General features: G+C 33.3%; 1 protein-coding gene and 1 pseudogene across 2 annotated transcripts; one reads left to right on the top strand and one right to left on the bottom strand.

The window, feature by feature from the left end:
- The first annotated feature begins 29578 nt into the window (after positions 1-29578).
- LOC143540320 (protein PPLZ12-like) lies at positions 29579-31306 on the top strand (annotated as a pseudogene). The gene is made up of 5 exons (XR_013136579.1): positions 29579-29745; positions 30322-30442; positions 30522-30613; positions 30693-30789; positions 30873-31306. The product of XR_013136579.1 is annotated as a protein PPLZ12-like (transcript).
- Positions 31307-34238: 2932 nt separating this feature from the next.
- LOC143540330 (uncharacterized) lies at positions 34239-41674 on the bottom strand. The gene is made up of 11 exons (XM_077033425.1): positions 40835-41674; positions 40426-40515; positions 40041-40280; positions 39116-39331; positions 38864-39037; positions 38495-38789; positions 36473-36651; positions 36142-36389; positions 36008-36057; positions 34508-34557; positions 34239-34434 (listed from the first exon to the last, which is right to left on the bottom strand). Exons 1-11 carry the CDS (start codon positions 41174-41176, stop codon positions 34384-34386), a joined length of 1935 nt encoding a protein of 644 aa, XP_076889540.1. The 5' UTR covers positions 41177-41674; the 3' UTR covers positions 34239-34383.
- Between the last annotated feature and the right edge of the window lie 15696 nt (positions 41675-57370).

Below are 57370 nucleotides of genomic sequence, written 5' to 3' on the forward strand. Positions count from 1 at the left end.
AAATAATGAAAAGATTCGGGATTTGGCTAATTGACTATTTTTCCCACAACTATTAAAATTTAAGAAAAGACGGCGAACACTTGCGACATGCTACCTCCAGACCTATCAATGCTTCTAACTTTTATCAAATTTGAAACATTTGCGTTAGCATTGACTTTTCCTTTAATGGTGATTAAAATGTAGTGTGTGAAACATGTTATACAAAATTATGCTCAAGTGAAACCAAACATTCACAAAATTGAACAGGTTAACGTGTTATTTTTATGTGTTGTCATTATGGCAAAGTCGAGAAGCCCCCTTAAAATTATAAAAATCATTTTCATGGTGTAGCTTAGAACTATTATTGTATGAAAAGTTTTTTTTAAATTGGTTCATAATCAAAATTCTCTCAATTATATGTATATGATACTGAGAATCAAATTCCAATAGATGGACCGTTCTTAGGTATGTTTTTGCACAGGCTTTATTATTATTATTTATTAAGTTCATTTAAAAAAATCATTTTCTGATATAAATAAAATCAAGTTTTGTACACATAATATAGATATAAGTATAGATGTAATCATTTTTCATATACAGTATGTAGTTATTTGCTTTATTTATAACTTTATTATTTGGATAATATCGTGTGTTACACGTGATCTAAAACTAGTACTATATATAATACATGAGACAATGGTAAATTAAGACACTTGATTTTAAGAGTATTACAAATGCTAATGCATAAAGTACATGTGTGAAAAGGGGTAAACTTGTCTTTTAAACACAATTTACCTAACTTACAAGTTTGCCCCTTCATCTTTAACCATATTATGTTTTTAATTCTAATCTTAAACTAACTTCCCACCACTACTATGAAACAACCATAATTTTTCGTACGCTGATATTTTTGGAAAAAAAAAGTGCACTATAAAATCGAGAATTTTTTTTCTCTTCAATTTGAGTATGATATTGTTATAATTTTTTTAGTTTTTAAAAAATCAATATGTTACGTAGGGGTGCTCAATGCCGGTTTTCGATGGTTTGTAAGTTAAACTTTTGAGCCCAACCATTAGTATCAATTTTTCATCGTCCAAAACAATAATAGAATCATTGAAAATTGAAACCGAATCGTTACCAACTCTCTTATATTTAACAAAACCAGAAAAATAATAATTTTATCAACATAAATGGTAAAGATTAATGGAAGGCCTAAGATGCGAAATTATAACAAGAACTAAGATTACAAAAAATCATAATGGAATTAGGTTAATTTAAAGTTGTAATAGTCAAGTTTACTTGTATTAAAATAGAGTTTGTTCAATTATATCTTAACTATCTATCTTACTATCTATACTATATATGTGGTAAATTAAGATACTTGATTTTAAGAGTACTACAAATACTAATGCATAAAGTATATGTGTAAAAAGGGGTAAACTTGTTTTTTAAACACAATTCACCTAACTTACAAGTTTTCCCTCTTATCTTTAACCATATTATGTTTTTAATTTTAAACTAACTTCACTCCATGATTTTTAAAAGACCATAATTTTTTCGTAAGCTAATATTTTTGGAAAAAAAGTGCACCATAAAATCGAGCATTTTATTCTTTTCAATTTGAGTATGATATTGTTATAATTTTTTCAGTTTTTAAAAAATTAATATGTTACGTAGGGGTGCTCAATGCCGGTTTTTGATGGTTTGTAAGTTAAACTTGTGTGTCCAACCATTAGTATCAATTTTTCATTGTCCAAAACCATAATTGAATCTTTGAAAATTGAAACCGAATCGTTACCAACTCTCTTATATATAACAAAATAGGTAAGATGATAATTTTAGCAACATAAATTATAAAGATTAATAAAACACCTACGATGCGAAATTATAACAAGAACGAAGATTATAAAAAATCATACTTGAATTAGGTTAATTTAAAGTTGTAATAGTTATGTCTACTTGTATTAAAAGAGACTTTGTTTAATTATATATTAACTTTATCAGATATATATAACAAAACTTGTCAAATACTAAATAATAAAAGATATTAAAATGCATACAACATTTAAAGTTTGGTTTGGTTTCATTTTCCCAGTTTTCAGCATAAGCCGCGTACCAAACCGTTCGCTATGGTTTGAAAATTTTTAAACCAACCAACCGAGTGAAAGTAAAAAAAAAAATGACCGTGAAACCAAACTGATGACCGATTTAAAAGGTTTAAAGGTTTTAAACCGAACCATGGACACTCTTAATTGTTACGTGATTCACAGTCTAATATATATAACAAAACTTGTTAAATACTAAATAATAAAAGAGATTAAAATGCATACAACATTTAAGTTTGGTTTGGTTCATTTGCCGTTTTTCAGCATAAGTCGTGTACAAAACCATTCGCTATGGTTTGAAAATTTTTTAACCAACCTACCAAGTGAAACTAAAAAAAAAACGACCGTGAAACTAAACTGATGGCCGGTTTAAAAGGTTTTAAACCGAACCATGAACCCCATTAATTGTTACGTGATTCACAGGGTTTGCGTTCGGACACCGACCTAGTCATATATAATAGCACTTTTATAACAACACATTTGTAATAACACATTATCTAATATATATAAATAACAAGTTTGGTGCCGCTAAACCGCCATTAGACCACCTGGCGGAACCCAACTTGTCCATAGTATTTTTTATTCCGTTTTGTAGCGTAACAACATAACGGAAGCTGACCGAATGATAATTTTGTTTTTTCTTTTGTTTGTTTTAAGGATGGAAACCAAAAGAAAGGCAAAGAATTGAAAGGAAAATTGACCCACGTCTCTTTCCTTCCAAATCGGAAAGAATCCAAGAGAAAGAAAAAACTCAAATTCCAAAGTTAGCCACATGCTTATGAAGTTTTGTTGTTTTAGTAACTGTAAATCAAATTGCCGTCCACCACCACCACCCTACTCCGACGACTCTGGCAAACTGCAGCCTGCAACTCTGTTCTGAACACCGTTCCTTCTATCCGCTACTCTTATTTAAGTTTATGCACTTTAATTAAGATTAGGATTGTAGTGCTCGATTCTCTTGAATTAATAAGTATGCAATCCAATAGCTTGGTTGTTCTTCATTTTAAATTCTTATTACACGTCGATTATGGAAGAGTAATTGATATATATGCTATTGAAATAACTATAAGAAAATAATCAAAGGAAATAACTGCTACTGGATTCCCTTTTATTGCATTACATTTGACTTCAATACAAACAGTTGTTTTCCTTTTTTTTTTTTTTTTTTTGGAAACTTTTTATTTAGGTTCTATGTTAAATCTCCATTTATAAGTTTACTGTGAGTGATATTTTCTTTTAACCAGCAATGTAGGAAGGAAAATATAGTATTTTAAATTTATGACATTCGTTTCAGTTATGCTAAACACCATAACCATAACCGACACACAAGTTTCGGTTCATCGGTTTTCGCTTAACCGAACCATTGGTTAACTATTCGGAAATAAACTGCAGCTGCATTTATAATTGTTTGATGTTTATTGAACTGGTTAGTAATAAGTTCCGTTATTGGTGGTAAAAACCCAAAGGTTTGAATGAGTTAGACAATCATAGTGTATAAATTTCATTGGATAATAATCCTCTTTGGACTTATGTTGATTATGTGCTTCATTAAATAAAAAATTGTTTTGAACTTAAACAAGCATGTTGGTCAAATCAACTTGGTGTTTTTGATGTGTAATACAGCATCTCAAAGAAACTTATGTTGGGTGTTAATTTGCAGCAACTTGGTTTTTTTATCTGTTAGATTTATTTGGCAATGGAATGTTAGCCTACTACACTGAATGCAATTAAATTAATTTCCAGTTCATAATCAAGTTTTTAATGCTTAAATGGATGCAAATTTCTTGTTGAATTCAATAAATAGACATCAGTCATATTGCTGCATTGGATATAAACAAGGGTAGCCAAAAAAATGTTATCAAATGTATCTTTTTTATTATAATTATACTTAAAGGGTACAATAGTAAAGTTGTAACTTTCTTCTTTTTTTCCTCCGAACTCGGGAACACACAAAATGTTTAATTTTCTTTCATTTTCATTGAACTTGAGAACACAATAAAATCTCTTCTTTTCCTTTCGTTTCCTTTCTTTTATCTCCTAGTTCCCTTTCCTTTCTTTTTTCTTGTTAAATGAAACTGGGGGACGCCATATGAAATCCTTTTATAATCCTCCTCCAAAATCAACATGTCCTCCTACCACATTCCGTTGGAAATCCAAACGGAAATCATCAAGCGTCTTCTTCCTGTCAACTCTTATTCGGTTCAGATCCGTTTGTAAACGATGGAAGTCGTTGATCGGCAGCTCTGAATTCATCACTCAACACAGCCTCCACCCGCAAAATATGTTTCAATCGTCGATGATTATTGTTTCCCTCAACACAAGTTTTTCCATTGTTAAGCCAGACCTTTGTCTGCTCGATTGCTCTCACGGACTGGTGTGTTTGTGCGTCAAACCATTGTTGTTTGGAATCCGTCTATTAGAAAATCTGTTGCTATAGTGCCCCTTTATCTGGAACTATTGTTGGTTTTGGAGTGTGTCCTAAGACTAGTGACCCTAAGATAGTTGCGATTGCAGGTGATTCGAAGGCGCTGGTTTTTACATTAAGCACCAGGGCGTGGAGAAGCGTTCCAATGCATCGTTTGGATACAATCAGGTAGTTATAGATGGGGTTGTTCATTCTGAGGTTTATGAAAAGAATGCTGATTTTCGTCAAACGATTGTTACATTTGATTTGACTAGTGAGGAGTTCGGACAAGTAGCTTTTCCAGATGGTTTAGTTGGCGTTGGACGTGTCGCGATCTCTAAGCTCAATTTGTAACGTATGGGTGATGCTGAAAAATGGTGTTTCGAAATCATCTTTTACAAAACTACTCACTGTTACAAATGTGCCATTTTCTCATGTAATTGGATTTAGGAAGAATGGCCAGCCGGTAATGGATTTGATTGTTCGGAATCAGACCTTCAAGTTTATGACCCCAACTCAGATAACATGAATGGTCTTGGGATTTATGGTTCGTACGCTAACATGGTCAACTACACAGAATCTCTGCTTCTGCTTAATCACTCTAATTCTATCATTTAGTGACAACGATAACGATGATAGTAGCCACTATAATTCTATCATTCAATCTATATTTACTGTTTTGTTTTGTTTTTTCGTTTTTTTTTTAATTTAGAAAGACATAACTTTTGTTACTAAATAACATTATTGCAATGCATACAAAAATCTTGAGTCTTTTTTCCGTTGTAAGAATATGTGCTAAGATGTGAGCTTCTATATCGAAAGCATATCTTCTAAACATTGTAGAAATCCTTGTGTTGGGTTGTTCTCTTTCTCGAGTTTGGACTTGTTAATTAAGTCGTCATAATATGTTTATCAGGATAGGCTTCATGTAGTTAGAGTGTATGTGCATACTCCGGTATATGTGTACACCATTCTTCTTATGATCACATAAGGTGTCATTTATAATCATTTTCTATTTATAACCAATGGGGTGGTGGTAAAGCCTTTAAAATACTTGAATTTGGGGAAAAATAAAAAAAGGGGGGGGGGTGTCGTGAGTTTAGATTCCACAAACAACCAAGGATTAGAAAGAAATCTGCCGTTAGGGCTACAAGTGTTATTGTGGAAATCGCATACCTTAATTTTTAGCATATAAAATACTCGTCTAGAGTTTTTCTGGATAGCATTTTAGTTACATCTCATCAAGGACGAACGAAAGCAGTGCAGTGGTCATCCATATAATCCTGTTATTAATCATACATGTTTCTCTAAACCAATATTTGACCTGTTATAAAATACATACTCGAATTGAAATAAAACCCAATATATTAGAGGCTAAAACCAACTAAAATACAATTTTTTGATATGTTGCCTAATCCACTTAAGAGTTTTGTCATCTTTGTAGGGCTAACTTGGTCTCTTATTCATCAAAAAACCATAACTTGCCAGTGTCATCTCGGTCTGCTATAGAGCAAATCACTATTGAACTCACCTGCCTGAATTCTCCTCACTCTAAACTCTCCATTTCTCTTTGAGCAAATCACATTTAAAGTAACTTGTATGACATCCTACCATTACCTTTTTCCACAAACAATTGCCATCCTTCTTAAATCTCCAAGCCCATTTAAGAAGTAGAGCTTCATTAGTGACTCTAAGATTGGTGATACCCAAACCACCCTCATTCTTTGGCCTTGTAACCGAGTCCCAAGCCACCCAACAAATTTTTTTCTCTTTGGTAGACCCCGCCTCATTATACTTTCTAGTTTCTCAATCACTGCCAAAGGAGCTTTGTATAATGAGAAATAGTAGATAGGTAGATTTTCAAGCACCGATTTGATAAGTCTCACTCTTCCCCCAATAGATATCGTCTTCGATTTCCAAGAGGCAAGTCTATGTTTCACCACTTCGACCACCGGATCCCAATTTCTAATTCGGTTCATATTAGCTCCCACTTTAATTCCTAAATATTCAAACGGAATTATACCTCTTTTACTACCCAATACCTCCATCATATTATCCACTTCTAAGTCTTCTGTCCCAATCCCAATCAACTTAGACTTGGGAGGTTAATGCGAAGACCCGAACATAAAAAAAAACTCGAAGAATTCGAGCCGTATTCTCCAAATTCTCACGTGACCATTCTCCCAAGATTAGAGCATCATCCGCGTAGAAAAGATGAGTAATCTCCGTTTCCTGATCCGTAAAAATTAATACCCGTAAACTCACTGATCTCTTTAGCTTTAGTCAACATCCACGAAAGTGCATCCATAACAATTAAGAATAAAAATGGAGAAAGTGGGTAATATATATACAACATTGTCAAATATATATTAACTCATACGCCCGGCTAAAGCGGAATACGCCCAGGTGTAACGTATAGATCACTCATAAGCTCGTAACGCTATTAAAGCGACAATAATTATATTTAATTCATTTCAATACATCGCAAATACACAATCAAATATTAATACAATAAACTTTGAAATTTTCGTCTCTTGTGACCTAATGGTCCAACTATTATATTCTTCGATCCTTAAACTTCAATCTGCAACACGTTGAAAATAATATATTTTGTCAACAATAATGTTGGTTAGTTTTCATAACCCCTTTTTACTTTTACACGTTTTAGGGTGTAGCACGTCCAAACTTGGTTTTATTTAACACTTGGTTTGGTCATGTTTACTTGTATTAAAAAAGATTTGTTTAATTATATATTAACTCTATCTAATATATATAACAAACCTTGTCAAATATTAAATAATAAAAAAATACATACAACATTTAAAGTTTGGTTTGGTTTCATTTGGCCGGTTTCCAGCATAAGCAGCGTACAAAACCGTTCGCTACGGTTTGGAAATTTTTTAACCAACCTACCGAGTGAAAGTAAAAAAATAAAAACGACGGTGAAACCAAACTGATGACCAGTTTAAAGGTTTTAAACCGAACCATGAACACTCATAATTGTTACGCGATTCATAGGGTGGGCAGGTAGTAATAATAATAATATAATAATACAGAAGGCGTACGTAATTTTGAAAAACCATCGCACTCTCTCTTCTTCTCCCTCGCAATCACAATCTCGCTCGCGCGCTCTCGATCGATCGTACGGAATGGCTCTCTTGCATCATTTCTTGTTTGTTTCTTCTGTTTGTTGTTTTGCAGGTTTTCAATGTTTCTTCTTCTACAATGCCAGGCGGCTTCTTCATCATCTCTTCTTTAAGGTTTGTTCTTAATTTCATAATAATTTTACCAAGATTAGGTTAGGGTTTCTGAATGTTTTCTTGAATCTTGCCAACCTATCTCTCTTTAATTACTGGCTGATTTTAGTTTCATGTTATTATGGTTTTAAGGTATATTTTTATATGGTTTTTATGAAAGATTGATACATTTTCTTTTTAACAACACTGCAGAATTTCATCACTATGAGGTTGCAAAAAAATGTTGATGACTTTCTTGGGAAAGAGACTGCTGGGGGGGTGGTTAAACGCACCGGTGCTCCTGCTCTTGATTACAAAATTACATGTCCCGCCTTACTAGAAGAAAAGGCAGACATTGTAGAAGATGACCACAACTTTGGAATTTCCTCTACACAGACCTGGGACAGTCGACGCTTGGCTGCTCTAGACCTTAAGCCTATGGAGGACGACTCTGAAGCTAAAGCTAATGACGAGTTTGGAATCCCCATCTCCTCCTCCTCTAGAGTTCGCCAAACCTGGGCTAGCCGCCACTTAGATGTTCTACAACTTTATCACTCTGATGATATAGAACTACCGGAGGAAACTTATCCAAGACCCAAAAAACGGCCCGCTTCATCAAACATAAGTCCAGCTATCCCATTACCTAAAATCCCTCCTAGAAGCAGATCACAGTTGGTTATATCCACCAGAAAAGAAACCGACAGGAAACCCGTAGTGATTCACCCCACAAAACCACAACCTGCTTCTGCAAAAGTTCCCCTAGAAATTGCTTCCGCAAAGAAGCCGATAGCTAGTGCGTTGTCGGTGGTTTCTTCCACCCGCAAACCCCCTAGAAAATCACATGTTGACTCTTTGAAAAAACAGTTGGTCATATCTACTAGTTCATCCACCAGAAAACAAACCATTCTCACTGATAGAAAACCCGTAATTCACCCCACAAAACCACAACCTGCTTCTGCAAAACTTACCCTAAAAAAACTAGAAACCGCTTCTGCAAAAAAACCATTCCCGGTTTCTTCCACCCGCAACCCCCCTAGAAAATCACAAGTTGACTCTTTGAAAAAACAGCTGATGATATCTACTTGTTCATCCACCAAAAAACAAACCATTCTCTCTGATAGGAAACTCGTAATTCACCCCAATAAACCACAACCTGCTTCTGCAAAACTTACTCTGAAAAAACTAGAAACCGCTTCTGCAAAAAACCCAACAGTTTTATCTACTAGTACAATTAGACCTCAGTGGAGGTTGTAATGTCGCGGTTTACTACAAAGTGCAATGTCATTCATTCAGCTAACACTCCCAGGTACGCAAATCATATTGGTAATTTGACTTAGAAGCAGCACCACATGATACCGGGTAAGTCAACTTCTTTCTCTTAGGAGCAAATCTGTATGTTTTTTTGACAATATTTGTTTTGAATCTGTAATCTGTATCTTCTTTCTCTTAAAAGCAACCTTTTTTTTGGCCTAAAATTCTCACTTTTTTCACATAAATAGTTAGTGTGTTCAATCTGATTACAGAAGGTATATTATTTCATCAGATTTCTATCCGCTCCTAACAAAAAGGCCATTTTTAATGTTAAACAAAACAAGCTGTGAATAATAAACAGAATGCTACATCTCAGAATTCTTATGTTAATGCCGTGAACAATAGACGTATGTTGACTTGGCTAAACTTTGTTGCTTGTAGTTTTTGGGATCTACTGATTGCTACGACTTTCATCTTTTTTTTCAGTGTTGAAGCTTCATCATTTTATAGGTTTGTTTCTTCTTTTAGTTAGTTAGGCCTTGCATGAATTTAAACACAGAAGGCTGACAAAGGGTATAAGTATCATAAATTTGATTGCAGATGGGTATATATGGTAGGTCAGTTTCTTACTTTAGCTGGCCCTGCATAACTTTAGATTTGACATGTTTTGATGTTGATTCTGGTAATGATCATGTGAATTGTTACATTTTTCTTATTGACGTCAAGTTTCTCTATCGGGGAGGGGGGGGGGGGGGTTCTGGCATTGTTAGTTTTCATTCGCATATTATTCTAGACTATAAATTTATAGAACCTATTGGACAAGTGGTCACTTCGCTTTATATGTGCAATATCTTGGTGAGAATATTGGTATTACTTAGGGTTTGCATATTGTTTTGCAGGTAGTCGAGTTGTTTCTCATGGGACCATTTTACACTTACCTCAGTGGGCGTTGTTGTATTGCTGGTGTACGTTGGATGTTATCAGGTACAAGGGTTGTACCTCCTCAATCTATCTTGATGCAAAGAAGTCTGCAAATTACTCAAAAAGGGTAGCTTTTTAGCGCAGATACAAGTGAGGACATAATTCTAGGGTCTACAATATATATTAGCAGGTCTTCGCATTAAGATTCGGTGAGTTCTTTTAGTTTCTACTTTCTGTTTTACTTTAGTGTTTGTAGTGATTTGGTTTAAATTTTAACATGAATCGAGTTTGAGGGGGGGGGGGGGTTTAAACTTGACTATGAGATTGCAAATTTATGGTTTTCAACATTTTTAAGTTTGTGATTCTTGAATATCATATTTTGGTATGTCTATTAATTTACAGAGCTCTCCTCCAAGCTTGGTATTCGTAAAAAAGGGTTATGCTCTTGTCAGTTTCTGGTTCAAACGCGACCCGGCGGGTAATTGTGTCAACTTTTTTTCTTAAGTCTGATCTATCTTCTATACCTTGCATTTTAAACTTAGATACAACTTGACATCTAACTTTTGTGGACAACGTTTGAACAGGTTGAAGTTTTGAACCAATGATGAGAAGCACCAGCATAAGGTGGCTGTATACGGTTTGCTGTCTTGTACATAATGCAGGCAAGGCAAGGCAAGCCAGGGCAGGGCAGGGCAGGGAATGATATAGTTTGCGTTCTTATATTACAAAGATAAGTTCACTTCTATGCTTAGTGACAGAATTAACTACCTCACTAATAACACGCGCAAAAAACTCAATATTGTAACTTTGTTTGTTCCTGTTTACAGTGTAACGACTTGTACAAGAGAGGGAGAACTTTCAAGTTTCAGGTTTGCACTTTGTTCCTTTTTAAAAGATTTTGTTGCATAATCATCAATTTCATCTTTTCTTAGCTTAGTTCACGAGTTTTCTGAAAAGTATTAGTGTTAATTAATATACTATTTGCACCTTTAAGTTAATTGAAATTCTGGGCAGGGAGATACCAAGTAAAAGCTACACATAGGGCTAAGTTAGTTGTTTTGTTATGAGTATTTGTTCTTAGTTATGTTGGTCTGCATTTTATATGCAGTTTATAATAACACATATTTGAATATATATCTAGGCTTGGTATATCTTCCTGGTGGATCTACCTAAGAACATTTGGTTCTTATCTATGCTTTTTGAATGTCAATTAATGAATTTTGTTTAGAAGAACACCCCTCACAATGATAGAAATATATATATTCTCGTAAATGGTCCATGTCACTTATGGTTGCAACAAGTATTCTAGAATTGTCTCTATACATTAAGTATACACCTAGGAATCTGTTTCCTTTTAAACTATTTTTTATCTTTTATGTCATTTTGATCTCTGTTATGTGTTTTCTCGTTTCTTATTCTACTTTTTTTAAGCCTGATCCTTGTTCCTTCTTGCATTTTTGAGTTATGGTGGTCTTCGCGAGCCTACAATTAACAAGCTTGAATTATCTCCCGGTGGAAGTTTCACAAAGGTATCGGTTATTTTGTTTTTAAAGCCTTATATATGATCTGACATTCTGACTTCAAACTTTTGTGGGAAATATTTGGACAGGTTTGACATTTTTAAACCGACAATGAGAAAAGCTTAAACGCAAAGATAAGTTCATTTCTAATTTCTTGCTTGGCTTAGCACCAGAATTAACTACCTCGTTTATAGTACATACAATGCTTCGCATGCAGGGCCGTCCCCAAGAATCCTTAAAAGTTTTGGGGCCAGGAGCGAGAAAAAGTGGGATCTCTAAAATATAAACTCTATCATACAATTCCTTTTTACCTAGGAATTGAACCCAAAACTTTTGGTTTCATAGAACACTCTTTCCATTGCACTTAAGGCTCATTTTGTAGGCTTTTGTTTTACAATATATATATATATATGTATGTATAGATAGATAGATAGATAGATAGATAGATAGATAGATAGATAGATAGATAGAGAGAGAGAGAGAGAGAGAGAGAGAGAGAGAGGTTCACTAGGGAACCACAAAAAAGTGGGGAAAACGAACTCCAATTGAACTTATTCCAACGGCGTTGGAACCGACTCGTCGAAACTTAACATATATACCCAGGGTTTAGTTTTTGGGGTTTAGATTTTAGGGTTTAGATTTTAGGGTTTAGCTTTAAGGTTTAGAAGTAGGGTTTCGGGTTAGGTTTTCACATATTTGGTTAAGGTTCGACAAGCTGGTTCCAACGTCACTGGAATGAGTTCAATCGGAGTCTGTTTGGTCAATGGTTCCCCGGTTCCTTACCTTTTTGTGATTCCCTAGTGAACCTCTCTCTCTCTCTCTCTATCTATATATATATATATATATATATAATTTAGATCCGCACATTGGCCGGGCCGTCCCTGTTCAAATATCCAGTGATGGTGAGAATTCAATATTTGGTTTCATGTGCATTAATTTCACAATACTTGATTTCATTTGCTTGCAGTTGTCAGGGCTCATAAAGGGAGTATGTGCTTGATTCCACAACAATAACATCTATGCCACATCAAAGGCGTGCATATAGTTTCCGTTTCCTCATTACATAATTATAAATTGCTGGAACTTTTAGAACTGCACTTGTTAGCTTATTTTTTTTGTTCCATACTTTGTTGCTCTAGTTTTTGCTGGATTTGTACAACACTTCACAGTCCAACCCGAAAACGTTCAGAAGCAACTAAATCCGGGCAATTTAAATAAACGGTTGAATTTGGAGGTACAATTTTTATAAATTTTGTATTATATTTTGTGTTAATAATTTGAACAGAAATGCCGTTGATAATTTAAAGTGTTTGGACTTGTGAGGAATTTTTATTTACTTGCTAAATCAGTGATTTTTTTTCTTATACAGGTTCTCATTGAGTTTATGAAGAATTTGAACAGAAATCCGTTTATATATATGTACTTCCCCTGTCTGTATACGGTTGCTGGCTCATACATGATGAATATAGTTTGCATTCTTGGATTACAAAGATAAGTTCTTTTCTATGTTTTTAACCATAAGGTTCATTGTTCTTACTACGCTTAGCACTGAATTAACACACAAGATTCAATATTGTAACTTCGTTTGTTCCTGTGTACAGTGTGATGACCTGTACAAGAAAGGGAGAACTATTATGCCTATTGAATTTCAGGTTTGCACTTTGTTTCTTTTCAATAGCTTTTGCTGCATAATCGTCAATTTCATCTGTTCTTGGCATAATTAATGGTTTGTTTTTTCTTTGTATGGGGAGATGGGCGTTTTATTTTTTAGGTCATACAAAAGAACAAGCCATTGGTGGCCAGTTCGATTTGAACATGTTTGGCTATACATCCCCTGTATATGGTTTGCTGTCTTGTACATAATGCAGACAGGGCAGGGCAGGGACGATATAATTTGCATTCTTAGATTACAAAGATAAGTTAATTTCTATGTTTTTAACTATAAGATTCATTGTTTTTACAATGCTTAGACTAGAATTGACTACCTCATTCATAAACTATAAATCACACAAGATTCAGTGTTGTAACTTCGTTTGTTCCTGTTTACAGTTTGACGACTTGCACAAGAGAGGACTATCAAATTTCAGGTTTGAAGCAACTTTGTTCCTTTTTAATAGCTTTTGTTGCATAATCATCAAATTTCATATGTTCTTAGCATAGTTCATGAGTTTCTGAAAAGTATTAATGTTTATTTGCACCTTTAGGTTAATTGAAATTCTGGGCAGGAAGGTACCAAGTAAAGCATAAAAGCAAAATAACAGCCAAAACATACGCATATGGCTAATTTGTTTAGTTAGTCGATTTATTATTAGTATTAGTTCTTTCTTATTTTGGTCTGCATTTTATAAGCAGTTTATAAGAACACATTTGAATATAAATCTAGGCTTGGTAGATCAATTAATGAATTTTGTTTAGAAGAAAACTGTCACAAGGGTAGAATAATGTTGTGAGTACAGTTAAAAGTTTAAGTTTTCTTTTCCACAATATATATATGCACACACTTTTTGCTCATAAATGGTTCGTGTCAAATATGGTTGCAACAAGTATTGTAGTATAGGCTCTATACATTGAGTTTACACCTATGAACCCATTTCCTTTTAAACTGCTTATTTATTTATTTATTTTTTATGTCATTTGTTCTCTGTTATGTGTTTTCACATTTATTATTCTATTTTCTAAAGCCTGATCCTTGTTCTTTCCTGCATTTTTGAATTATGGTGGCCTTCACGAGCCTACGATTAACAAGCTTGAATTATCTCCCGATGAAAGTCTCACAAAGGTATCGGTTTATTTTAGTCTTTTCAGCCTTATATATGATCTGACTTCAAACATTTGTGGGAAACATTTGGACAGGTTGACATTTTTAAACCGGGGATGAGAAAAGCTTAAATGCAAAGATAAGTTCATTTGTGGGTATAAATGTCATAAATTTGATTGAAGATGGGTATATTTGGTAGGTCAGTTTCTTGCTTTAGCTCGTTCTGCATGACTTTAGATTTGACATGTTTTGATGTTGATTCTGGTGGGAAAATGTCAAAATGATCATGTGAATTGTTACATTTTTGTTATTGACATCAAGTTTCTCTACTTGTCAGTGTTGGGGGGGGGGGGGTTCTGGCATTGTTAGTTTTCATTCGCATATTATTCTAGACTATAAATATATAGAACCTATTGGACAAGTGGTCACTTCGCTTTATATGTGCAATATCTTGGTGAGAATATTGGTATTACTTAGGGTTTGCATATTGTTTTGCAGGTAGTCGAGTTGTTTCTCATGGGACCATTTTACACTTACCTCAGTGGGCGTTGTTGTATTGCTGGTGTACGTTGGATGTTATCAGGTACAAGGGTTGTACCTCCTCAATCTATCTTGATGCAAAGAAGTCTGCAAATTACTCAAAAAGGGTAGCTTTTTAGTGCAGATACAAGTGAGGACATAATTCTAGGGTCTACAATATATATTAGCAGGTCTTCACATTAAGATTCGGTGAGTTCTTTTAGTTTCTACTTTCTGTTTTACTTTAGTGTTTGTAGTGATTTGGTTTAAATTTTAACATGAATCGAGTTTGGGGGGGGGGGGGTAAACTTGACTATGAGATTGCAAATTTATGGTTTTCAACATTTTTAAGTTTGTGATTCTTGAATATCATATTTTGGTATGTCTATTAATTTACAGAGCTCTCCTCCAAGCTTGGTATTCGTAAAAAAAGGTTATGCTCTTGTCAGTTTCTGGTTCAAAAGCAACCCGGCGGGTAATTGTGTCAACTTTTTTTCTTAAGTCTGATCTATCTTCTATACCTTGCATTTTAAACTTAGATACAATTTGACATCTAACTTTTGTGGACAACGTTTGAACAGGTTGAAGTTTTGAACCAATGATGAGAAGCACCAGCATAAGGTGGCTGTATACGGTTTGCTGTCTTGTACATAATGCAGGCAAGGCAGGGCAGGGCAGGGGATGATAAAGTTTGCGTTCTTAGATTACAAAGATAGGTTCATTACTATGCTTAGTGACAGAATTAACTACCTCGTTAATAATACGCGCAAGATTCAATATTGGGGAACCGGGAAACCATGGACCAAACGAACTCCGATTGAACTTATTCCAGCGGCGATGGAACTGACTCGTCGAAACTTAACATATTTATAGGGTTTAGATTTCAGGGTTTAGATTTTAGGGTTTAGTTTTTGGGGTTTAGATTTTAGGGTTTATCTTAGTGTTTAGATTTTAGGGTTAGCATTAAGGTTTAGAAGTAGAGTTTCGGGTTAGGTTCTCACATATTTGGTTAAGGTTTGACAAGCCGGTTCAAACGCCGCTGGAATGAGTTTAATCGGAGTTCGTTTGGTCAATGGTTCCCCACTTTTTTGTGGTTCCCTAGTGAACCTCTCTCTCTCTCTCTATATATATATATATATAAAATCTATCCCCGCACATGGGCCGACCCTGTTCACATATCCAGTGATGCTGAGAATTCCATATTTGGTTTCATTTCACTATACTTGATTTCATTTACTTGCAGTTGTCAGGGTTTAAAAAGGGAGCATGTACTGGATTCGGATTCCACAACAATAACGTCTACGCCACATCAAACTTGTAAATTTTATATTGTATGCTTGTGTTATTAATTTGACAGAAATGCAGTTTATAATTTCTAGTGTTTGGTCTTGTAATGTTTCTTTTTTTTTTTTGGTTTTTGTCATCCAGGTATCAGGTTCTGGTCATGGCCTCCGAGTGACTTTATTTTAAAAATATGTGCATCCCCTGTTTACGATTTGCTGTCTTATACATAATGCTGGCAGGGCAGGGGCAATATAGTTTGCATTCTTTGATTACAAAGATAAGTTCATCTCTATGTTTAAGATTTGTTGTTCTTACTAGTCTAAGCGCTATAATTAACTACCTCTTTCATAATTATACACACAAGTTTCAATATTAAAACTTAGCTTGTTCCTGTTTACAGTGTGATGACTTGTACAAGAGAGGGAGAACTATTGAATTTCAGGTTTGAATCAACTTTGTTCCTTTTTAAAAGCTTTTGTTGCTAGCATAATTGTTCCTTTTTAAAAGCTTTTGAAAAGCATTTGTATTTAGAGTCGTAAATCCATAAGTCCGCTTCAATATTTAAAGGTAAACTGTTCCTGATGACTGATTTAAACCATAGGTGCATGGAAGTTTCTGTCTCTGGTTCAAAAGCAATCTGTAACTGTGTCATTTTGATCTCTATTATATCTCCTGGTGGATTTTTCGCAAAGGTAATGGTTATTATTCGTAAAGGCTTAAATATGATCCGCGACATATAACTTTTGTGCTAAACAGGTTTGCTGGCTTATACATGATGGATATAGTTTGCATTCTTGGATTACAAAAGATAAGTTCTTTTCTATGTTTTAAGTGTAAGGTGCATTGTTCTTACTACACCTAGTCCTAGAACTTAACTACCTCATTCATAAACTATAAAACACACAAGATTTAATATTGTGACTTCGCTTGTTCCTGTTTACAGGGTGACGACCTGTACAAGAAAGGGAGAACTATTATGCCTATGAGTTTTTAAAAAGTAAGGACTTCAATAATCAAATATTTTGCATAGAAGATGAGCACTGTTAGGTTAATGTTTTTTTTTCCCCCTTTTTCCTCTTTGTATGGGGAGATGGGTGCTTCATTCTATAGGTCATACAAAACATAGTTTTGAGAAGTATAAACTTTTGTTGCATAATAGTCTATTTCATCTGTTCTAAACATAGTTTTTGAGAAGTAGAGTCTAATAATATACTATTTGCATGCATAATAATAAGCACTTATGGAGATGATTTGGCTGCAATTCCGGGTGCAATTACAGATCTAACTTCTTGCATTGGACTAAAAGGGAATGTCCCCAGGTAAGCACCTCTTCTTTTAAAACAGACTGCTTCACGGCTCTTATTTTGACTTCTTTCACTCAAACATTATCTCAGTTATAAATCAGTCTCTTAAGTTACAACATACGTAGAGGCAACCAGATTAGCAAACACCACCTAGTAAGTTCACCACTTTCTCTTAGAAGCTATATATATCTGTGTTTTTTTTTTATTCGATTCATATGCTAGTCTAATAGTTACGGCTTGTGTGCTGCTATGATAACTAATTATTTAGATGAGTGTGATAGTGTAACAAAGGTACTAGAATATTTACTTAAACCCCATATGCCTGAAATTTGAAAGAGATCCAAAGTATTAATTTGAAATCATGTCCGAAATATCCTATGAAACATGGTTTAATTCTAGTTTAGACTTCTATGGGTATACCAAGTAAAGCTTAAAAGCAATATAACTGCTCAAACATACACACATGGCTAGCTTGTTTTTTTAGTTCATTCATAGTGAATAGGCATGGCGAATGTGACCCGTTAGGGTTATTATGGGTTAAGTAAAATGTATAATGGGCCAAATTGGAACGAATTCAGAATGGGTCAAAGATAAAAATGGGTGAAAATTGGCAGAAAAATGTTTAACCGAGCGGCGATACTAGCGTAACCAGACCAAAATGAAACACGAAAAACAACGAAAAACGACTGAAACGATTATAAGAAACTGGCCAAAACATTTAGGCTTGAAAATAGGTATGTTACGGTTTCTGTCCCCAGTAAATTCCTTTGTCTTTTGACAGAGTACATTATACAAAATCTAATAATCAGTCCTATCGAACAGTATTCATGATCAGGCGTTGAAACAGCCAATTGTGAATGCGCCTCTAGTTTATAAGAAATTAAGATCACATATTTTAATAGAAATTTAGGCTTGAAAATAGGTATGTTACGGTTTCTGTCCCCAGTAAATTCATTTGTCTTTTGACAGAGTACATTATACAAAATCTAATAATCAGTTCTATCGAACAGTATTCATGATCAGGCGTTGAAACAGCCAATTGTGAATGCGCCTCTAGTTTGTTCATTTTTTTAAATAATATCTAAAAGTATGTGTAAGAAGACGATTTCAGTTAAGTACAAACTGTTCAGTAGTTACTTATACTAACCTGGTAATTTCAGTAGTTAGTGTAAGTACAAACTGTTTACACGGAACTAACTGAACCACATGAATGGCATTCAAGTTGTCAATTTGTTTAGAGGATACTTATGCTTTAGCATACTCTCTCTCAACAGATTCAAGCCTAAACATCAGGAATAAACACAGAAATTATGTAGCAATGGAGATCCAAGCTTGTAACATATATTAAGAAAGCAACTGCTACATAATAAAACTATATGCCTATTGGCAACCAAAAATGAGGTTGGGTTGCTGAAATGAATTAAAAGAAAGGAAAAACTGAAAAGTAGCAAGCAACCGGGTCAGGTGAACGACCCAAGTTGCAACCCGATATCATTGCCACATGTCAAAAGACGGGTGGCTTAATTTGTTCTTTTGATTTTTTTTTGTCTTGTAAATACTAATACATATAATTTATTTTTTCCTAATAAAATATCTATGTTTTTAAAGCAATCTAAAAACACAGTTTTGTTTAGTTTCTTTTGAACATGTCGGTATAAATTTTATTATAAAGTGAGTTCGTTTAAAAAAAAACCTAAAAACACAGTTATGTTCGATTCATCTATTTTATTAAGTATGTTTGAGGAATATAAATATTATTTATTTTTATTGTTTTTTTAATCTCTTAAATCTTTTCATAAAAAAACCAGCAATTATACATTATATTTATACTAAAACTGGCGTATGCGGAAACCTCCACCAACTTTTTGCTTGGATGTTAGAATTTATTTTGAATATAACCATTGCATCCATGTAACAAATTTTCATGTTGGAGAGCTCGAAGAAGAGGCGAAGCTACATAGGAATCTGTCACATCCAAATATTGTTGCTGAGGCTTGGACCCGTGTTAGTTTTGGATCGGTAAGAAACCATTTCTCTTCTCTCCTTGGTAAATTCATGTGTCATTTGACTGAATACAAGAAGACGAAAATTATGTTGTAAGATCCAAGCTTGTATAACATATATTAAGAAAACAACTGCCTTGTTTTCAATGCAGAACCGAACATTTTACCTTTCAACATTGTTAATCATCACTATAAAACATGTTACACCAGTACTTATGTATTAGATCACAAACCATGTATCTCAGTCCACTCAAGAAACAGAAATATATATGCAATATTACTTGGTATCTTTTAAATGGTTCTTATTCATTTCAAATACCCCTTTCTCAAATCTGCATTGCTAATAACTGTTAACTAGTTTTCTCCTTAACTACTTAAGCTTTCAATAGTCACTGAAAATGCATTTTATTTGATTGTCTTCTTCATGTGAAGAGTTGCTTTTGCCTATAAATGTTTTCAGGCGTGTAAGTTATAGACTACTCCGTGTGTACCATGTTAAACTTAAAATCATGATAACCAACAGCAAACCTAAGCTTGGCAACACTGTGGGGTTGGTCGGGTAACGAGTCATTTCAGGTTCAGTTCAAAATAGAGCGATTAAGTAAAAAGTTCAATTTAGTTCATGTTAGAGCAGGGTGTTTTAAAATTTTTAACACAACCGTTCCAGAAACATAAGCTAAGCCTTTGTATTGATATCTGCTTCTTAACACGCTCTTTTGAGACCTTTGAAATTACCTTTTATCGAATACGTTTAGGTCCTTGATAAAAGATAAAGGAAAATTGGATTTTAATGATCATAGAAATAAAATACAAGTTGTGTGGGTCCCATCAACACTCAACACAAGCGCTACATGTTCTTCAAATAAAAACTCCTGTGAAACCTGCATTTTTCGGCAACAACCCCATCGACTGAAACCACAATAAAAACCGACACACACCTAACTTGTTTAACGTTTTTAGAGTTAGCTTCAATTTTCAAGGTGAGGTTAGGAACTTAATAGCTTTATTTTTGACATTTAATATAATAATAGCATTTGGCCTATGAACTTTTTTCTTTATTTAATTTACTTTACAATTTTATATTGATTTGATTATTTAATTTGGTATCTTATTATTAATCTTTTTAGAATTTTTGACAACCGGTTACACTTAATCATTAAAGAACATAAAAGCTATTCAAAAGAAATTTGAAATCTTATTAAGTAGTAGAAATGTTACTTTTAAAAGATAAGAGTGTGGATACAATACAAACCGAGTTTAATGTAAGAACAGATCATGTGCGTCCATCTTTTTGATTTAGGGATGAGATTTGTGGCACATTAGCAAACTAATATTACACTATTAAAAGGAAGGAATTCGGTGCATTATTAAATAAAGAAACCACAAAAAAATCCATAAAAATCCGCTACCACCATAATTTGACGGATAGAGAGATCAAATTCAAAATGAAGAAGAAAAATTTGAATAATTTAGTTAACTAAGCGTGATGACATTTTTTTTAATGTGTTGTTATTAGTTTTTATCTTTTATGAATTTAATAAATATTTATGCTGTTGTAGGGTAACTATAAACTAACTTTTATATGTCGTAATTATAAACAATTAATTAATTAATAATAATAATAATAATCATAGCACTTTCGTAAAAAATATAATAGCACTTCCATATAATATATAATAATAATAGCACTTTTATAACAACACATTCGTAACTATTTTTGTTGTCACAACCCTACCAATGTAATAATAGCCCTTTTGTGAAAATATAATAGCACTTTCATATAAAAGAAAAAAAAAGTAGTACTTTTAAAAATATATCTATACTATATATAATATATGAGACATGGGTAAATTAAAACACTTGATTTTAAGAGTTTTATAAATGCTAATACATAAAGTACATATGTAAAAAGGGATAAACTTGTCTTTTAAACACAATTCACCTAACTTATATGTTTGCACCCTCATCTTTAACCATATTATGTATTTAATTCTAATTTTAAACTAACTTCCCACCACGATTTTGAAACAACCATAATTTTTTCGTACGCTGATATTTTTGGAAAAAAAGTGCACCATAAAATCGAGCATTTTTTTTCTCTTCAATTTGAGTATGATATTGTTATAATTTTTTTAGTTTTTAAAAAATCAATATGCTACGTAGGGGTGCTCAATGCCGGTTTTCGATGGTTTGTAAGTTAAACTTTTGAGCCCAACCATTAGTATCAATTTTTCATCGTCCAAAACAAAAATAGAATCATTGAAAATTGAAACCAAATCGTTACCAACTCTCTTATATTTAACAAAACCAGAAAAATAATAATTTTATCAACATAAATGGTAAAGATTAATTGAAGGCCTAAGATGCGAAATTATAACAAGAACTAAGATTACAAAAAATCATAATGGAATTAGGTTAATTTAAAGTTGTAATAGTCAAGTTTACTTGTATTAAAATAGAGTTTGTTCAATTATATCTTAACTATCTATCTATCTACCTATTCTAATAAAATAAAATAACTGTGGACACGTGTCAGTTTGTGGTTAAGGCTCATAATTTTTTTCCCTCCAAACTAATAATTATGTCATAAATCAATAATTATTCACTTTCCTTTTACACTCCATTTATATTATATATATATAACATTATTAAATTATTTACTTTCCTTTAACTCTATTTTATTATATATAATATACATTTTTATAAAAATAAATATTCTTATAATTTATAAATATATGCTTTAAATCTATCTATTTATTTTTTAGTTAATTTTACTTAACTATATATATATATATATATATATTAAAATGTAATAATATATACCATTCACTTTCATATATAATAACGTTTATCATAGTCAGTTTCTCAGTCTTTTTTTATTAATGATTGTTCAGGTTTGTGGGACTTAAATTTGATTAATATTTTATAACATGTAACAAAATATTTTGTTATTATTAATTTTATCCTAAGTAATTAAATTAATCATGTGATTAAAAAAATGGAGCATTCTAGAACCTTCTATATTAACCTTGTTCCACAATTAAATTTATCCAATTCTTATAACTTAAAAAAAAAGTCAAAAAAATAAAATAAAATAAAAAGGGCCGTGCACTTTTGAATGCACACACATATCTATTTTTTTATTTATTATTATTGTATATATTATTATTATTATCATTATTATAATTAGTTTATCTCTTAAGTTTTAAACAAGTTTTATCTCTATCTAAATCATATTCAAACATCAACTTTTGGCCTATAAATAGAGGCCCTCATTCTCATATTTTTTTCACACCAAACCTCATTCTCTCTAAGCATAATCAAGTAAGTTTTACATGTTTTCTTAGTTATTCTTCATATATTTTTGATTTTGATCTTGTTCTTTTGAATTTCTTTTAGTTTGTTCCTATGTTCTTGAGTTTTCTTTTGAATCTTCATAATTGTTCATATACTCTCACCATGATCATCATAAATTGTTAATAAAACCCTTACTTTTTGCTCTAAAAGATTATGATGATCATGTTATTCCAAGAAATCATAATTGTTTTCTCATAATCTTGGATCAAATTATAATTTTTCCATGAACAACTATGAATATTCTTATGATCTTCAAAAAAAAACTCATAAAGTTATCATAACTAAAAATTATATTTACATAATTGGTCCTTATACTTTCATAAATGTCAATAAATATCCTAAATTATAATATTTACACTTTAAACCCTATACTTTCATAAATGTTAATAAATATCCTAAACTATAATATTTACACTTTGAATCCTACACTTTCTTAAATGCCAATAAACACCCAAACTATATGATATTACACTTTTAACCTCGTACTTTATTATTTATGAAAACCATTCTAAAAAATTTTGAGTTAGTATACAAATAGAGTATAAACCGGGTATGTATGTATCTAACAAGCAAACGGTTCTGTCTAAGGCAAGAGTGGCGTAAATAATCCCATTGGACCCGTGACTCTTACCTGGGAATCAACTTGCTGGAGGTCATGCTCTTGGTTTAGAACATTCTAGTATGCTACACTCTAACTAATTTAAAAATCAAACTTAATCTAGGGCATCCCGTAACCGGTTCAACAAACTCTTGCTCGTGTTCGTGTTCATCCGTCAAGCAAGGTGAGTTCGTAGCCCCTTTTACATGCTTTTAAACGTTTTATAATTCGGGGTGGAACATGCATAATCAACTTGTTTTACATGCTATTTGATTCAAGCTTTATTTCATTATATTCGTTATGTGTAATCATTACAAGTGTATACTTAATCGCATGTACAACCATTAACTTTGTTAAGCCCGTGGTAGTATGATGATAGATCTATTGGCCCGACCCGCCCACTCAGGCCTCGGGTAGAAGCCTGTGTGTTCAGAATCCGACGATCGTTAAACATTAAACATAATAGTCTAATCACAACTCGCTAAACGTGTCAGAGGTTTAGTTGTAATCACTAAAGTATACAAAGTAACTTAACACATATGGAATGTTTTCAACATAAAACTTATTTTTTTTCAAAACCTATGTTCTCACCAACTATTTTTAGTTGACACTCTCGCATGTTTTTCAGGTGATGGAAATTAAGTTATGAAGTTTCATATAGGGCATGAGTCAGACTTAGAAGTTGAATGAATAAAGTGCTATGTCATATTTTCTATTTGGATTATATTTGAATAATTCGTTGGTTTCTTTTAATAGGAGTTTTTACATTTAATACCATGTGCATGATTTCAATCTACGCACGCCCCGGCGTTTCTGCCTTCGGCCGGGGGGTGTGACAGGGCGAGATAAGAATGAAAAGTCTGGTAATATATTAAATAATATGAAATGTATCACAAATATCAAGTTTAGATCCCGGAAGAGATCAATATAAATCTGAAGTCAAATATGTCATACATTTATAAAGAGTAACTAAATAGTTACTAGATGCATTCATAAAACACATATAGAGTGACATTGTCACATATACCAGTATCAAATTCATTTGCTCGAATTAAAGTAATCAAAATAAGATTACCATACAAAGATTACGTGGAAGACAAATTGGTTCCAAAGATAAAACCCACAAAACTCGAATGAGCAAAGTAATGCAGTTGGTGTAACCCTAGAAGAGGTTACTTGTAAAACCATATAAGAGGTTATTAATATAATACCATGTTGGGTAAATGTCCCAGAAGAGACTAATATATTTCTAGAAGGAAATACTAAAACCCTGGAAGAGGTAAATGTTCTAGAAGAGACTAATATGGTTTATAAAGTTCTAGAAGAAACACCGGTATTAAATCGATATGAGATCTCTACAAATTATGTACAAAGGTACAATATGGAACCTACATGTAATGCGCGCTAATGAAATACTTGCATATGCTATAGCTACAGATGTAATCGATGAGAAAGATTACGAATCTAAAACTCTGTAAGAGTGTATATACACAGAGATGACTGCCAAAATGGCAAAAGGCCCTTAAGGCTAAACAACAATTGTATGACAAGCAAAACGTTTTCAAACCTGTAGTTCAAACATCCATAGACGTCAAACCAATAGGTTATAAATGGGTGTCTTTATATATAAAAGAAACGAAAAGAATGAGATTTGCGATGTATGGCACGACTTGTAACACAATGGTTGTTTTCCCAAATCCCAGTAGTTGATTATGAGGAAACGTATTCCCCTGTAGTGGATGCAATAACCATTAGATGTTTTAATCAGCCTCGCAATTTCAGAAGGACTTAAGATAAAAGTTATGTATGTTATCATTGTATATTTGTACGTGGCAATTGAACATTACATATACATGAATATCCCTGTAAGGATAAAAATGCCCGAAGCATTAAAAACATTACCCCGAGATATGAATCTAAGATTTTTATATGGTCTCAATAAAACTAGTCGTATGTGGTACAAACGACTCTATAGACATCTTAATAAAGGGTATGAGTTTGGTCAAATGAGTCATATGCATTTATCATAATTCCATTCTTAAAAGTTCATATAATCGCAATTTACAGTGATGATATCCTACATCATCGAGAGACTCTGTCGAACTATTTAAGAGAAAATTTTGATATGCAATAACTTGAAGCAACTATATTAATCCTCGACCAGCAGTTTGAGTATATGTGTAATTACATATTTGTTTGTTAATCAAATTACATCCAGAAGATGTTAGCATATTTTATACGAGCAAAGTTGATTCACTAAGCCCACTCGTGATTGGTTGATCGCTATATATATACATATGGATCCTAAAAGAGGGATAATGCGTACTTGGTCCAGAAGTACCATGGCTAAACGTGATCAATGCCCTAATGTATCTTATAAATATCACGATATTAGCATTGCTTTCTCAATATATGTGCTAGTGAAACATAAGTGTAGTTTAACATGTTGTACTCTTTTTCCCTTCACTAAGTTTTTCCTATTTCGTTTTCTTAGTAAGGTTTTTAACGAGGCAACATAACTGATACAATAGCATCAGTTTATCTTATAGGTCCTGAAGTACTGATTTAACATCATCCTGAAGCATGTTGTTTGTTATGTACAATATGGGCGATGTACGATTTTTTTCCCCGTAGCTATGGTTTTGTCCCACTGGGTTTTCCTAGCAAGGTTTTTAGCGAGAAAGTATCATTAAGCATATCAAATGATAAGACTCGAGACATGGATTTGTTCCATAAAGAAAATACATAGTCCCATGTTATGTTTATGCAGGATATCTATCAGACTTGCACTGAGCTTGGCTATAATTCTAATACGCTTTCACTTATAAAGGTCAATGATCCAACACTTACAAGAGGCAACATAACCTAATCCAGCAGTATTAGTTAATATCGGTCTAGAAGAACCGAGCCAACATTATCCAGTAGTGTAATGTTGATAGTGTATAATATAAATGTATGAGGGGGAGAGTATTATAAACACATACATTTATGACCCAACCTAATGTTTTATGGGCTGATGTAATCAGTCCATGTGTCTTTATAAAAAGATCATACTCAAAGTTTACCATAATAGCAGTTTATGTTGATGATATCAACATAATAGGATCTCCTGAAGAGATAGAGAAAGTTGCCTAATTATTAAAGAAAGAATTTGAAACGGAAGATCTTGTCTTGACAAAATTATGCCTCGGCCTGAAGTTTGAGCATCTGTGCAATGGCACATTCATCCACCAGTCAAACTACATCCAGAAGATGTTAGTTCGTTTCAATATGACTAAAAGGCCATCCATTTAGCGTACCTATGGTTCATCGACCGCTGGATCCACATAAAGATCCATACCGCCCTCAGGAAGAGGGAGAAAAAGTACTTGGTCCAAAAGTACCATACTTTAACGCAATCAGTGCCCTTATGTACCTTGCAAATAACACGCGACCTGATATTGCATTCGCTGTACATGTACTAGCAAGATACAACTCAAATCCAACACATAGACATTGGACTGGAATAAAACATATATTTCGATATCTTCGCGGGACACAAGACTTAGGTCTTTTCTATTAAAAGAATAAGCTGTTGGGTATGCTGATGCTGGTTATCTATCAGATCCACATAAAGCAAGATCTCAAATAGAATTGATAGCACTATATGATGCCGGTCGAGAATGTGCATGGTTAAGGTCAATGAATAATCACATACAAGAAGCATGCGGATTAGAACACATCAAGAAAGAGCCGACAGTTATCTATGAAAACAATGCTGCTTGTATAGCTCAAATCAAAGAAGCCTACTTCAAAGGTGACAGAACAAAGCACATCTCACCAAAGTTCTTCTCAACATATGACTTGCAGAAAGAAGGGGAAATTGAAGTTCGTCAGATCAAGTCAAGTGAAAATCTAGCTAACTTATTCACAAAATCTTTACCTAGAAGCAGTTTCGAGAAGTTATCACCAATGATCGAACTTCAAAAATTGAAAGACATTAGTTAAATTGAGGGGGGGCACTATACACGTTGTACTCTTTTCTCTTTTCCTTGACTAAGTTTTGTCCCATTGGGTTTTCTTAGTAAGGTTTTTAACGAGGCGACATAACTAATCTAGAAGTGTCAGTTTATTCATAGGTCCTGAAGTACCTAATTAACATTATCCTGAAGCATGTTGTTAATAGTGTATAATGAACGGTAATGTATATATGAGGGGGGAGTATTATAAAATCATATATACATTATTTGTGTATATGGTAGTTATGGTAGTTATTTGGTGGTTATATTCTTATATATAGTTTATGTATTAAACATTATGTATGATCTTCATTCAAGAATATACAAAGTCTTTCCATATTTCTCTCTGGTTTATTACATGCATCACTTTATGGATATTTTTTTTCAAATTATGTTTATTTTATTCGCACTTATGATATTTTTTTTTCTTTTTCAAATTATGGATTTTTTTCTTTCCTACTTGAGATTTGTTTTTTTTATTTATAATTTAATGAAATTTTAGTTTTTAAATTTGAGTATCTATAATATATATTAACGAAAACCCAAAAATTCTATGTGTCGCGATGTGGTCGCTCCCCCCTTTTATGGAAGCCACCAGATTTCTTGATTTTTAAATGGAGACCTCTCATTGATTTAACCCAAATTCATGGGTATGGGTCCTACCAAAACCAGATAGCTCTTAAACGGGTTATAACATCTCATTAAATTAAAAATCAATCTTACCAATTATTTGATATGAAAATCCTACAAAATAGGAATATACTAAAATTTAATATCCAATTTAAAAAGAAAAAGATATTATTATAAATAATAAACAATTTTATAGTAAAAAACATAAGCGGGTCATATGTCACCAAATCCAGATAACTTTTAAACGGGTTATAACATATCATTTATTTATGAAAGCCTTTTATCATCAAACCCTAAGTATATTATTAACTTTCTTACAATAAAGAAAATTAAAATACAAAAAATAAATATTAAAAAACAAAAAATGTAAAACAACCATTCTCTCAAGCCATTAGATTACTTTATTTGTAAATGAAGGTTTCTCAATTCTCACGCATTTGACCCGAATTCACGGGTAAAGGTCTCACCAAACCCATATAGCTCTTAAACGGGTTATAGCATCTCATTATATTAAAAAATAATCTCATCAAATATTTGATATTAAAATCCTATAAAATAGAAATATACTAAAAATTAATATCTTATTTTATTTTAAAAAAAGATATTATTTATAATTAAGAAACAATTTTATAATAAAGAAAATAAACGGGTAATGGGTATCACCAAACCCAGATAGCTTTTAAACCGAATTATAACATATCATTTATTTGTGAAACTATTTCATCATCAAACCTCAAGTATATTAATTATTAAAATCCCCGTAATATGAGGGATAAAATCCAATAAATAAATAATAAATAAAGAATGATTAAATAATAATTATCTAATAGCCAACAAAGCCCTTCCCATTATATTATCTTTTGGTATTTATGGTTGAGAAAAAAGTATGTTTATGTGGCAACATTTTTTTCGCAACTAAGTCCCTAACCAATCCTGCATAACACATAGTCTTAGGTTAAAATTCATTTTTATGGGTTGCAAAAAATATCAAAAATCTATTGGGTTTAAAACTATTTTACGGTTTAAACAGGTATTTTTGAAAAAAATCAGCGGTTTATGCTTAGCAAACCGCCTAAAAATATCGGACTCTAAATATTGGCTATCTGTTCGGAATTCGGTATAATTGGTTCAACCGGCCCGCCCAAAAATACTGGACTCTAAATAATCTAAAAACTAATCCATGAGAACCGGTTTAGAGTCAAGCATGTTCAGCTGATCAATTTGGTGACAAAAAAAAACCTGGCTTCTTGACATGTTTTTCGTACCACGTTGAGTCTAAAAAGGTTATAGGGAATGCATCGACGAACTTGTTACAAATTGACGGGTTGGGTCGGGTTCAACCCAATTTGGGTTAAATCAGTTTTTTGTTGAACTAGGTCGGTCAGGTTATAAACTTTTACACCTCTACTTGTTATGTCATCCATCTATATACCCCACTTTAGCTCTTTCATTGATGTTTAGGGTTTGTAGAGTGTTGAAGATTGAAGAACATTGTTAGAGTGAATTCATCGATAACTAAACGAGTTTTATTCGACTGATTTCAAACGTTGAGTATATGTAATAAATGGGGGACTTAATACACCGACGACTTGGTCTTGGGTGCAGGTGGTTTGAGAGTCTACGTTGACGCTAATAAACTGAACCTTTTTTTCTTTTCGTACACAAACAAATTGTATTCAGGCATACATCGTGTATTATACAATTCATCATTATGGGGAACGCAGCGTGTGTGTTTGTGGGTTGCATCGATCAAGCTAGCGTTGAAAAATGGCTCAGCCAGGTCTGAATTGGTTCAACCCTTGCGCCGGTCAGTACCTAGCCGGTGTTCTCTCCACCAGGATCCAATCTCTTGAAGTCAAAATCGAGACCAAAACCAAGGTTTATTCTTAGGGTTTGTGATTATTCCTATGGATTCTTATAGCATCAATTGTTCGGTGTTAATTATAACAAGCTAGGGTTAGGGTTAGGGTTAGGGTTAGGGCGAAGACCAAATTTAAACTCTTGATCGTCAATTATCAAAACTTTAGGCCTTTTTACTGCTACATCATTGACTAAGCTTCAGCTCAGCTTGTTTTGTTTTGTTTGTTATTTATTATTATAACTAACTAACTTACATTTGTTTCTCAATTATTTTTATATATTTTGAGCTTTCTCAATTATTTTTTATCGATCTAATCTTGAGTAGCTCTTGGGTGGTACAGCTCGTGTGCACCCCTGCACGCAATTAATCAGAGTAATCATATTTCATGATCGTCCATTCCATAAAGGTTGAAGATTGTAGTATACATTCACAATGAACTTAAAATCACATGAAAATTTCAGGATTAAAACACAATATAGGTGGACAAATTTGTGTGAAAACATGTTTAGAAGCCGCAAAAATTTTATAAACCATGTGTTTTAGTCTTGAAACTTAAAAAGATTTATATTATTTAACAATTTTTTTATTTGCAGGACAATGTATTCGTGCAAATAATTTCATCAATTCAGTACCGAGTAATCAAGCAAAGTGCCGATGATGCATTCTACGAGTTGCAGAACCCTGCTGAACAAATTCAAGCTTATGTTTTTGATGGTAAATATCACATTTTTTGTCCAAAATTGTAAAATCTTTAATAAAAATCTTGTTCTTTTAACAATGACTTTCGTCTCAGTTGTACGAGCACAAGTTCCAAGAATGACCTTGGATCAACTCTTTGAACAGAAAGATGAAGTTGCAAAAACTGTATTGGAGGAACTTGAGAAGGTATATTACTATATTGTATTAACAATATATTTTTGGTTTAGAACCATATGAAATTACACTTATGTCCCTAATATATCAGGTGATGGGAGAATATGGATACACGATAGAGCACATTCTAATGGTGGATATTATACCTGACCCCTCTGTGCGTAGAGCAATGAATGAAATCAATGCAGGTACTTATTTGATCTTACCTAATTTGGTTATTAATCTATTTTGTGTATTTAATGTTTATGAGTGAAAATAATAATATCTGCAGCACAAAGGCTTCAACTTGCTAGTGTATACAAGGGTGAGGCTGATAAGATTCTTCAAGTTAAGAAAGCGGAAGCCGAGGCTGAAGCTAAGTATTTAGGGGGGGTAGGTGTTGCAAGACAGAGACAAGCAATAACAGATGGATTAAGAGAAAATATATTAAATTTTTCACATAAAGTTGAAGGTGCATCTGCAAAAGAGGTGATGGATCTTATTATGATTACACAGTATTTTGATTCTATTAAAGATCTTGGGAATTCATCAATCAATACAACTGTCTTTATACCACACGGACCGGGCCATGTTAGAGATATTGGTGATCAGATTCGGAACGGGCTCATGGAGGCGAGAGCGGGTGCCAGTGACTAACTTTGCGGGTTTGCAATTTTCGTATAACGGGTCTTGTTTGTTTTTATATATATGTGTGTCCAGAATAAAGAAAAAAACAGTTATAAAGTTGAGGTAATTTGTCATAGTTTGTTTTATTGATGTTCACTTGGTCTTGTTGGTTTTATTGTCAGTCCTTAATGATTCTGATATAAAAGAACAATTGATGTGTATAAGATATGGTTTAGTTTTTTTAAAGTTTTAATGGATTATGGAATTTCTTTATAGTTGGTTATAAATGGCCAAAATTTGGTGTTTTATTTTCTATTTGTATACTCTGTTGCCATAAGGTCTGCAAGGCAGTTCAGGCTAAATTTTGAAAAATTAGTGGATTAATTATTATCTGTTGGGGAATATCAGGAATAAGAAACTTGGATTTTCTTAAAATCGTTTAGAATTTTCAGATTGAAACCATTTGGTGGTTCTCTCAAATATCTCAATCAAATACAACTCAAACCCTCAGAGTGTGATCAAGCACTAGTAAGAATGTGCGAGTGAATTCTATGAACCGACATAATGAATGGATATGCAGTTTAAGGTTTGGTAATCGCCTTGATTAAATTCTATGAACCGACATAACAAATGGATATGCGGTTTTAGATTTGGTAATCGCCTTGGCAATTACCATTTTATATTTTAAATATATCATAAAATCCATTGCCACATGGACCATGCTACAAGGAGCGTTGTCCCTGGACCGCCGCCAAAGGGGCACCACCTCCTCGAAATCCCCGTTAGTTAGGGGATTCGCCCCTAACATCGTAAGAAACTAAAACAAGCGTGCACTCCACACCTACTGACTTGTTTAATGTGTATCATGATTTACATTGGTTGACAAGTCAATCCAATTACACTAAAATATCTTACATTACCAAATGAATGAATTTTCACATATATGATTAAGCATTTTATGAATCAAAACATAATAAAAACTTTTAAATTTAGAAGTAAAATAATAAAATTGAAAGCGATCATTTTACCACCCAAGGGATTTGAACCATAACTGGTCAGCAAAACCTTATCCAACTCTCTAATACCACTAGGTCAAAGACCATTTGATATCCTTTTCAGTTTGCGAGTTGAAGTTTAAGCCTTCTTACACTTTTAAGAAATAATATATTTATTATTATTAATGATATTTACGCATATAATGTAAGAAGTAAATGTAGCCGGGTAACGTTAAACTGTATATTTTCTGTATTTCTGGACGAATGCAACAGAAACGTCATCGAAGCATATACATAACTATAGACAAAAACTAAAAATATCAACAATATTTAATATCGGGGCCATTTTAAGAAAATGTAACTAATCAAATATCTTGAAAATGGTCCCCTGTTTTCCTTTTTCAATACATGAGTTCGAAAGTATATCGAAAAGATTTATCTTGATTACAAACCAAAACATAACAAAACAAAAATATAGCCTGCTAAATAAAATACGTAAAAACAGGTTTGTCTAAGATATATATGTCCAATCCAATTAAACGTCATGGTCTATTTATAATTAATCACCCTCTAAAACCCCAAACAAGATATGATTTAAATTCATAACAGTCGCGAAAAACTTCAAGCTGACATGCATACTTCAGTAGATGCATGATACTACAACTAGAAAAAATGCAGACGTATAACAGAATACATTTAAATGTCAGTGTAGACCTGCTCTGACTACTTTTGTGAGTGTTACACCTGCCCAATCCAGTCAAAAATATTTACTAAAAAAACTGTATCTCATATATATTTAATAAAAACAAAATGCATATAATCATAATAAAATTTTTAGAAAAAGCATTAACGGGTCATCATTATCCGTTTCACCCTTTTAAGATTTAGCATCTTTAACAATGTTTATGTATTCTCTCTCATATTTGTAAGTCAAGCTTACACATCCTTGACTTAAAGGTGAAGGTCACCAAATAAGCTTAATACACCCACCCATCATGTCTCTCCCATGATTAGTATGTGTGGTGTTAATATTATATCAAGTTATGCTTCACCATAGGCAAGTTATACAACTATTAATATAACCATAAATTTTCACATGTATCCTTATAGAGAATTTTTATAAACATGCGGGTTTAGGAACGTGTAAGAACTCACATTCGCATTTAAAGCTTTTCTAATGCGCATTTCTCTCCTATCTAAGTTGAATCTTTGGATGTCAACCAAAATGACATATTCTCAAATCTCAATTAAACTACATATTATTAACAACAAAAGTTAAGTTTAGCTCCTTTCACCCGTTAAATGCAAAACATGCAAGATTTATATGTGATCACTTCCAGTTATACTTCTAACAACACAACCATATTAAGTAATGTACAAGTGATTGTTTAAAACCAACCATTGCCAATTAGACCAGTCAATACATCATTTTAAGTTTAATTTTGACACAAAACACCAATTTCATTAAAATTCATCGCTTTTATTCCTTAGCAACATCCTCTTAACTTTAAACACATATTTTAGTTCAATCTTATCAACTACTGATGATAAACATATTATTTCATGTAAAACCGCCATCGGGTAAGATTAGGCCAAATTTATCAATAACACCAACACCCAATTCTTAAATAGCTTCCCATACCAGCATCCATGAGTTCTAACGAATTTCATGCATTATATATGATGCTTTTAGTTTTAGAGAATTATGAATGTCATAGCTGCCACCAAGAATTTAGCATAATAGACCAATGAGCAATGGATTCAGACAACCATTAATCAATATAGGCGATGATATTAACACATTACACCATTAGCCACCATAAAATCCAAAAACTCAACTTCTTGTGGCTTATGCACCCACCATCTCTACAAATGAAGAATTTCAGTGAAGGAAGACTTAAATTTCTATAGCTTCGTTGTAGTTAGAAACTTCTGATGAACGATTTGGGACAATTTAATACCTTTTTAAGTGAATAGTGATTTCTTCCTAGTTCTCTTTGTTCGTCTCACACACACACACACACAGAAGATAATCATTAAAACCTACGTTGAGTATCATCATAATTCAAGAAACAATTCATAATGTACCAACAAAAGCCTCCTCACGAATTAAACACCAGTTGTACATAATTTAAAACCACAGATGTCTTTATTCATGTGCATTTTAACAGCTTTATTTGCTTAGTAGTATCCCCCGCGGCTACCGTAGGCTCCACTGTAACTTCCACCAGCCTGCATAAACTACTAGACTTGAGAGGTGGTAGGTAATTGGTAAAACACGAAATAGGTATAGAGAGAGAAGAACCTGGTAGTAGCTTGTGTGATCTGGAACTTGAGAAGCTGGATGAGGTTGACCTGAAAGATTGAGATATATTTAACATTAGCCACTTTGAAAAGTGAATTATATGTGTAATTATGAATAATCGTAATAAAATAACAAGATCGAAAATTTTCTTTATTATTTAAGAAACAAAACTACCCCCAGAAAAAGATATTATTGTAAAAAAAAAGGAGATGCATCTTGTGAAAACAGAGATAAGGTATATCTCAGGGTTAGGTTATAATAGGAAGTATAGTTTTTGTAGGAAAGATAAGAAGTAATCATGTACATTGATTTTGAATATGAAGGGTTGAGATTAGTTTATGTGGAAATCAAGTATCAACATAAAGGAAATGGCATAAAAGGAATAACACATTTGTTGACTTTCTCTCTCCACATGTAAGACACATGCCAAATTCCCTCATCATTTTAAAACGTCCATAACTTTTTTTTTACGACGTTTTTATTGAAAAACAAATTCACCATAATAATGAGTGTCTTTTTATCTTTCATATGAGTACCATATTGTTATATAAAATTTAAAAAAAATTAGTGTGTTTTTTACAAAATGTGTTTTACAAAATTGTGTTATACAATAGTATTTTTCATTGTGTTTTTTCCATTGTATTTTTTACATTGTGTCATACAATTGTGTTTTTTTCTATTGTGTTTTTTACATTATGTTTTCCATTGTGTTTTTCCGGACTTTTCCGGCGAGGTGGTGGCGGTGGGTGACGGTTGTGGTGGCGGTAGGCGGTGGATTGGTGGTGGTTGTAGAGAGTAAATATGTAATTGGGTTTTATATAAGTGGGTTTTTGAAATTAAATTAAGTGGGTTTTGATATTTAAGTGTTAGACTAAAATACCCTCCTTCCTAGCCTTCTTACGAAAATCAAACTTTTTATTTGAACCTAACCCATATCAAATTAAATTTTAGAAAGGGTAATTAGGTAATTTTACTTTTGCCCAGCTGAGGTTCTCTCATTTAAAAAAACAACTTTGGCACCAAAATTTGGGAAGTCTAAAACTTTCAAAAATATTATATATATGCATTAAAGGCAAGTTGGGAAGTCTAAAACTTTCAACTTTGGCCACCAAAGTTTGCAAGGCAAGTTGAAAAGTTTTAAACTTACAACTTGGGCACCAAAATTTAACGCCTTTACATCTTTGGCACAAAATTTAGCATTTCAACTTTGACCATAAAACTTTTGCAATTTTACTTTTTTGCACAAAATTGGCAAAAAATAAAATAAAACTGGCAGTGCCGTAACGAACTGAACCAAACCAACACCGACCCCCCCCCCGGCGCGGGCGCGCGCGCCAGGGGGGAGTTGATTTAAAGCAGCTAAAGAGAGATGGTTTGGATCTTTTTGGGTTTCCAGCAAGGTAACCGGCATAGGCGTTAGGGCTCTTTCACGAATCATGTCCGAGCCGTTGCAAAGCAGGGGTCTTTTAACTTGTTTAAGTAAATATGTAAATAATTTACCTCCAGCATAAGTAAGACCACCAGACCCTCTGTCATCATGTCGAACAACTCTACACATATTAAAATTACTGTTAATAAAAATAGATTAATATAAACATCAAACTGTAAACACAAACAAAAGTATGAAATCGAACCTCGCATGCCCAGAATCATAAGGACCACGAGCAACCTGTACAACCGCAGATGGCCGGTAATCTCTATAAGGTTGAGCCTCAATGTAACCCCTATGAGGCTGAGTCACAACAGGCAGATCTAAATATCTCGGATAAAGTTGACTTTGACTTTGACTATGGTACACAGTCTGATGTTGGCCATGAGTTCGCACTGCAGGTTGAGCATATCTTGAATACGCAGCAGGTTCAATGTATCCAGCATGTGGTTCCTAACACCATTTACATTATTAATCAATTAAAAAAACTGATTACCCAATAATATTGGATAAAAATAAAGGACCAGCCATTTTACCATCTCCTTGTAGCGCCTATCAGAGTCCACATGATAAGCGTTCGATGCAGATGCAGCATATTTTGGTGCATATGGATCTGTATATCTAGTTGAATTTCTGTATTCAGCGGGTCCTCTTCTCGGGTATGCGTCACCTTTTGGTTTCCTATAATTATCTCTTTCCCTTCCATGCATATTGCCTAAAAGTCAATGGGTACAGGTCAAATATATGCATGGAAACTTTGACCTGTTGACTTATAATGGGTCACACTGGTCAAAAGTCCCCCAAAACAAATTCTTAAATCATAAAGCATCATGAATCAATTTAATGAAACTTTTAGATTACTACTGAAATTTAGTGTATGTAATCATATTTGTCACACTAATTAACAATGCAAAACATAAAACTTTTGGACAAAAAGGAGTTCAAAGTATATAAGCTGTAAACAAACTGAACGTTCGGCAGGAAGTTCGTTTATGTTCGATTATTTAATAAACAAACGAACATGAACAAAAAGTTTGTGCTCATTTAGTTATACGAACGAAAATGAACGCATGCCTTGTTCTTCATTTATGTTCGTCAACGTTCACTCATTTATGTTCTTAGTTTATGTTTGTTTAAGTTCGTTCGTTTACGTAACTATGTTCATTATTGCATTTTATTTAAATGTTTTAGGCCCATTACGATCTAATCTAGTTTTAATAACATTTAAGGCCCAAACACATTATTGTTCACATTACTTTTAGTTTTAGATGGTTTTAGCTCAGTAATGCTTACATACATTAACTGTTTGTTTATACTGTTAGCAAACATGAGGTTTGAGGAGTGGCGAACAACCTTAGAGACAAAAGGTTTAAAGATTAGCCGATCTAAGACGGAGTACCTCCACTGTGATTTTGGTGGGATAAACGACAATGAAGACGCACAGATCACAATTGAAGGGCAGGTGGTCCTGCAGGTAACGAAGTTCAAGTATTTAGGATCATTTGTACAGAGCGATGGGGAATTAGACAGTGATGTGACCCACCGAGTTCAGGTAGGATGGTGTAGATGGAAAGCAGCCACAGGTATATTGTGCGACAAGAGTTTCCCGATTAAACTAAAGGGAAAATTCTATAGGGTGGCAGTTAGACCTGCAATGCTATATGGAACAGATTGTTAGGCCATCAAGAAGGCACAAGTGCGGAAGATGGAGGTAGCAGAAATGAGAATGCTACGTTGGATGTGTGGGCACACAAGGCTAGACCGAATAAGAAACGTTGTGTTTCGCGAGAGATTAGGGGTGGCGAACATAGCAGACAAGATAAGAGAGTGGAGATTGAGATGGTTTGGACATGTAAAGAGAAGACAGACGACGAATCCTGTTAGATCCGTAGAAAACATTACTATAGAGGGGAGGAGGGGTAGAGGACGACCGAAATTGACTTGGGATGAGAGGATTAGGCATGATTTGATAGACCTAAACCTCTCCGAGGACATGGTTGAGGATAGGAATTCGTGGAAAAGTAGAATTAAAGTTAAGGATTTTTAGAGAGAATTGAATACCTTAGGGCTTAGACTTAACTTATTTAGGTCACATACCATAATGGTATTTCCCTTACATATATTATTATTATTATAATTATTATTAGCTTTTATATAGCTGTTAAACTGTGATCTTATTATTAATATTATTATAATTAGTAGTAGTTTTTATATAACTGTTAAACTTTGATTTCCTTTATTTTGCTTCATACACATGTACTTAGAGCCGAGGGTCTCTCTGGAAGCCACCTCTTTATTCCTTTGGATAGAGGTACGGTGTGCCTACATCCCACCCTCCCCGGACCCTACTTATAGCTTTGCTGTCGGTGGGATTTTACTGGGCATGATTGATTGATTGATTGATTATACTGTTAGCAAACGAGCATAAACAAACATGAGCATGCTCATTTTCTTTTAACTAACGAACATGGACATAAAAACCATGTTCGTTTTCGATCATTTGTTTGCTTAACATTAAACGAACACAAACATGAATTAATATATTTTTTGATAAATACCTTTCTGTTTCTTGAAGGGCTTTTTGCCTTGCGCGTTTCTGTTACCCCTGTCTTCACGGGCTTCATTCCCAGGGACCTTTCTTTTGTTACTTCCAGCTTTAGAGGCAGATTGACTATTTGGACCTTGACTGCCTTTTTTGGGTTTCTTTGGAGTACCGAGATCACGAGCATTCGACTTTGGCTCAAAGGATGCTTTTCTTTTTCTGTTAGCATGTTGGGAGCCATTATCACCTTTCATCTTTGATGACTCGCCAACTTTAGAACTTCCACCATCTCTCTTGAGTGATCCCTTTTGCTGAGGCTTAAGCAAATATTTTTTTAGATTGTTACAAAACAAAAAACACAAAATTTCACCAATTTTCAACTGACCTTATTTTTTAAGGGACGTTTTTTGTTTATATTAGTTTGCTGGGTGTTCACAACACCTTTCATCTTTGATGATTTAGGCTGTGATTTTTTATTAGAATTTTCACTTTGCTTCTCAACTTTGAATTTGCCATGAATACCACCTTTTTGTTGAGGCTTTGCAATGCTGGCTTTAATCTGAGACACAAACAATAACCAGAAGATAATATTTCAGAAAGATAACTACTGTATATATATGTATGTATATATATGTACCTTGGTTTCTACTCCAATAGCAGTATTATTGATCCCCTCCACACATGCTAGAGCACTTTCAGAAGAATTAAAAGTGACAAACCCAAAATCTTTGCGTTTATTACGTGACTTTGGACGTACATTTATTTTAAGAATTTCACCATAAGTTTTACAAATGTCCTTAACCTTCTCTTCAGTCCAATCTTCAGTGAGTCCTTCTAAATGTACCACATTGACCTAAGACATGAAATTTTTAATGATCAGCACTAGACTCTAGATAAGAAAAAACTACAACAAACAAAACAACCATACCCAGTAATAATCCCACCAATAGCTTAGGTAGGGTCTAGGGAGGGTGGGATGTAGGCAAAGCATACCTCTATCCAAAAGGATAAAGAGGTTGCTCCCAATAAGACCCCCAGCTCCAATCTAGACTTGCATCAAAAAGCATAGCATACAACTATATAGTGCTCGTGTGTTAGTAGTGATGGTTTTTAAAAAGGAAATGATTGAAAGACTACCATAAACCCAAGATGTCGTGTGTGCGTGTGTTTGTATGTGTGTGCGTGCGTGTGTAGAATAACAAGCAAAGTCTAGCAAAAAATAAATAAATAAAATAAATAACCCCGCCTAAAGTTCATAAACCCTAATCCTATGTCTCCACGAGCTTCTATCCTGGACTATGTCCTCCGAGAGGTGTAATTCTACTAAATCCTGCGTAATCCTATTAGTCCAAAATAAATATCACCCAATTTAGTCCGAAATCTATTTTAAATGACCAATCTTTTTCAACAAAAACCCATCAACGTTTCAAAATAGTAAATCCAATGTAACCAACATTCAACATGATGACATGTCAGCTTATATGCCAATAACTTGTTACCTTTATACCCAATTAACCCAAACAAGAATAATACAATAAAAAACTTAATTAACAGTCTCTTACCTGTAACAAATCTTCAGCCATTGAAGGCTTAGGTGTTTCTGCAAATTCAACTTTAGCACTTATATCACGACCAAAAACCACATCAGGTTTTTTAAGACGTTTAAACGCTTCTACCGCATCAGAGTGTGTGCTGAACTCCAAAAAAGCAAAACCCTTATTTTTTCCTTCCATCTTGGGATCTTCTGGAAGACGGAGCACTTCAATATGTTCGATTCCATATTCTTTCAATTGTTGTAACACCTTGAAAAAGAAAACATAAACATGGAATATTAGCAGTTAATATTTGATACCCAAAATATCTATTCTCAAATTGATCAAAAAAATACAAAAAGGTAAAAAGAATGCACAGATATGCCCTGACACACACACACACACACGAACTTACTTGCTCTTTATTCCATGTTTTGCATATATTTCCCAAATGGAGTGTGTCGTTGTCCTGGCTTGCGGATATCACTACACGCTTGCCCCTCACCTGATATTGGGAAAATATTTGAGCATTTATAGATTATTTGAGCAAACCCAACCCTAGTTTGTTTAATCCCGATCTCGAGTACTAAAAATAAGCTCAAAACTTATATTTAGTTAATTTTAGAGTTTCGACTTTCGAGCACTACGTAATATGTCAAACTTTTATTGAGTGAGCTTGCTTAATTGAGCATGATATCTTATTACTAATTTTGAGCTATTAAAGCTCTCGAGCCGAGCTCAAGCCTACACCATAAAGGCTATTGAATCAAGCTCGAGCTTATGTTAAGGTGAGTGAGCTAAGCTCGAATCGTTAGCAGCCGTACCTCAACTCCATCTTTTAACTCAGAAAGAGCACGGTTGGCTTGATCGACAGATGCAAACCTGACGAATCCAAAACCTTTGCTCTTATTTGAGTTTGGTTTCCTTACTATTCTAGTTGATTTCAGTTCCCCAAACTGTTGGAATACATTAACAAGATCCTCTTCAACTGCATTCTTGTCCAGTTTTCCAACATAGATTTCCATGCCCTTCTCTTTTTTATTGTCAAGGGAAGAATCCTGAACAATAAGAGAGGGATCTTGATCTTCATCACCTTCATTATCTTCATCATCATCACTTACATCATCATCCAAGTTCACCATGGAATCATCTTGAATGGAGACCATTTCTGTAGTATCATTTGTCCCCCCATTGTTGACAACAAGAGAATCATCATTCTTGCAAAGTGATTTGCTGATGTCCGAATCTTGAACACCATTGTTATTATCACTAACTTGTTTAACGTCAACAACTTGGACAGCAGTCGTTTCTTCTTGAGCAGAAGTTATTTCTGCAATATGGTAAGAAGACCTTATTGCCAAGTGCCAACAATAGTGGTATCATCAATCAGAATGCCCACAAAGATTACGAAAAAAAATACACAAAGAAATGTTAAGAAATAAATCAAGTTATCCTTCAAAGGTGTGTATGCATGTTCTTACAAGATTCCATAAGTTCATGAATATATTGCAGAGCAACAATCACATAAACTCATCATATTAAGCTCATTTAAAGGGCATGAGCTGGAAAATGATAGCTCACAAGATACAGTTCTGCTTACTCATCAGTTGATGGTTAGGAACTTGATTGAAGTGCTGAGCTGGCAGATGATATCAAGCAAGATAAAGTGCTATATACTTACTTGTTGGCCCTTGACAGCTTGTGATTCCTTAATACTTATTAAGAAATGTTAAAGAGTAATAAAAAGAACCCTGGTCTCAACTTGAACTAAAGAAACCAAAATCTAACCAAGTGCCTCATCATCTCATGGTCAAGTTTTTCTTTCCTGACATAAGATTTTCTCTCTTTGAAGGATAAGTTACCTATGTTAAGTTTCCATGTCATAACCCAATATCTATGCAGTTAATGTGGTAAAAAAATCGAATACGGGTCAAGGACCGATATTTGAAATATCAGTTATCGCTCGGTAAGTTAAATATCATCTGGAATATATATATACACATAACATAAAACACTAAAACTTATCTAATACTAATAGTAAAATCAAAAGTCAAAGCCCAAAAGTTTCAAATATTTTATATTTGATTCATGATCTAATCGTAAGCCATGAAATCTTCCTCCGAGTCCACATGAACCAAGGCATCCAATTGTTCTTCAAGATAGTGTATCGGTGGGTTTAGGGTTAATTTTAATGCCAATAATTCTAACCCTAAAAGATCGGTGAGATGGCTGATATTTAGAAAGCCAGATATCGGTGATATTCTGATCGATATTTTGCTTGGGAACCGATATATCGTCACTATATCAAGTGCATAGTCCAATATAATCGTTTATCATATGCGATTAAATTTGTTAGATTTTAGAGAGGAAAGGATTGTGAAGAGATATTTAAGACAGCAATTGAGAAGGAAGAGTGAGAAGACAAAAGATATTGGTAAGTGGCAACTGATAAGGTAATAATCTCTACTTTAAAACTATGAGAAATCCTCCTCCGTCTGAACTTAGCCCTAATTATGTAGAAGATGATATTGCAATGGCTTATTAATTTTAAAGCCATATAATTATAATTATTATCTATAAATAAATTAAAATTAAAATTGATAGTGAGTGAGAAATCTCGTACCTGCATTGTTATTATTATTATTATTATTTTCCAATTGATCATCTTGTTCTTCTTCCGGCTCTTCTTCTTCTTCTGGTTCCTCCTCCTCCTCATTCACATCCTCAGTCTCAGTCTCCTTCAAATCCTCCTCTTGAATTACCACTTGCTTTCCTTCATCAACCACACCTTGTTCTTCAGTCTTCGTTTCATTCGCCATCGATTCGGATGAAATATCACCTGTCTTCAAATCATCCGCTGATTCGGTTTCAGTTTTAGCTTCCGGAGGCGGTAATTCATGGGCGTCTTTGGATGAGGATGCTTTATTGTTGCGCCTGACCGATTTTCGAGGAGACATGATTCAATCTGATTTATTTATTGGATTGATTGGTCGAGTGCCTAGGGTTAGGGTTCTTGAGGGAGAGAGAAAGAAAGAAAGAAAGAGAGATGGAAACTACTTGTAACAAACTTAAGGATGAGAAGCCCCGCATATTTGTAAACGTCTTGACTAGGCGTAAATTAAACTTGTAAAATCAGCCAAAATTATATATATTTAAAAATTTGCTTATAACTATATATAAGTTATAATCCTATTAATTTCGATTAATTGTTAGTTTCTACCTTACCGCTTAACTAGCATCTGACGAATTCTACAATATTGTGTTGGAGAATACCTTAAGCGAAATTACGATTTTGTCTTGACACGTGATCCAAGTGTTTGGGTCTTTTATTCTTTCTTTTGGCTCACAAGCTAGAAGATTTGAAGTATTTGGGATGTTTTATTTGAAGATGTAAATATTCCTTATGAGAAAATAAAGTTAATAAATATTCATATGCCTTACTTCAAACTTTGACTTTACTTTTGTTTTAAAGTAAAATATATTCATCATAAAAACTTATCATGATCAGTCTTAGCCTCTTAGGTTTTAAAATTATAATTTGTTTTATACACGTCTATAACTCAAAAGTCCACTACAACAGTGCAACCCAATGCCCCCGTTTGAGAAAGAGAATTAGGTCCGGTTGATATTTGAGAAAGACCGAAAGAAATACGGCAAGCATATGGATGGTGATTGAGATTTTAGAAGCAAACTGGAATACAAGTTAGCATATGGATGATTGCATGGAATGTATACAAAGAGGCACAATCTAATAGGTTGTCGAGTTTCGACAATCAATTTGTAGTTTTCTCTTGAAAGGTTAAATAGGGTTAGGTTCAAATAAGAAGTTTGATTTTCTTAAGAAGGTTTGGAAGGAAGTTATTTTAGTCTTAACACTTTAAAATCAAAATCCACTTACTTTAATCTCAAACCTACTTAAATTAATTTCAAAAACCCACTTACATAAAACCCACTTACATCTTCACTCATCTTCTACAACCATCACCACTCCACCGCCCATCGCCACCACAACCGTCACCCACCGCCACCACCTCACCGGAAAAGTTTATGAAAATTTCGTCGGAAAATTTCACCGGAAGTCGTCGGAAAGTCACCGGAAAACAATCCCCGAGAAATGTCACCGAAAAAATCGTCGAAAAATTCACCAAAAAGTCGCCGAAAAAAAGTAACCGGAAAACGGCCGCCGAAAAAAACACAATGGAAAACACTATGAAAAACACAATTTAAAAAAACACAATGGAAAAAAAATACTATGAAAAAAAAACACAATGATAAAAATACAATAAAAAACACAATTGTATGGCACAATGTAAAAAACACAATGGAAAAAAAAACAATGATAAATTCAATTGTATAACACAATTTTGTAAAACACAATTTTGGTAAAACACAATACGTAAAAAAACCCACTAATTTTTTTTTTATTTTTATATAAAAGTATGGTACTCATATAAAAGATAAAAAGACACTCGTTATTATGGTGAATTTGTTTTTCAATAAAAGTGTCATAAAAAAAAGTTATGGACGTTTAAAAATAACTGGGGCATTTGGCATGTGCCTTACATGTGGAGAGAGAAAGTCAATGAACGTGTTATTTCTTTTATGCCATTTACCTTGTGTTCACACTTGATTTCCCACTAAAATAATCTAAACCCTCTATATTCAAAATCAATTAACAAGATTACTTCTTATGCTTCCTATAAAAACTATACTTCATATTATAACCTAACCCAGGTTAAATAATCAAATTGTTATAAACTTATAATCATCATTCCCCGCTCGAATCTTGAGCCACAAACTCATTAACATCAACTGTTATAATCAACTAATTGCCAATCGGTTTATAGTTTCTTTCGTGCTTTGATTTCGAGTTTCAACTATTACAGTAGGAAATTCAAAATCAAATTTTCAAAGCCATCAAGGCATTATGATGGCAAAGAGTAATTTGGCTTGAATGCATAAGAATCTCATTTCATTGTAAAAAAAAATTACAGGCGTGATTATAAAAAATAACTGAAAATGCTCTTAGACATCAACTAGTATATATGCTAATTGGTATTTGTTCATATTTAAATTTAATTTTCCTGAAACCATATTTATAGTATACTTGAAGTTATCATGTTAAAGTGTTAAACCAAATTAAAGAGAAAACCAAGAAGAATGATGTATCTAGTGATTTGTAATTTGCAACGAAACTAATTTGACGTCTACTTATAAAAGACTAGTGAATATGATTCAGTTGTGCTAAATGTTAACTTTCTATATTTAAAAGAATAGAATTCAATTGTGTGTTTGTTGAGCCAATTATAATGTATATGAAGAGTTATAGAAAATCTTCAAGGTGATTTCATAGAAGATGAACAATAAATTATGTTATATTACAACATATTTTCCGAATATTGAGTAAAGGTATTCTTCCTCAAATTGCTTACTCAGTACCCTTAAATCTTAAGTCCATGGTATTTATATTTAGGGGGTGTTTGGTAGAAGGATTTGATTGGGGAGAAATGGAATTAGAAATATTTCTTTTGTTTGTTTTCCACTTTTCATTTCTATTTCTCTTTCTATTTCTCTAAAACTAGAGAATTCCATTTCTTTTTAAAACAAAGAGAAATCCATTTCTCAGCAGCCTCCTCATAGCATGTCACCACCTCGTCTCCGGCCACCATCCCGTCTCCGGCCGCCACCTCGTCTCCAAGTCTGCAACCGCCACCTCGTCTCCAAGTCTGCAACCACCACCCCGTCTCCGCCGTTCGCAGTGGTGAACACAGAGATGGTAACCGGTTGTAGGTTGCAGGTGGTACGGGTGAACGGAGATTAGGGTTTCAAGTGGTGGTTCGTGGTAGGTTAGGGTTTTCAAATGGTCGGGTGATTGTGGTCGCAGGTGGGTGACAGTGGTGGTGGAAATCGGCGGTGGTCGTAGGTGGCTTCTGATTATCATCATCATCATCGCCACCACAACCACCACCACAAAATCTCCAAAGAGGCAGTGATGACAGATCTGAGCCTCCTTTTTCTATATCTTATGTTCCAAAAATTTGAATCTTTTTAATTTATTGTGTACTGTGGTTGAAGAAGGGGATTTGGTGGCGGCAGCCGGTGGTGGTGGGCTGTGGTTGAAGAAAGGGCTGTGGTGGTGGTGCTGTGGTGGTGGGGCTGCGATGGTGAGGCTGCGGTGGTGAGTGGTGTCAGGTTGGGTGGAGGTGGGGTTGGGTATGGTAGAGTTCTCTGTTTATTTTCTCGTGTACCAAACAAGATAAATGATTCTCATTCTCCATACAAATTATCTTTCTCTACAATTCCATTTCCATTTATATTATACTCCTTTTCCATTCTCTGTACCAAACACCCCCTTATAGTATAGAGAAGGAGAAATATTTGATGGGGACCTCTTAAAACAACCTGATAGTGACTTGTCTCCGTCTATTGGTGAAGATTTCCTCTCATTCTTTTTGCATGGTGCCATATCAGCCGAATAATCCCCATTCATAACAGTGTTATTACATTGGTGGTAATTTTCTATGGCACGGTGTATTATATCCTTTTGTGCGTCTTCAGTATAAATTTATAACTTAAAATTGTATGTACTAGTTGAAAATAAATGTTATGTCATACACTTAATAAACTGAATGAAACCACATGAGTATGTAAAAGTTGATCATGTGCTGCTTAGTTTGACAAATTTCACAATGTAACCAACACCATTTAACTTATTAGAAAAACCTTCCATTTGAGTTCATTTAAAGTGGCATAGAATGCCATAACATTTTCATACAATTTAATTACAAGAACTTTTATTATTCAAAAATATATAAATGCAAATATAATAATCGACGTTTATTAAACAGGATAATGATAAGTTTTCAAACATACATCTTACCGTAATTAAAACGATGTAGGAGCCATCTCATAAAAAAATACAAAAAGTAAGTAGATTAATTAATCTTTGTATATAAAGCCACCAATACTCCTAATCCCCAAATCATTTGAGTAAAATAAAGTTCAATAATTTAATTACTTTTAGGGTTGACTCATGATGCAACTATACAAATTTTAAACATTTTACACAAATCAACTTGTTAATTAAGTTTAAAAAATAATCATTAGATTAATGACAGCTTGGTTGAAGAACACTTTCCAACCTACAACATCGAGTCTCTTGGCATTAACAGGGATCATAGATCAAATTATAGTTAAGGTTTCAAACAATACATGAGAGAGACATGTCATGCAACTTTCTTTCTACTCAATATTTATGTATTTTTACCGAACATATATTATATATGAACATGTGACCATTAATGTTATTTTTAATTCACCAATTTTTCAGTATTTATACTTTCTAAAAACCACACAGATGGAAAATCAAAGCTTCCCGATCATAACTTCAACATTTATAAAACTTGTTATAAACAATCAACTTAATCCCAACCAATATCTATTTGGTAGATTTTTGAATGGGAAACAATTGATATATTAAGATAATCATCCGACAACCCATAGTTAGCACCCGAAAAGCTTCTTACATCTCTAAAATCATAAACTTATAATCAATTTCAAACCAAGGACAAAGGTTACCTTAATTGAATAATTGGTGATTTGTCAACGAACCTTGCTTCACCCAAGCTTCGTTGATAGTCATTTATCTTCCCTTGTGAATTAACAAGCTGGCTCGTTGCCTTATTTGAGTGAGTTGTGAATAGGGATAACAAAAATGTTCGAGTGCGACGGGAATACGAGATCCTTAAAACATCTGGGACGGGTATACATGAAACTTTCCAACCTACGACTTTCTTATAAAGTTGTGGCATTAACAAGCATTATAGTCTATAATGCTTGTTAATTATGGTTAGGGTTAAGAGTGTTAGACTTTGATAAGTTCCAACCAACTCACCAACAATACATGAAACAAACATGTGATGCAACTTTTTTCTTTCTTCCCGACATATGACAATGTAACTTGCTTAATTTTAATTTTTATTTAACCAGTTCTTCAATTTTATACTTTCTAAAGATCACATAGGTGGAAAATCAGCTTCCCAATCATATTCGATATTTATAAATCTCAACCCAAAGACTAATACCCAAAAGTCACTGTTATTAGTTAACACACAAAAGTCAGCCAACATTTTTCTTACATCTCTAATTATAAACTGGTCAATTTCAAACCAAGAACGAGCATTACCTTGATTCATGATTTGCAATGAATCTTGATTCACCTGAGCTTCGCCGATGAAGGCTTATACGCTTTAATCGAGGTTTTTCTTTCCTAGTGTTAAGAGTTCACGCACTTTAAAAAATTCATCAAATTACTAAGCATGCTAATAAGGTTTTTGTGCACACCCTTAATAAAAGGTGTGACACCTCAACCCGGATGGGCTGACGTGTCACAATGTATAGAGGTATACATAAACAAAATACATAATTTCATTACTTCATTAGAGTTAAAAGTACAGACTATTGATAGTTCAGATACTAAGTCAAAATACATATTATTCATATAACACAAGCTTAAGAAACATCTTCAGATTTTTTATAAGTGTTAGGCTTCTCTCTTGATCCCGCCCAAAGTATCCTATGAACCTGAAGTATAAAAAGGTTTATGGAACGAGCCAAATGCCCAATAAAAAATATTAAGGCTCAAATGCAAACAATAATTAACTGAAAAAAATATCACAACATCTGATAACATATAATTGATCATAATCATATAACTGAAATGACTGAACCGAAACATATCATACGGATGTACCCATAAGCATAACTAAGTGTGATAATTCGTGACGGCACACAGGGGGTCACCCATGTACGTCAATCACCCAAAATGGCGTAAGTTGGCATAGCCACAACCATTTCTTGAAACTGAAACTGAAAAACTGAACTAGGATATATCCATACGCCTTCTAATAGCTATGTACCATACCTGCACTAAGAGACGCGGTGAACTGAGGGTAACAGGGTACAAATAATCTAAGTTATACGATAACAATTGATATCTTAACAAATCACGGAATATGCGATAATTAGTGTAATTTAATAATAAATATATCGCATGCTAACAAGTCAAATAACAAATCAAAATCTAAACATGAATTGAACGGACGGCCAAATGAATCAAGATGTCAAAGACGTTAGGAGTTCCAAAGGTATATAATATACAGGGTTTATAACAATCGAATATGATAACAATAGGGTGGGGGTTAGGATCCATACCTTGAATGATAATTCACACGGTGCTAGACTTGTTATTTTAAAGGATTGTAAGTACCTACAAGTAATTTATGCTTGAAGAGACTAATACTCTTATAAATATTAGTATTATACATCCCCTGGTATATTATTCAGCGACGAAAGCTTGTAAATATTATTATTTAGCTTTGGTTGTATAATTTAATTTGAATCATTAATCATTAGTGATTACATTTTAGTTTGTCAAAAGTTGATAAATAGATCAATAATACAATATTAATATTGATAAGTGTTATGATTTAGCTCTAAATTGTTTTGCATGCAACGTAGTAGTTTCAGGTAATAATAATAAATATAGGAAAATTGGATTTTAATAATCTCAACTTTCTGTTATTGGATGATAATAATCTCAACTTAGTTTATTCCCACCAGTGGTCCCAAATTTAAAAAGTTGGCTCTCAAAGGCCCCCCGTTAAAAAAAACCTAACAACGTTAAGTTTTTTCCGAATGTCAAGCTGATTTTTTAGGCTTTTGATCGGAAGGAGGATACGAGTCGATTAACGTAAAAATTAGCTCAAAATGATTCTTCAAATGGCTTGATTAGTGCTTCAAATCGGGTGTTTAAACTTCAAATTAACAAAAATTAAGTTGTTTGGAGTATCGTTTCGAGCTATTTTTACGTTAATTGACTTGTATCCTCCTTCCAATCAAAAGCCTTAAAAAATCAGCTTGAAATTCAGAAAAAACTTAACGCCTTTAGGTTTTTTTAAACAGAGAACTATTGAGAGCCAACTTTTTTAAATTTGGGACCACTTGTGAGAATAAACTAAGTTGAGATTATTATCGGCCAATAACAGAAAGTTGGGATTATTAAAATCCAATTTTCCAAATAATAACTAATAATAATAATGATTAGAAAATTTACAAATTTATGATTTCTGTGATTATTAAAATAAAGTTTTAAGAATAAAGGGTAAGCAGGGGTTTTGAACTCAAGGCATTAATTAGATATGACATATATATACACCACGCATATAGTTTGAAATTTCATCCTTAACTTGCTGAAATAATTTCATAAAATGTATTTTATGCATACTTTTACATAATAAAATCAAAATCATCTGGTCACAGGCTCAGAGCACTAGTTGGCTAGCATACAAGAGTAAAAGTACACAAAAGATTTGTGGCAAAAAGCCGTGTTTGAACCTGCGACCTCCGTGTGAGGTGCACGGCGGTTTACTGACAAGTATGGGTGGTAATCTTGACTCAAACCATTTCAAATGAGTCAATGGGTTGTTTTAAAAATTGAATGCGTTGGTTTGAGTAAGATATTTTAAGTTTTTAACTAAATGGGTCAAAATGGGTTATTTGAAATTTTATCTTGTTATTTTCGGATCAAAATGGGTCGACATATTCAAAGAAATGGGTCGATGTGGGTTAGTGTCCTAAGGAAATGTGGCAGGTTTCGGATCAGAACAAGTTTTCGCGTGAGACAGGTTTCTGCACGAAATGGGCTTGAGATTGGAATGGGTTTGGTTTGGGTTTCAAGCCAACACGAGTTTTCACATAAGACGGGTTGGGTTTTTGGTCGATTCCCGACTCTTTTTTTGGTTTTTTGTTTCGTTTTGTCCATTTTTTTAGTTTCGTTTTTATTCGGTTTCAATTATTTTAGTTCCGTTTTGATTGATTTTTTTTATTTAGATTTATTGGTTCGGTTTTGGCTTTTTGTTTCATTTCCGTCGATTTTTCGGTATCGGTTTGATTTCTCGGTGTTTTTTTAATGGAACGAGGACAATGGAGAAAACATTTTAGTTTTTTTTTTTAGTTTTTTTGTTTTTGATTAATATTTTAAATTATGATTTTTTTATTATTATTTTTGAATATTTTTTAGTGGTTTTTGATCTTAATGGAAAACCTAAAATTCAAAAATAATAAAAAAAAAATCATAACTCTAAATATAAATAAAAAACAAAATATCTAAAAATACTAAAATGTTTCCATTGCTATTCTCGTTCCAAAAAAAAAAAGAACGAAACCCGTTATGACTTGTTAGAGCATTCCTATTCAATTCTCCATCTCTATAATTACACTAAAAACACTATCTTTTCTCTATTATTTTCAATTAAATATTACTTTTTTATACTTTTATCATTACATTTTCTCTCTCATTCACTCACAACCACTTTCAAAAATATTAAAAAATTATAGAGATAAACAGTACGCTTCTCCAAATTTAACCATGAACAGTAACATTTTCTCTCTCCTCCCCTCACAACCATTTTTAACCATATCTAAAAAATGGAGAACCCCTTCACATAATTTAGGGAATCCGTTGAGAATGCTCTTACGACCCTAACCTATTCTTACCCAAACCAAAATAACCATTTTTTTAGTTAACCCGTTCTGACGTAACCCATGCTGACCCAAACCCGTTTCGATCCATGACTCATTTCGACCCCTGCCCGTTTGACCCAACCCATTTTAGCCACAGTTTCTAATGGTTTAAAAAACAAATTAATGGTTTATACTCTTTCAGTTTGTATTAAACCAACACAAACAGAAATTATAACTAAAGCTAGTACGTTATATTTATACACGTTGGAAGAAGGGGTTGTGGCTACCTGCAGAGTTGCGGCGCTCGGTGGTGTTGTAATGACGGCGGCGGTTCGGTTCGTATGTTCCGGAGGTCGAAGTTGGATCAGAGGGTGTGGAGATGACAAATGGTGGGTACGTTGGCTGGTCCCTCGGTGGTGAGATAAACCTATAAGTCTGCAACTTTCTACAATTGGTTCGGAAATGTCGGAACGTGACGCAAGTAGTCAGGAGTTGCAACAGAGGAGTCGGGCGAGGTAGAAGGAGGTAGATTCAGGTGATGGGGTTGTCGGAGACCCGGTGGAGATGAGTAGGGCTGTCACTTTTACCAGAAACCCGATCCGAAAAAACCCGTACCCGAACCCGAACTAACTCGACCCGAAGAACCCGAACCCGAGAAAAGACTAACCCGAACCCGAACCGAAGTAATTTGGGTTGGTTTTCGGGTTTGATTGATAAGTTTTGGGTCAACCCGAATAAACTTCTAGTTTTAAAATTAAATATATTTTTATGTATAATAAGCTAAGTCTTAGCCACCAAAGTTATCATAATCTAGCTCTAATTGACTGTTGTCATTCTAACTATTATGGATCGATTGTTTATCATTAATTTATGATTTCCGTTTATTACTAATAGCAACCGAAATCGAACTACCAAATCACGCCCGATTGAATATGATTAAGGCTCAAGTTAGTTTTACTCTTCTTTTGAATTGTTTTATCAAGCAATGTTGGTTTGTTATTTGATTATTTTGTTATAAGCAAACAAGAATATGTTGTTTTAATTTTAGCATTGTCGATCTTAAATTTGATTTTTTTTTGTTTTTGTGTTTTTTTTCTTTTGTTTGTTTGTTTTCTAGGATACTCGAAACCCGATTAACCTAATCCGAAAAAACCCGAACCTGAATTACCTGAACCCGAAAAACCCGTAAGAGATTTGGGTTGGGTTTCGGGTCAAGATTTAAAACTTTGAAACCCGAAGAACCCAACCCGAAAAACCTGAAACCCGAAAAACGAACCCGAAGAACACCCCTAGAGATGAGACATAGTGAGTAACCTTGGTAATGGTTCTTGAGGTAAGTGTGAAGAAATATTGGTTTGGTTTTTAAAGCCAATGTTCCACACAAGAAGTTAAAATATCTTGGAAGGTAGCATGATTACAAATAGGGATGGTCTAAGATATGGCACAATTAAGTCCGTTAGCTTGTTTGAACATATGGTAAAAATACTTGATCTGTAAGTGTTCAAAGTAAGAAAAATAAGAAAGAATGGCATAAGACCACTCCCATTGGAGAGGTTTTGGTTGTTCGGTTGGCTGTACGGAGAAAAAAAGAAAATGGAAACTTAATTTAATTTAGCAACTTGGTTGGTATGGCGACTCCAAGTCGGTTGTGACTGACAAAGGTAAAGATAGGACTGTAGGACACCACCAAACCTTGTTACAATAAACCTCTAATTTATTTATGTCAACATAATTGGTTTGTTTATCATTCCAACTTATTTGTATGCTTATCGATTAAAAAAATAAAATATAAAAAGAAAAACAAAATCAAAATTTATAGAAAACTAATTCTCTATTTAAAAAGAATTAGACATATTTCTATGACCACATTTTCCACTTACCACTCATAATCTTTTGTAATTTTGTATTTTCGGTTACGGATCCACATTTTTGTTTCGAACTTAATGTTTCAAATGATTATTCAAATGCTCAGTATGACGGAAATTCTTCTTAATTTCCAATAAACTTCTCATTATTATATATTTATTCAAGGAATATTGGTTTTAAATACTCCCAATTATAGCCTATTGGTAAATATCAGTCTCAACTTTACACTTGTCTGCTGACTGTCTCAACTATTGATGTATTTGTTTTTAACAGGCCGCGACTAACGGATGTTAACTCCGTTAGTGATTTGCTGACGTGGACCTTCTTCTCCGGCCGCATCACGCCGGAAACTTGCCGGAAACCTGCAACTCGCCTCCATTCTCCCTAATATCGTTACACCATCTCTCTCTATCTTTCCCCTCATTCGAAACCTAACCGACGTGCCGCCGTTGTTGTCTCCGGCGAAGTACACTCTCGTCAATCGTGCACCATTCGAGGTAATTGACACATCATTCGACTCGTTTTTATCCTCTTAACAAAAGCCCTATGCTTATTTTGTAAATCGTGTAACATTGATTTCAAATTTTTGAAAATAAAATCGGGTTTGGTATATAGGGATTGGCCATGAAAAAAGATGAAATCTACTTCATTTTCTAATTTCCGATGTCTTTTGAAGAGGGAGGGAGACGGTGTGACGATATTAGGGAGAATGGAGGCGAGTTGCAGGTTTCCGGCAAGTTTCCGGCGTGATGCGTCCGGAGAATAAGGTCCACGTCAGCAAATCACTAACGGAGTTAACATCCATTAATCGTGGCCCGTAAAATCAAATACATCAATAGTTGGGACGGTCAGCAGGCAAGTGTAAAGTTGGGACTGATATTTACCAATAGGCCATAGTTGGGATTATTTAAAACCAATATTCCTTTATTCAATAAAAAAAATTGGTTGGGTTGGTTATGAATGAGAGTAAAAATTTGAGTTTGGTTGGGTTGTGTATGTGGAAAAGAGAGAAACTAACTTTTTAATAAAAAGTTGGGTTTGGTTGGGTTATGAATGAGAGTAGTCTAATAATTGTCATTTGTAATTTGGGGTCAAAGAAATAGTTGGACCCAGAAGAATCCTACACTATACAATCTTGTTATTTATTTATTCATTTTTGTTTTTGTGAGATTTGTGCATAATGACATGAAAGAGTTTATTTATTGTTTCTAGATTGAATTAAATATGCAATATTCATTTTTATTTTATATACTAGAAGGGTACCCTTGCGATGCAACGGGTATTTGAACACAGACATTGGTAACCACGTAACAGTTATGGACGTTCATGGTTCGGCACTGCGATAAACACGACCAAAACGCGACACGATTTTAAGCGGGTTCGACACAACGCAAATAAGTGTCACAAACATAGAATTTGTTTTATTTTAGAGAATAATGTACAAATATGTAATGATTCATCAAGCTAGTTAATTTAAGGTTAAAATTGAATTATTATGTGTGTTCGGTTAAAAAAATAAATGCGTTACTATTTTTTGTCTTTAAATTATAAAAGTGAAGAGGTAATGTGATTATTGAAGTTTATTGAATACCCTAAGTTGCATTACTGTAATATTTGGAGGTCCTGTTTGTATTTTTGTGAGAAAAATAGGTGGACATTGGATGCTTTTAACCACCTTTTGTATTATGATTGCATATTTAGATTGTACATTCTTGCTTTGTTGACTTGTACATTATAAATGACAGCTCGGTATTGAATGAAATTTACGTCAAAACGTTGAAAAATGAGTCCGTCGCAACGGTAAGTTTCTTTATTTTTCATGATATAATATACTTAATAAGGAAGAAAATAAAAAAATAAATAAAATTGTCAAGTAGAGGTTAAAGATGAGGGGATAGATTTATAACTATTATTTAAATTAACAAAAGTTTAGTATAGATAAGGGGGTAATGTTGTAACTATATTTGAATAAATTGAAGCACACGTGAGATTTAAAGATTCAATGGCCCTTTCACCCTTAATGAAAGGTTGTACTATGTGCTTGGTAGCTTGTAAATTACTTAATATAAGGGTAAAAAATTAAATGTTAATGTATTCTTTAAACACAAATTCTTTTATATATATTTTAATTTTAAAGAAAATATCTTTATAACACGTAATTATTATATATATTAATTTTTTTTATATTAAGTATGTTTACAATATAATTTATAGCATTAATAATTCAATTAATATTGATTGACCAATTAATACGGTATGCTGAATTTATAATCAATACTATATTTAGAACAAATATATTTTTTTTGTTTTCCATCAATAGAATATAAGTGATTTAGGCGGGAATTTGATAGTGAGGATTAACCTCAGAATGCCATGTGTCCAGATTATTTTCTTTTATCAGTATACTAGCTTTAGAGCCCGTGTCACACACGGGATGATCCGAATTATTAAATTACAAGTAAAACAAATAACTACATAACGTATAAAAAAAATATTACATCTATTCTTGTATCTATACTATGTGTACTTAAATTAATTTTTATTTATATCACAAGATGATTTTTTAAAATGAACTTAATAAAAAAATGCACGTGCAAAAACGTACTTGAGATCGCTCTTTCTATTGAAAATTTCATTCTCAGTGTCATATATGTATAATTGAAAGAATTTTGGTTATTAACCAATTTCAAAAATAAGACTTCTCATACAATAGTAGTTCTAACAACTCAACCTAAATACAGAGTAAGTGTTACCTTTATTGATATATTTATCAATTTATTACTCATCGGAGAAAGGAGAACATTAAATTGTTACGAAGGGTGTTCTTTAAGAACTATGTTTTTATGAGCTACACCATGAAAAAGATTTTGATAAGTATCAGGGGGCTTCTCGACTTTGTCGTAATGATAACATAAAAAAATACCATGTTAGCCAATTCAATTTTATGAATATTTTGCTTCATTTGAGCATAGTTTTGCATGACATGCTTCCTATACAACGTTCTGACCACCATTGAATGAAAAGTCAATGCTTACACAAATATTTCAAATTTGATAAAAGTTATAAGCATTGATAGGTCAGAGGATGGCATGTCGAAAGTGTTCGCAATCTTTTCTTAAATTTTAATAGTCGAGGGAAAATAGTTAATTTGCCAAATCCCTAACCTTTGATTATTTCTAAAAACACCCTTGAAAATAATTTTGAAACCCAAATCGTGTTTAAAATTCTAACTTTTACCCGTTTGACATTTTCAAGCCACCACTTTGAACCCATAACAAATTTGATGATAAATCTATTTGCATCCTCAAAATTTTAAAAATACTCAGATTTCTCATTTTTGACCCGTAACAAATTTTGATCTAAATGTGGTTAACTTGTACCAAACAATCTATTTACCAACTTTTGACCCATAAAAATCAAATTTAATTTCCACAAAAAACCCGAAACAATCCTTTCAATCTTTGACACACATGGTTTGTTGTTGATTTTTGGATTTTACCGAGTATTTTAGAATATATAGTAAGATAATATGTTAATATTTATTTTTATAAAAACATATAGATATAATAATATAAATAGAGCATAAAAGGAAGATGAATAATTATTGATTTATTACATATATTTAGGTCAATTAAGATCTTAATTTTGGAGGAAAAAGAATTGTGAGAATTAACCAAAATATGACAAGTGTTCACAATTATTTTACTTTATTAGAATAGGTGGATTATGATACATGGTTGACCGGTTAAAGCATTAGAAGTTTTGAACTTTTGATTTAAGTATCATTCATGTTCATATGACATATGTATGGCAATAACATATTTTTTGTAAAGAAAAAAAAAGTGATATTATTTTCTCCAAATTCTTTTATAACACGTTAACATCATTTCATAAGATGCATGCACCACTTAATAAATACGAGTAAATTACGTGGATACATAGTTCATTATGAAGACTTAACTACATAATTG

This window comes from Bidens hawaiensis, unplaced genomic scaffold (assembly GCF_021521415.1).
Source record: "Bidens hawaiensis isolate Kalapana, Puna unplaced genomic scaffold, B.hawaiensis_p1.1 tig00012199_1, whole genome shotgun sequence".
NCBI lineage: Eukaryota > Viridiplantae > Streptophyta > Magnoliopsida > Asterales > Asteraceae > Bidens > Bidens hawaiensis.

Bases quoted from the DNA above. Each gene is read 5' to 3' on its own strand.
- LOC143540330 (XM_077033425.1), bottom strand. From the start codon at position 41,176: ATGGTCTCCATTCAAGATGATTCCATGGTGAACTTGGATGATGATGTA. The intron at 40,516-40,834 runs GTACGGCTGCTA...TCCCAATATCAG, and splicing joins AGTTAAAAGATGGAGTTGAG to GTGAGGGGCAAGCGTGTAGT. The intron at 36,652-38,494 runs GTATTTATCAAA...ATTGACTTTTAG, and splicing joins GCCCTTCAAGAAACAGAAAG to GCAATATGCATGGAAGGGAA.